At 46.9% G+C, this 71,915-nt stretch overlaps 2 long non-coding RNA genes across 2 annotated transcripts; both read right to left on the reverse strand.

The window, feature by feature from the left end:
- Window positions 1-33,681: 33,681 nt before the first annotated feature.
- LOC140510349 (uncharacterized) lies at window positions 33,682-41,016 on the reverse strand. The gene is made up of 2 exons (XR_011969209.1): window positions 40,727-41,016; window positions 33,682-34,188 (listed from the first exon to the last, which is right to left on the reverse strand). It is a non-coding gene; the product is annotated as an uncharacterized lncRNA (long non-coding RNA).
- A 20,285-nt stretch (window positions 41,017-61,301) lies between these two features.
- On the reverse strand, window positions 61,302-70,353 carry LOC140510350 (uncharacterized). Its single transcript, XR_011969210.1, has 3 exons — window positions 68,865-70,353; window positions 67,482-67,618; window positions 61,302-67,077 (listed from the first exon to the last, which is right to left on the reverse strand). It is a non-coding gene; the product is annotated as an uncharacterized lncRNA (long non-coding RNA).
- Between the last annotated feature and the right edge of the window lie 1,562 nt (window positions 70,354-71,915).

Below are 71,915 nucleotides of genomic sequence, written 5' to 3' on the forward strand. Positions count from 1 at the left end.
GTGCTCTGTCTACTGCACCATGTGGATGCTTTCATTATATAAACATAAAGACAATGTTAATAATTTTTTTCTTATTCAGTTGTTAAAAAAAAGAATTTATGGGGTAGCTATCATTGTTCTAGAAAAAATGAAGCCCAGAGATGTGGCTGGTATGTTCCCTGCTGGACAGACAGCGTTTTGTGTGAGTCCTGTGTACCAGGACTTTTGTGTGGTATGGGGAGATGAAAGCAAAGGTGGAAGGAGATTAAGATAAAGGGGTGCTGGTGTGTGTGTGTGTGTGTGTGTGTGTGTGTGTGTGTGTGTGTGTGTGCGTGCGTATGCATGTGTGTGTGGATGTGGATGTGGGAGGGGGAGTTTGGAGCAGGCTGACTAGACACAGAGTTTCAGGTGCAAGGAGTAAGGGAGACCAGGTGTAAAGAAGAAAAAAAAGAAATGAATTGTAAACCATAGAGTTATAGATGCATCATGGTGGAAGGTGAGATTTGGAACCCAGAAGACTTGGGTTTGAATCCCAAATCTGACCCTTACTAACTGCATGACCCTGGGCAAATCACTTACACTCTCTGAGCCTCCCCTTCCTCATATAGGTTAACCTAGGACCTCTCTCACAGGGGTTTTGTGAGGATCTCATGAGATAATGTACGTACAATGATGTGTCCATAAGGGCTATTATGATTCAAATGGACTCTGCCTATCACAGACTGCCAGAGCTCAAAAACACCTGGAGCATGTCCAGCCCGATTCTCTCATTTTGTAGAGAAGGACGATGAAGCCTGGAGAGAAGGATCCTGTCCAGTGGCAGAGTTTGCTGCGAGAGATGGAGGCCATGTAGCCTCACCCCTCAGCTCTCCATTAGCACAATAATCCACAAATATGAGATGGGGGAGAGGAGACTAGAAAGCAGTTTGTCCAAAAAAAAATAATAAATCTGGGCATCTCCGTGACCTGAAAGTTCTGAAGGAATCAACGGTATAATATGGTAGCCAAAGAAGCATGGGCCACCTTGTCTACTGAGTGGCAGAGCCTCCAGCAGTAAGGACTCAGTACTCCCTCTGGTGCCTCTAGTCTCTCTGGTCTCTCTGTCTTCTGCCCCATCAGACCACATCTAGAGTAGTGTGTTCAATCTGGGACACTGTGGCTTAAAGAGGGCATTGGCATACTGGAGGGTGTCCCCAGAGAGAGACAGCTGAGAGGGTGAAAGTCCTGGAGTCCTTGTAATAGGAGGTTCACTGAGGAGAATGAGGAAGACTAGCTGGGGAAAGATAATTTCTCTTTTTATATGTCTGAAGGGCCGGACAGAAGTGGGAGCAGTGAGGCAGGGGTTGCCAAGGGCCAGTGGAGGCTGAAGGTCAGGAACCAAACCAAAGGAAAGCTGATTCTCAGAGGTGTCCAGAAGGAGGGAAGTCACTTGGTGGGGAGATCCCCATCACTAGAGGTTTTAAGGCAGAGAAGGCTGGAGGACTAGCTATAGTGTGGTAGGGTTGCTCAGAGGTTGGATAACCTCCGAGGTGGCTCCCACATCCAAGATTCAGCCAAGCCTCAGTGTCCCTTGATCTCACTCATCTGAATGTAGCCAGTTCAAAGGGTCGTGGGTCTAAAGCTGGAAATGACCCTTGAGTGAGGAGTCTAGTGCAGCCTCTTCTTTCTACAGTGGAGGAAGTTGTTGGCATTCAACTGAAGGGAAAAATGGGGGAAGGTTGGAAGGATTCAGACTCGACTCCAAATGCAGAAATCTTTGCCCTGGGGTTCATTGGTGCAATGTGATGAAATGATCTCAATATTTCGGTGTACCTCATATGCTAGGGAGAAGCTGCTGGCCCTGGGCAGCCAGGAGTCAGCTCTTCTCTGTATCCTCTCAAACCCACAAAAGGGATATTTTTCTCTGGGAAAGTGTAGGCTTTAAAAGTGTGTTTTCTCTTACCCTCTCCATGTTTCCTGTTCCTTTATTAATGACCTCCCTTTACCTAGGATTCCCCCCAACAGCATCCAAGGAAGCTAGCCCAGTGGTAAAGCCTAGGAGCAGGTAGGCCCCAGAGCAGCCAGGGCCCAACTCTTGTAAGGGGCATTGAAAGTCCTATTTACTTTCTCCCTTCCACCCTCTCGCCAAGGCTGGACACTTGAGTCAGGCCCTTATTAGCGCTTGGGGCTGGAGAACCCACAAACAAGGGAAGGACAGAGATTCTGTTGACCCATGTTAGTGGCCCACAGTGGTCACACTCTGCCCTTTGAGGCTGAAGGAGTCTTGTCCATAAGCTCCTATGGCATTGTTCTGGGAATCAGAAGGGTCCTTCTGAGTGAGGGTAGGGTCCTGAGCAAAAAAAGGAAATACCTGCCTCTCCCTCCGCTCTCTTCCCCCCACCACCGAGTAGTTTCTGTCCCATCCTACATCCATCTTCAGGCTGCTGTCCCTGTTCAGGCCCACGTTGCCATAGAGATGTTGTCTGATCCATCTCTATTGAGCCCTCCCCCCCGCCCCCAGTTCCCTGAATGGACGCTGAGGAGGGTAAATGTATTCAGTGACATTGAGCGGATGATTCCATTCTGTGAGATCTCTGCCCCATTTGTTTCCGGCCTTGTCTGAGGGCTGGGCTTCAGTGTTGGGCTTTGGGGGCACGTGCCCCCCTCACAGGCTCAGAGTTAATGGAGGCCTTGTTTGGACCCACTGGGGCAGAAAGTGTTCTGCTGGGGAGGACAAAGGCTGGACAGGCCACCTCAGAAGCTGCTTTAGGAAGGCTGTCTCTTCAGGGCTCTCAAAGGAAATGGGAGATAAGGGACAGCAGAGAGTAATAGCCCCTCAGGCAGGCTCTGTCCAGCCCAGACACCTCCCCTGCCTTCTCGGGCACATCTGGCATCCCCAGTAAGCTCAGGCTCTGCTGAGGTGGGAGTTTTGCTGGTCAAGGGTTTAATTAGACTGGCCCTTTTCCTGCCCACTGAAGGAGAGCCCCCAGCAGTTGATGGGCTAGGAGACAGAGAAGGCTCCTGGGGACCAGCATCCAAAGGAGAACATATTCAACAAAAAACTTTCCCTTGCCTGATTGCTTATACAGAAGACATTGTGGCATAGGGCCAAAAGTCCTGACTCTGGGAGCCCAGAACCTGGGTTCACATCTTGCTTCTGACCCTTGCTCTCTAGGTGGCCTTAGGCAAGTCCCACTTGCTTCAGTTTCCTTCTCTGTATAATAAGGAGTTTGGACTATATAGTTTCTGGGGTCCAACTTAAGACATTATGAAAATGGTCCAGATGTCACAAAATCTCAATTAAGGGAGGAAGCTGGGAGACCAGGTGCTCTGCCTTCATACCCGGGCAGGGGGAAGCCTAACCCCATGCAGCATCCCTGACAGATGACTGCCCATTTCCTTAAAAACCTCCAGTGGACAGCTCCTGCCTTCTTACAAATTGGGAAGGGACAGTGAGGAGAAATCAGCCAGGGAATCCACAAACAAGTATTTATCTCCTCTCCTCCCCCAGCACTTGCCTCCTCACCTCTTGGGACTAAGCAACATCTACTTGTCTTCACATCAGACCTTCAAATATTGGGAAAACAGCTCCCATCCCCCTCCCCTCACTATGTCCAAGCCTCCCCTTGATCCTTCTAAGGCACTTCCAGTCACATGAACCCAAGGCAACAAGCTTTAGTTAAGTACCTACTATGTGCCACTCACTGGGCTGAGCGCTGAGGTTATAAAGAAAGGCAAAAAGAGATCCTGACCTCAAGAACATACCATTCCAATGAGGGGAGCATCATGCAAACTGCTAGCTGAACTGGGGGGAGGTATTCTGAGGGAGAGACAGGAGGCAACATATACCAGGCAAGTGAAATCACGCCACTTTCTTCTCCCTCAATCCCCGCAGCCCAGGACCCCGGAACTCTGGGGACAGGAGTGCTTTGACTGGCCCTTCAGCCATCACCTTGGGGAGATGCAGGCTGGGGACTGGCTCCTAAAGACCTACAAAAGGAAATTTCCCACCAAAGTCCTCAGCCTGTCCAGTGGCTTCACACTATATTAAAAAGACATGACCATCCTGCTAAGCATGAGGGGACCTTTGCATGGGACGTACTGATCAACCTCCCCTAGGTGCTGGCTTTCTCCTCATTAGAATGAGAACTTCGTGAGTCTGGAAATTCCCTTTGTGTCCCCAGTACTGAGCCCGACACTTTGTATTCAGTAAGTGCTTAATAAATGCTTCCTTTATTTGATCTCTTGCAAACACAGTATCTGTAGGATAAATCCAAGATGATTGACAGCAGGAGGACATTAGTGATGAGGCAGACCAGGAAAGGCTTCTTTTACAAATTGCTACTGGTGTGTTTGGGCTTTTTCACCCACGCTGTTTTCTCCAGTATCCCTTCCCCTCCCCCCCCCCCCCAAAAGCCATCCCATGTAACAAATCCTATTTTGGGACAAAAAATAAAAAGAAGAGGAAGAAACCAGCAGGGCTGATCAATATGTGGAAAATGTCTGGAAACAGGAGATACACCCTGGGCCTTAATAGGAGTGGAATGGGGGGCTGAAGGGTATCATTTACCCCATAGGAGTGGAAGAGGGGGCTGGAGGGTGTTCCCCCACTTAGGATGGGAATGAGGGGTCTAGGGATTTGTCCTCCCCCCACCCTGCATAGGAGGAGAGGAGAGGATCCTCTCTCACTTCTCTAAATTCCCGCTTGTTGCTGGTAATTGCATAACTTTCACTGTTGACCGGGGGGTAGGGGTGGAGATGAGGGAGGGAGAGGTTCTTTCCATTTGAATTGCCATGGTCATCACTTACAAGGTTTTCTTGGCTCCGTTGACTTCACTCTGCATCTGTTCATGCAGAGATAATGCAGGTAACCAGCTTTTCATGCTTCTTCATATTTATCACATAGTTCATTTATTACAGAACAGGAATATTCCATTACATCTACGTATCATAATTTGTTTAGCCATTCCCTAATCAATGGGCATCTACTTCTTTTCCAACTCTTTGCTATCACAAGAAGTGCTGCTATAAATATTTTGGTGTATATGGGGAATTTCTTCAGATCAATTACCTTCTTGGGGTCTAAACTGAATAATGGAGCCAGTTGGCCAAAGGTGTAGACATTTTAGTCACTTTATGTGCATAATTCGAAATTGTTTCCAAAGTGGTTAAAACAATTCACACCTCCACCAACAATGCGCCACTGTTCTTATTCACATGCTTCTTAGAGAGGATGGGGTTTTAGCTGGGGCCTGAAAGAATCTCAAACGTGGAGATGGAGAGAAGAGAATTCCAGATATGGGGGCCATGTGTCCTACACATTGATGTGCTGGTGATATTTAACAACTCTTTGCTGAAAAACACTTATGGAACAGCTTTAAGTTCACTCTGCATTATTACATATTTCCTCACTTTCTTAGCTGGAGACAACAACAAAACCGTAACTCAAACCTCCATCTGTAGCATTTGTCTATTTCCAAGGTGAAATGCTCACACTGAACATTTAACAACCAGATTTTGAAAGTCAGTTTGAGCTGGTTCTAGCCCATCTTTAGTCTTGTGTAAGACAGTCAGGAAGCCAGTGTCACTGGGTTGCAGAGCGTGAGGAGAGTAGTGAGATGGGAGAAGACTGGAAAGGTAGCAAGGAGTCCAGTCATGAAGGCCTTTCAACTAATCAGCCAATTAACAAGTATTTATGAAAAACCACACCTTTCATTCTGAGAATTTTAGCTGGGGGGTGGGGGGAGATATGGGAAGGCTAGTCAGTGCAAATGGTAGATAGTGTGTGTTTGTGTGTGCACATGTATGTGTGTGCACGTGTGTGTGCACATGTGTGCACCTGTGTGCGTGGTGGAGAACCATCAAGGAGACAGAATGCCTGAGGGTGGAGGTGGGAATGGGAAGAATAAGACGTCAGAAAACTGGAAAGATGCCAAGGAGCCTTTATTATTCATATCAAACTCAAATAGAAACAACCACTGAAAGACCTGGAAATCGAGGGGCTGCCCAACAATGAGGGAATGACTGAACAAGTTGTGGCATATGAATGTAATGGGATACTGTTGTGCTATAAGAAATGATGAACAGGAAGAGAGGCCTGAGAAGACTTATATGAACTGATGCCGAGTGAGAGGAGCAGAACCAGGGGAACATTGTACACAGTAACAGCCACAGTGTTCAAGGACTGTTTCTGGTAGACTTGGTCCTTCACAGCAATGCAAGGACCTAAAACATTCCCAAAGGACTGTTGAGGCAAAATGCCGTCCACATCCAGAGAAAGAGCTATGGATTCAGAACGCAGAATGAAGGAGACTCTTTTCTCTTTCTGTTTTGTTTTGTTTTTTCTTATGGTTTCTTCTATTCATTTTAAGTCTTCTATGCCACATGACCAGTGTGAAAATGTGTTTTTAACAAGGATGTATGTGTAGAACTCACATAAGATTGTATGCTGTCTTGGGGATGGAGGGGAGAGGGAGGAGAAAATTTAAGACTTATGGAAGTGATTGTTGAAAACTGAAAACAAATTAATTAAATTTTTTAAAAAGTGAAAAAAAAAGAAATGGCACTGAACCACTAGCCCCTATTTTAAGATCTCTGGGTCTACATATTGCCTTAGGAAACCACATATTAACATTATCTAGGTTCTTTTGTATCTTCATTTGTCGTGCTAAATGTCTCCCAAGGACATTTTAATCTAGTTCAGGCTGCATGCGGGAGAGCATTGCTACTTTAAATGACAGTAAACCTTTATTGAGCACCTACTGGGTACCAGGCACCATTCTAAGCTCTGAGCACACAAAGAAAAACAAAAGGCAGTCCCTGCTGCCAAGGCCCTCACAGTCTGATGGGGAAGGTAATGTGGAAACAACTGTACAAATAAGCTATAAAGAGGAACATTGGAGATTGGTTCAAAGGGACAAGACACTTGAATGAAGGGGGCCAGGAGAGACTTCCCCAGGGACTAAAGATCTTATATTTGAGCCTGGAGCTTGAGGAAGGTGACATGATAGGATCATGCTTTAGGAATCTCATTTTGTCAGCTGAATGGAAGTTGAATGAAATTCACGTTAATGAATTGATCAGCGTTGATTGATTGACTGATTAGATGGAAGTGAGGCATGGTGACCAACTAGGAAGCCTTTAGAATAGCTCAAGCAGGAGGGAAGGAGAATCTGAACTAGGATGTTGTTAGTGAAAGGAAGGGGACAGACAATTGAGGTTAGAAATGCTAATATTTGGCAATTGATCAGATATGTGGACTGAATGCAAATGAGAAGTCCAGGATGACATTCTGATCAAGAGCCTGAGTGACCGGAAGGATGCTGGTGCCCTGGATAGTAAAAAGGAGATAGGTCATTGGGGAAGTCCCTGAGTCCCGTCCCCATCCTTTTGATCTCCTCTGTCCCTGGTGCAGCAATACACAATTTCATCCCACTTGAAAGGTCAGAGTTTGGGCATGGAGTGGGCACCCCACTACACATGTCTGTCTCTTTCCCAGTCCCTTGCATTTGGAGCATGGATTGTGAGTACTGTTTGTGTTTACCAGGATGTGGCCAAGGCAATGGGAGAGTAAAAGAGAAAGTGGAAATCTTCCCAGCATCTCTCCATTTGCTGCTCTTTGGATCTGATCCTTACTAGGTTGTTCAGATGTGTTCTGAGCTGCATATGTTTGTGGTTCTGCTAAATCCCTCCATGGGGAGCACATCAGCCTGGCATGGCTGAGCCCTGCATCTTGTCTCAGTAGATCAAGGCCGGGGTTCTGGGCGGCAGAGTGGTCCTAGGTCTGCCTCTGGTTGCCCCTCTCAGGCAAGACGACACTGGAGAGGTCCTGCTAATCCTGCAGTCCATTTGGATCCAACATGGCCCATCAAGGGAGGTCTGAAAGCACTGGGGCAGAGCTGCCAACCTCAGCCCAGAGGCATGTTTTGGCACTGCTCCTGGACATCTGTGAACCTGGCTCAGGGACTTCTATTGTCTTAGCCTGAAGGGCTGTCAAGAAAAGCTCTCTGCATCCATGGGTAGCTAAAGATCCCAGAAGGTAGACCTGGGGCTTCCTGCCCACTTGATTGGTGAAGGGACTGCTGACCTGGTGGCAGAGCTCACTCTGAGGGGCTTAGTAGAGCCCCAGCACAGAGGAAGTGCCTGAGAAATGCTTGATTGACATTGATTGAGGAGGGTACTTGGAGGAAGGAAGATTGGGAGAGGATCCCAGCATTCTCTTGGCTTCCAGGCCCCCACTGGAGGACCAAAGGCTCAGCCTGAACCAAGGTGTGGAGGTGCCCAGAATGTGAACTACGGACAGAAGCAAAGGCTGTCTCACCAGGGTTCAGGCCTCTCCTGGTGTAGCTGCTTCTGCTAAGGGCTCACCTCAGAGTGGCCAGGACTTCTTTCAAGTCATAGGGGAACACACTCAGACTGGGACCATGTTCTGCTTCCTGGGGTACCCAGGGGACTTGATTCTCGCAGCTCCCCAGGTCCCAGGCAGATAAATATAGGAGAGTGCTTCTTTCAATCAGGAGACCTGGGCACTGTTCTCAGCTCTGGCAGGTACTCCCTGTGTAACTCATGCTGCCTCTCACTGCCTCAGTTTCCTCTTCTATAAAATAGAAGTCATCATACTTCACTTCCTAACTTGCAGGGTTGTTAGTGACAAATCTACTTTGGAAACAGTAAAGTCCCATGTAAATACAAGCAGTTATTAATAGTGATGGAGTGGGATGGAAAGAGCATTGGGGTCCTCCTGCCCATTCCCTGTGTTACCAACCTCCCAGGGAGGGTGAGGGGAGAGAATTCATTTTAATAAGCTGAATAAGTAAAATTATGAAACAACAGTTCATTTTACAGGGGCATCTAGAACGCTGATGTTTTGACACCTTCTCCCTCTGTTCATGGTCCCCAACATGAGTAACAGAGAGAATTCTACATATAAATCTGAAAGGGACATAAGACGCCATTGACATCTATCCTAGCCCTTCATTTTCTAACAGGGGAAGCATCCTTAGGTCAGTGCAGCAACTTGGCCAAAGTCACTCAGCTAATAGCGGCTGAAGTTGACTTTGAACTCCGGTCTCTTGACTCCACATCCGGGCCCACACAGCCTTCCGCCGAGGGACCCTTCTGGGTCTGCCTTCTAGGGACCCAAGAAACATATAAAGATGTTGAATCCAGGCACCTCAGAGCTTTGCCCAGCTGCCCCAGTGCTGGAGGCCCCTGAGGACTGAAAGCTATTAGGGAAACAAGGAGAATTCTTTTAATTAACACTCCCTGTGGGCCTCAGCAAGGGAGGAAGGAAGACCCAAACTCACAGCTTCGGACATGATTAGATACAACAGGAGAAATGCAAACCATCTGTCCATGCTTACAGTCTCCAAACAATGACTAAAATACACAAGGATGCACATGAATGACACTCTCCTTTGGGCTGGGGTTTCAAAATTAATTCAGACCCTTTGGGAGGACATGACTGGTAAGGGGATGCTCAGTTATGGGGGAGCAGCGCAATTCTTTGAGGGGGTGCCCCCTAGCATTAGGCATAGGTGATGCTCACCAGCCTCCCTGGAAGAAGACAGTGGGAGAGGAGGGATTAACCTCTGGCTATTTTAATGAAATTGTATCCATTTCCCTTCCTTCTTCTTTCTCCTCCTCCTCTTTTTTCCTCCTTCCTATTGCTATCACTGTCATGTCTGTAGTGAGGGCTTCATTATAGGGAATTCCCAGTGAGGAAACTCCGTCCTCTTCTGACAAGTATGTGTGTCAGAGGCTTTTCTCCAGTATGCTTTCTGCATGTCATGGGGGAGAGGGCATTGGAATTGAAGTCAAGCTGGCTTCAAATCCTGCCCCAGAAATTTATATCAGTTTGACCTTGGGAGAGTCACGTAACTTGTCTCAGTTTCCCCAATGAAGAGATTGAACTTGATGACCTCAAAGGCCCCCTGCAACTCCTGATCTATGGCCCTGAAATGATGGTGCCAATGCGACTATCCTCAAGAAAAGCCAATGGTGCAGGTCTTCAGCCTTGGGGAGCGGCCCCAGAGTAGCTCCAAAGGAGAGGGGCTCCCTTGCATTACGCTGAGCTCACGTCCACCTGCCTCCCTAGCAAAGGTAATGGGGTGGAGATGAAGAATTCTCTCTTGATCCATCTATTTTGCCAGATACACACAAAAATGATGATGACTGTGTAGACTTGGAGGATTCTTATTCCACTGTCCTAGAGCAAGGATGCATCTCCTAAAGAAGTCATGATAAATTATCTAATGCCATCCTCGTGAGCCCCCACCAATGTGCTTTCTCCAAAAATGGTCAGTCCAGAACCATAGATCAGCCAGCCTTCAGCAGATTTTAGCAAGGAAGTATTCACTAAGATGAGACAGTCAGAGATGGGGTGGGGGAGTGAAGAACAGTTGACAGTTGAACTGAGGGACGAGGTTCTCCTTCGATGCCCATCTGCCCTTCGACTCCAGCTCTGACACTGCCCTAGCCCAGTCTGTGTTTAACCCTGCGGCTCCAGAAGGGGGACCCAGCTTCTCCTTCTGGTAAACTTCTCAGGCAAATCTACCCTCCAGCAGCTGTTGTGTTCCCATCTTGTCCCTGATTCCCACAGTCTGAGGAGCTGAGTTCCTGTTTCCAGGCTGTCTTTTCTTTCCGGTGGGGGAGGGCGAAGTGGGGGAGGTTCTACCTCTGAAGGTTTTCTGCATTTGAGAGAAAGTAGACAGAACAGAAAGAATCCAACACCACTTTCCCTGCTCATTAATGACTGATAATCTTTGCTTTTATGATTCCTGATCCCAGAAACACAATTTATGGGCACTTTGGTATCTGGCACATACAGCAGCACTAAATGAAGCAGGTAACGTACCAATTTAGGGCCTGCTTAGCATAACTGGGCCTCCTCATGCTGCATCATTTCCTTCTCAGATGGATGGCGATGCTCTCTCAGTTAAACCATCTTATGCTGTGAGTCACGGCCCCTCACTTCAAAGCCTGGGAATCGGGGTAGACAAATGACTTGCCCTGAGCTCCAGGTGATGAGAGACTCCTTCATCTTCATAAGAGCACCAGCTCAGGGAAAGAAGGGCTTGTCTTCCAGGAGACCTGAGCACCTCACCTCCCTATCTTCCCCTTCAATGAGTTGTGGACTGAGATGCCCTGGGCCTCCATCGTGGCCTGAGCCCGGGCAAGTCCCATGTAAGGCACAGTGGGAAACAGCATGAAGGCTCCCTCCCAAGTCACAGGATCTGGGTTCAATCCCCACAACCTGCATGAATGCCTGGAACTCTGTGGCACAGGGTCAAAGAATCTCCACACCGGCCAGGATTTGGGTGGCCCCATTCTGCTCTGTGTCTGGACAAGAACATCCTACACAACTTCTCTGACAGGCAAGTGTTCAGCCTCTGCTTGGAGCCCACCATTGAGGGAGCTCCCTACCTCCTGAGGCGGCCTCTTCCACACTAGGACAGTTCTCATTGTTAGGCAGAAGTCTGCCTGTCTGTAACCTGGGTTCATAGCTCCTAGTCCTGACCTTTAGGGTCTAGTAGAAAATGCCCAGTCTTCCTTTGATGTGACCATCCTTCAGATGCTGGGAGACAGTTGTCCTTTTCCTTCATGTTCTTTTCTCCAGGCTGACCACTTCCTTTAACTGACCCTCTTCTACATGAGCTCATGGCCTTTTATGATCCTGGCTGCCTCTATGAACACTCCTGAGCTTAATCGCTTCATGACTACAATTCTCCAGATAATGTCTGAGCAGGACCGAGGACAGTGAGACCAAAGCCTCTTTATTCTTGAAAGCTGTGCATCTCTTAATGCAGCCTAGGGTCATGTTAGCTTCTTAGCTGCTGGCTCACTTTACATTTGCAGTCCACTCAGATATCTAGATCTTTTTCTTCACCAGTTTTACATCTCTGAATTTGATTTTTTTAAAGCTAAGTATGACTTCACATTCAAATGAATTAAATTTCATCCTATTTGATGAAATGTCCTTATTGCTTGTGTGACCTTCAAGACTGTGAAGTAGACCTGAGGCCGTTCTTGATCACCGACCTCCACTACTGGCTAGCCAAACAAAATGGCCTCATGGTGACTTTATTCATGTTGTGATACATGCCTTCATAGAAGGCACTCAATGTGTCCTCCATTCCAGGATCATTCTATTCGAGGAGGAAGGTTATCACATTGTCTCTGGATCCCCAGTGCCTTGAGTAGCACTTGGGACAGAGCAGGGGCTGAATGATTAGCAATGAGGCCAGATTTTGATCTGAAAGGGATCTTAGAGGGCACCCGGTGTACCACCCTCATTTCTACAGATGAAGAAGTTGAGGCACAGAACAGTTGGATGACTTGCTTCGGGTTACATAGTTAAAAATCATATAAGGTAGCATTTGAACTCAGGACATCCTGACTCCAGATTCATGTATCTATCCATTACCCCATCCAGCTGTCCTCTGGATGAGAACTTCCATGACAGAATGGACAGTGCTGCTTTTCCTTACTCTGGGGAAGTCTGGAGGTGGGCTGGGTTTAGGGAAAATAGAAATAATTCTGCTTTGGACACACTAACTTCCAGATGTCTCCAAGATAGCCACTTGTAAATGTCCAAAAGCCAGTTGGTGATGAGCCCTAGAACTCAAGATAAAGACTGGGGAGCCTTCATTTTCAAGTGCTGATGCCACAGTGCAAAGAGCTTCGGTGACAACGAAAAACAAAAGACAGACCTTCCTCTCAGGGAGCTCACAGGCTGATGGAGGAGATGATATGCAAACAGTCATTCAAGGCTCTAGGTAGGGTACACTTGAGGTGACCAACAGAGGGCAGGGGCATCGTCCAGCGGGCATTCTACCGACTATCTTGTATCCTGTCTCCCAGAAGGGGACAGGGCTCTGCTCTCTAGTTCTCTCCCCTCCAATATCTCTGCTCTGGGTGTTAGAAGCTGTTTCATTTGGTTATTGGAAAGGGTAGAGTAGTCTTGACATCACACTTGGTGATTTAGCTCCTTTCCAACAAATGCAAATAGAAAATAGTGAGTAAGCCCAATGATCCAAGCAAACAGAAATCTGAGCAGTTATACAGGTGACTATATACCAAAGAATATAAAAGACCAAGCAAATTCGTTAGCTGGCAATCACATGGGATTTCAGTTAAGATGTGGATCCCAATGCTACCCCCAAATAATCTCTCCAAAGTCTCTAGGGAGGCAACCTGGAAATCAGATGTGTTGAGAAGCCACCTTCCCCTACCTACCTGCAGCTTCCAGAGTCTTTCCCTCTTTGATTCCTGGAGTAGCCTTTGTCTGCTTGTCTCCCAAGAGCTCTGGCCCTAACTCTGTCCCTTACCTGACACACTTAGCATCCTGTCCAGCATTCACCTCCTTCCACACATGCAGCCTCATGTGAGGTGGCCCAGGCTCGACGGGAAGCCCTGTTCTGCTTTTCTTCCCACACCGCACAGTCTAGCCCAAATGGCCACCCCCATGATATCTGCCCCTTTGCTCAGGCTACCTATCACCTCATGCCTGGAAGACAACGCTTTCTCTCTCTTAGTGGTCTAGTAGAAAGAGCCCTGGGAGAGTGCAGCCCTGATTCACACCTTGCTCCTATCTCTTGCCTCCTGGATTCTACTGGGTAAGTCATTTCCCTCCTTACCCCCTCAGTTTTCTCATCTGTAAAAAAAGCTTTGAACAAGAGAAACCCTAAGGTCACCTTCCAGCATGAACATTCTGTGGGCATCATTGATTGGGTTAATTGCTTTTGGTCATAGATTTAGTGCTGGAGGGGCCCCCAGAGGTGCTCACTTTACAGGTGCTGAACCTGAAGCCCAGAGAACTTGCCCTTTCCCAAAGGTTATGCAGGCGGTGATAAGATTTTAACTCAAAGCCCTTGACTCCTGGTTTGGGCACTCTGCCTTTGCAAATGTTGGCATGCAAGTGGGGATGGGGTGCACTGCCAGCTCCATGCAGTCCTAGGTGAATAGTGGGTGGTTCTGGACAGACTCTTAGCACTCTGGGCCCTTCCACCAAAGATGCTCCAGTTCTGAGCCCAAGTGAGAGAAGGAAGATCCCTCTCGAGTCACCCAGTCTCAGGGTGGGAAGAAGACTTCAAAGATCACTCAGTCCATGCTGTAACTGATCTTCATCCCCCTCTCCTCATGGGCCACCAAGCATCTGCCTGGAGAGTTCTGGGGAGGGGAACCCACCCCACTCCCAAAGCTTCCTATGTGACCTTGGCCTGTGGAGGGTCCTGACCTCTGAGACCAGACAGAGCAAGCCTCCTCCCTCTTCTACAAGACAGCCCTTTACACACTTGGAGGCAGTTACATTGCACTCCTGAGCCTTCCCCTCAGCTTTGGAAATACCCCACTGCCTCCAATGCACCTTCCGTGACCTGTTTGCCCATCTTCTCATAGTGAGGGTTGAGGAAGGGAGGCATGATTCCAAAAGGCCAATAACCTCCCCACACCTCATCCTTACCCCTTTGTACTCTCCACAGGCTAAGCTGGCCCTAGAAAATGCCTCCCTTCAGCTGCCTCTGCATGGACAAATGAAGCCCTCTGGCCAAATCTCTTTGCCAGCATTTTCAATAACCCAAAAGAATGTTGGAACAAAGCTACCAGAAGTTTCCATTTTTAGCCCTGGCCACAAACAGGAAAATTATTTGGAAAAGAGGGGGCAGCCAGATGCCAAACCTCAACTCATCCTAGGCACAAGAGTCCCAGGTACTGTGCTTGCTGTACACGTGAAGCCTTCCTTACTCTCCCACCTACCCTTCATACCCAGCTGCTGGTACCTTCTCCCCCAAATTGACCTCACCTCCCATTTCTGAGCCTTTGCACTGGTGGGATCCCACGCTTGGAGCACTCTTCTTGTCCCCCCTGCCTGTCTCTTGCTTCAAACTGCAGCCCTGGTGCCCCCTCCTTCTGCAGAAGCCTTCTTCCCCACGCTGCCCCAGCCTCTGTCAGGGCGCTTCCTCCCTTGCCACTTTGAATGTTTTTCATGTTCCTTCAGAATATACTTTGCTTTATGTCCCCTTGGATAGAATGTGACTTCTGTGAGAGTGAGACATGTTTCTTTGAGCAGATCAGAGCTTAGCACAGAGCCTGATGCACAGTAGGCAATCGATGTCTGCTTTTACACATCACGTCACCCATGAGCACAACCTTGAGTTGAGGAATTTTTTGGATTTGTTTTTGCATCCCTAACATGCGTCACAATAAGTAGCGCACAGTAGGCACTTAATAGTTGCTTGTTGACTGATTGCAAAGCACTATTATTGGGTGTTGGGGACACAAAGACAAGATGAAAGTTTGTGCCCTCCAGCTCACGATCTTCTGAGGAGACTTGGTAGTGATGGTGGTGGTGGTGGTGATGCACAGACTGTTGTTGTCCATCCTGGGTTTTTAAAGAGGACAATGACATCACAAGGGGTGTCTTGACTTGATCATGAATTGGACTGAGGCGAAGCCAAGCTGCGCGAAGTCTTCAGCCAGGATGACTGGGATAGCCCAGGATGCAGACGTGACCTTGGCATCTCCAGTGTCTGACCAGGCTCCAGGTGCTCCATAACACCTGCTTCAGGCACCTCCATGGCCACCAGGGCAAACTGTTCTCATCCACCCATTCTACTGGGAGAAGCCTTCACATGCTTGGGACAGTTGCCCTTGTCATTCAGGATAGGGATCAGACCATCAGTTAGCCATTTGCCAAGATGGTTGTGTCTGTGTTTGGGAGGGTGCAGGGGTGACCACTACACAAGCTACAGCTTCTTGGAGTCACTGGTGAGAGCTGGGTGACAGATGGACGCCAGAGGTGGATGAACACCCTGAGGAGGGCTCGGCAGCCCTCCCCCCGGAGGCACTAGACATCCCGAGCACCTCATAGACCCCAGCGTCTAGGAGGTAGTAAAATAATGTACACTACTTTTCAAAACCTTTAAAAGTGTTATTATAAATACCACATAATAATGAAATATATTTGTTAAATGCCTAATTTGTCTCAAGCTCTGAGGATAAAAATATGTATTTTTAAAGACCATTCTTGCCCTCAGTGAGTTTATAATGCAGGAGCTGGAGGGAATACGTAGCCATGGAGAATTAAGACACAAGGTAGTCTGTGTTAGGGCAAAGCACAGATTCAAAATGCTCCAGGAACGTTGGAAGGAAGATCCCCAGAGCTGGCTCCAGACCCTCCCCCACTCCAAGACATCCTAGATCACGCACAGAGCTGCAGGCAATAGTTTTAAGCCTGGGGTAGAATTCTGGAACAGTCTTTATACTCTTTAACATAACGGCATTCTCACACACTGTTTTCAGGAGAGTTCATCAAACAGACTAGAAGAATGCTGGAGCTGGAAGGAAACTTAGCAGTCGTGTGGTTCAGCCTCTTCACGTGCCAGAAAAGGAAACTGAGGACCCGAGGCGTGGCTTGTCCAAAGTCCAAAATCCTCGGTCATCAAGGACGTAAGCCTGGAACTTCCAACTTCAAAAAGAAAACTTTTTGTAGTGCCCCCAAAGCCAGGGAGTCTGCCTGAGGCTTGGCCCAGGCTGGAAAGAGGACCCTAAAATCCCATAATGGCAGAGCTGGAGGGGATCTTAGACCTTACCTACTTCAGCCCTTCAATTTGCAGAGAGGGAAGCTGAAGTTCATGGAGGACGAATACCTAGTTATTCAACAGGAAAGTCAGGATGCTAACATTAGCTTTTCCTGGCCCCATGTCCTTTTTACCAAGGACATGGTAAAGGCCTCTTCCAGCTCTAAATGGATAAACTCGTGAACTTGGTGAAACAGAGAAATTTTCCAGAAGACTTGGGGTCACTTAGCTCCTCTGAGCCTCAGTTTCCCCATCTGTAAAATGGAGACAATAACACTTATGTCAGGGTTCTGTGAAGGGGTGCTATGTAGGGGATATAAAGGCTGTTGTCCAATGTAATGCCTTTAGTGTCCATAGTGATGTGGGTTCTCCTGGCTGGCCTCTCCCTCTACATCCCCATGCCAACACTAAGAAGTACTGATACCATCTCTTTCTTCCTCTCCATGCATACATGCACGCCTGTATACACAGGGATCCCTTCCTCGCTTTCCTCCATTTAAATACACTTGGAGATGCCAACCTGGGCCTACAAAGCCAGGAATCCCATTTGCTGTTGAATACTGTTCCATCTTGCATCCTCCCCCCTCCCAGCCATGTTCTTCATCTCCCTTCTCCTCCAGATCAAACCAAGCTCTACAGCCAGGAGAGGGCAGCCTTGGCTCTCTGAAGGATGGGAGCCCTTAGGAAGATGCTGGCCAGGCAGATAGATGGTCCCTTCCTCAGCCAGCACGGGCACTTTGCAGATGACTCGAGAGGAGAAATTTGTGCATCCCATTTGACCCCTTTTTGCCAGACAGGAGGATTTGGGGGAGGAAAGGGTGCTGGGCTTTCTGGGTATGGAAGGAGCAAGGACTTGTCCCGCCTGCAGCCCGAAACATTCATGTCCACTTGTTCCCCATGGCCAGAGAGGCTGGAGGAGCTGTCTGTTGGTGGGTCCTCCCCTGGGGCTAGGACAGGGGCTGAGGCACCCCGGTGGAAAGTTCAGATGGCCTAGACTAGACCTGGACCCTACACAAAACAGATGTCTAAATTCCAGCAATCCACAGAGGATCCTGAGCCTGAGCCAGTGTGGGGAAAGGGTGCCTCAGGTTAGGGTGCCCTGTAGGGCACCAAGATTCTAGTATATTCTCAGTAATCCTCATCATAACATCCATTCATAGAACACTTTAAAGTTGGCAAAGTCTGTGAGGGGCAGGAGGTGCTGCGGCATCTCCACTGAAGAGGAAAGCAGTAGGATAGAATGAGGAGGACACCACACTGGGTATCAAGAAGACCTCAGTTCCAACCCTGCCTCAAACACTTAATAGGCATGTGACTCCCCTGTGCCTCTGTTTCCTCATCTGTAAAATGAAGGGATTGGTTTTGATGGCCTCAAAACATCCTTCTTGCTCTAAATCACATAAAGGAGATCCCAGACAGAGACAGCTAGCATGGCCTCTTCATTCATTTCTTTCCTTTCTTTCTTTTTTCTTTCTCACGACTTTGGAAGAATAAACAGACCCCCAGAAGCTTCCCTGAGTCAGGGGAGGCAGAGAATGTGAAAAATGCCAGAGTACCAGACACAGAGAGGTCCTGAAAATCCTCACTAATTGACCTTTCTGAAAACAGCCCTGGCAGCTTGGAGGAGCGCCTGGGAGATGTGTGTGTGTGGTGTGGTGTGTATGTGTATTCATGGAGGTGGTGTGTATGTGTGTGGTGTGTGGTATATGTGTGTGTGGTGTAATATGTGCATGGTGGTGTGTGTGCTGCAGCGTGGTATGTGTGTATGTGGAATGTGTGTGGTATATATATGTGGTGTGGTGTGGTGTGTGTGTATGTGTGTAGTATGGGGTTATTTATGATGTGTGTGTATGGTATATGTATGTGTGTGGTATGTGTGGTATAGTGTGTGCATGGTGTGATGTATGTGGTTTGTATATGTGGCATGGTGTATGTGTATATATGTGTGGTGTGGGGGTATATGTGTTGTGTGTGTGGTATGGTATGTGTGTGGTGTGGGGGTACATGTAGGGTGATGTGGTTGGGTGTTACGTAGAGTCTGTGTGTATGTATATATGTGTGTGTGTAACTTCTTGAGGCCAGGGGGATGAGGTCAGACTCTGGGTCCTAGGTACACTCCCTCCTTGGGAATGTGAAGGATGGGAGGCTAACCCCAGGTAGCTCATGGCAGTTATTCAAAAGGACCAGCTCTCAATAATCCATCTACGCAGGCAGAGGAAAGCTGAGCCGGTGAGGATCCCAAAGTCATAGGATCACCCAAGCTCATCCAGCAGGGGACAATGACAGATTTACATCAGGAGAACAGGGCAGATAATGAGGGGAAAAGAAGGGGTTATACAAACAAATAACGATCATGTTTGTTAAAAATAAAAATAAACAGGTAGAGTTGGACCAGATGCTCACTCAGGCCCCTCCTGCCTTTAATGGTTTGTGATTCTCTTTTTCAGAATTCTATCTCCCTTCTGTAGGGAAAATCCTTTCATAGCGTCTCTGAGAAATGATCCTCCACCCTCCAATTGAATACCTGCAGAGATGGTCAACACACTACTTCAGATGACTAGACTTCAAAAATCTTTTATTTTCTCTGTTCTAGGCATCAGAGAAGTCTTCCTTATTCTGAGCTGAAATCTCCCATCTGGGGAAGAAGCCTGCTTTCTCTTCTCTGCCTGACTCCTTCAGGCATCAGAAGGTGGCTATCCTGCTCTCTGTGTCTTGAGTAGACTTCTTGGATTCAGAGGACAGAACAAGGATCAGTGGGAAAGGTGGGAGAGTTTGGGAGAGGCAGATGTAGGCTGGATGCTAGGCAAAAAGAAAATTCCTAAAGAGGCTAATTGTCCCCGAAATGAAACGGGCTGCCTGGGTAGGGATTACTTTTCTCCTTTCTGGGTGGGAAAGGAGTGTTCCTCCCTTCACTTAATAGTACTTTATCTTTTTTTCCAGTTACAGGTGAAGATAGTTTTCAACAGTCATTTTCGTTAGATTTTGAGTTCCAAATTTTTCTCCTTCCCTCCCTTCCATCCCTCCTCCCTAAGACAACAAGCAATCTCATATAGGGGATACATGGACAATCCTATTAAACATATTTCCACATTAGTCATGTTGTGAAAGAAGAAACAGAACAAAAGAGAAAAACCATGAGAAAGAAAAAAAGAGAAAATAGTCTGCTTTGATCTCCATTCAGACGTCATCGTCCTTTTTCTGGACGTCAATATCATTTTCCATCATGAGTCTTTGGGAATTGTCTTAGATCCTTGCATCGCTGAGAAGAGCAACATCTATCAAAGTTGGTCACTGCTCAACGCTGCTGTTACCGTGTACCGTATTCTCCTGGTTCTACTCGCTTCACTTTGGAACAGTTCATGTAAGTATTTCCTGGGGTCCTTTAAGTAACACTGGATGGCCACCCATCGGTGTGTGGTAGAGGATTCTTGGGGAGGTCTGGGCTGGCCCAACCAGTCCCCTTCTCTCTCAGGTGTTTAGGATTCCGGGTTGCTTTTTGTCTCCAGAATTCTTGATAGTTCATCTGGCATCTCTCCCTCACCCAGTCACTTTTAGATAGTTCAGTTCAGTTGTTTCTGCCAGTCCTGGTTCAGAAGACGAAATGGATCTTGAGAAATGTTTTTTCCATGGCCCTAAAAGCAAGATTGACCTTCACTCTAGTATTTCCCACTGCCAACAAGAAGGATGCCTTGGACTGTGTCTCAGGCAGCTGGGTGATGCAGTGGATAGAGCCTGGACTCAGCAAGACTCCTCTGCCCAAGTTCAAATCCAGCCTCAGACACATACCAGCCATGTGACCCTGGGCAAGTCAGTTAACCCCCATTTGCCTCAGTTTCCTCATCTGTAAAATGAGCTGGAGAAGGCAATGGCAAACCACTCTAGTATCTCTGCCAAGAGAACTCTAAATGGGGTCACAAATATCTCATTTGTACATAGGTGTTTGCAGGTTATCTTCCCCATTAGGCTCAATGACAGCAGGGACTGTCTTATGCCTTTCTTGTCTCCTGTTCCTGAAACATAGTAGGCACTAATAAATGTTTGTTGATTGACTTTTGGAGTCACTTCCCAGCCAAGGTTTTTCAAGATTTCCAGTTTGAAGGCAAAAGACAAAAATCCAGACACCAGGAAACATTGTTCATTTTTCTTGATAATTGTTTCATTTCTTGAGGAGGTCATGGATTCATAGGACCATACACTTAGAGGTGGAAGAGACCACCAGGCCACCAGGTCAGCTGTCACTCTGAAGAGGAGAAAGCTGAGGACTTCCTGATGTCTACTGGAAGGGAGACAGTTTGCTGGGAGAATGCAGCCTGAACTCTCTGCTGCTTCCAACCGGTGCTGAAGACAGGATCACAGGCAAGCAGATCTCTTCCCTGACGCTGGTTTCCTTGTATGATCCTGGGCTCCCAGAACCCAAAGATCACATCTGATTTATCTCTGCAGCTGCCCCAGCACCAGGCGTCCTCCTCCTGGAGCAAGTCCTGAAAGATGCTGATGGAAACGACAGATAATCATTCATGCGAACTCTTGCCTGAATAGAGTCTTAGGTCCTGGGAGCTGGGTGGTCCTATGGTGCTGGGAGGAAGGAGCTATCATCCCCATTTTACAAGTGAGGTAACAGATAGCAAGTGACAGAAGCAGAATTCGAACCCAGATCTTCAGAATCTATGTCCCTGCTCTTCCCATAAGACTATTGACATAGGTGTTTTATTAGTGGAGGTGGAGTGCTGGCAAGCATTTAACAGCTGGATTTCCAAAAGGTAGGACACACTTTGAAGCTTCATCTCATTATGACCATTTTGGCCATCACTTCCTTAAGTCTAGACAATCAACAAAATAATATATCAAGCCCAGATTTGGAGTATTTACTTATTTCTGAGCTGTCAATGCCCAAATGGAAAATTTAACAACTGGCTCTCAGAGCCTGGTGCTTCCTGGCTCCAGCACAGCCTTGTTTGGAAAGGACCCGAGAGAGAGCCTTATGGAGGCCAATGAACCATCTCACTGAGGAAGAGCTGAAGTCCCAGCTGGTCCAGACGCCAAGTCTGTTACCTCCCAGGCTGGCAGTGTTCTCTCTCTCTCAGGCTGTGGTGCATCCATCCATCACTCAGCTTGTCATCAGATCTCTGAATGCTCTGAGACATTAAATACGGCACATTTAATGGTACTGTGATAGACGGTTAAAAATAATAATTAGCTAACTCAAAGATGTCACACTGCCTTTGCCTAATCGTGTGGTGAGGAGGCATCGGCCCCTCCCTCAGGCACTCTGGGAGTCTTGGAGTCAAGAAAGCCCCAGACTGATGAGTTGCAATGGACCTCAAAGTAGACAGAGATGAGCCAATGAGGACAGAGTCCTGCTCTGCCCTAGTACCCCCCACCCAGGAGGTCCCTGCTTTGAGGCAGGGGGAGCTTGGAGGGGGAGGGACAGCCCTCCAGTTTCTAGAGAGGTGATATCTGAGGTGGGAAAGAGGGAAGGTACACTGATGGCTACCTTTCCTCATCCTCCTGGGGCATTGTGGGTAAAAGTGGACCAACTGCTTGGGGTGGGTATTGGGGACATTCACTACCCAGGCTTGGAGCCAGTGGGGGAGCAGAGAAAAGTCAGGCAGTAGGGAGGATGGGGTGTTGGCCTTGTGTCTCTATTACCCAAGAGGAAATCTCTAGGAGAAAGCCAATGGAAAAGCTCCTGAATTCTATCACTTGTCATGAGACATTGGAGTTTTGGGGGTTTTTTAAAGTAAGGATTGACAGTAGATTGTATCTGTTGCCTTTGCCAGGGAGAGTTCTAGGATGCCTCCTGGTCAATCAAGCAATGAATAATTAAACAAAAAACATTTATTAAGCACCTACTGTATGTCAGGTACTATAATAGGTCCCAGGGATACAAAGACAGAAAAAACTTCCCAACAATTACCAATCTTGAGGAGCTTGTGCTGTAATGGGAGAGACCATCTGCCCATATGTAGGTAAACACAAAGTGCTGTTGGAAGAGGCAGCCTGAGGATGGGGGTCAAGGTGAGAAGGACTAGGAGCCTGAGGGGACAGAGCCAGGACATGGAGTCTGATGCTGAAAGAATTACCCAAAGTCCCCTCTAGGATGGCTGGATTGTAGAGCATGGAGTGGCGTGGGGGGAGAAGGAGAGGAAGGAGAGGGGCCTGAAATGAACTTCCTCCCCCGCCCCCTTTCAAATCTCCAGGTTCCATCTGAGCGCAGCTCAAACTCTGCTTTCTATCATTATTTATAGACCTGGCATAGACTTATCAATGGTGGCCTTTTAGTTTGGCCCCAGACAACCGGAAGCATCTGGAGGGTGGGCAATGGTGTTTCTTTTCTATCTTGGCATCCCCAGAGCCTAGAACAATGTTTTGCAGAGGCCTCCAATACTAGTAAGCAAGGCAGCAAGCACTTACTGAGTGTCAGAGGTGTGTGAGGCATTCAGGAGAACAAGCACCTCCAGGGGGAGGGTTGCTCATCCACCTCTGGTGTCCACCTGCCACCCAACTCTCACCTGTGCCTCCAGGAAGCTGGAGTATGAGCAGCAGCCACACCTCAGGAGACTGTTCTGGCTAAACCAGGTTGAAGGGAACCAATGGACCTTCAACTTGTTGGTGAGTTGGGGGGCTGTCTACTCCAAGCATGTGAAGGCTTCCCCCAATGGGATAGGCAGATGAGAACAATTTGTTCCAATGACCACAAAGGAGGCTGAAGCAGGCACTGTGGAGTTTTTGGTTAGACATCAAAGATGCCACGGTCACCCACTGCATGCTGACACATCTCCAGTCATCCTGACTTTGGTCCTGCCACTGGATTTCCACGACTCAGGGAGAGAGAGTGAGGCTGAGGATTTAGCACAGCTCTGCTTGAGTCAAGTGATGTCATGGGTCCTCTTGGAAAAGGAAGAGAAAACAATCACAAGGGTCAGGCACCATTCTAAGAGCTGGAAGTAAAATACAAGCAAAAAGACAGACCCTGACCTCAGGGAGCTTTTATTCCAATGGTGAAAGACAGTAGAGAAATGGAGCTGTAGGGGAAGGCAATGAAGTCCAGAGTCAGACACACAGCTGGGAAGAGAATGACTGTGGGGTGGCCCGGAGCCCTCCTTAAATAGAAGGGCTAGGAAAGAGCCCCCAGGGGAGAAAACTCCCAGAATGGACGGGAGATGTTCTAGGGAAGAAGACCCTAGGGACCGAAGGAGCAATGTTTATGAAATGTACTGGAATCCAATGGATCTGCCTGACAGCCTTGGGATGGGGAGGATGTCCGTGGTCCTGTTTAGCATGCAAGGTCCCAGCACAGCACTTTTCAGTTAGAAACAGTTTTTGGATTTAGTGACACACTTCAGATTTCACTGTTCAGGACTGTGTGTGCATGAGTGTGTGTGGGGGGGGGCAGTAGCAGAGGGTAGAATCCAGTAATTCTCATTGTTTCCAGATATTTGTGAACACCTCCAACTGAGATTAGGATCAGGCACACCTAGGTCTCTGCCCTGGAGGTTCTTTTTAAAAGCTTTTTGTTCAAGGAGGTCCAAAACTGAAAAGTAAAGTGCCATTTATACCAACGTATTCTTGATAACATCTTTCAGTTAGAACAAAGAACTGGAGACAAAGTGGATGACTATTGATTAAAGAGGCCAAACTGTGGTAGGGAAATGTAATGGTGCCTTATTGTGCTGTAAGAAAAGACAGATAAGAGGAATTCAGAGAAGCATGGGAAGAGCTGTATGAACTGATGCAGAGGAAAGAAAGTGGAACCAAGAAAAAAGTACAAAATGGCGGCACTGATAAAAATGACGGCAATCCTCAAAGACAGCCAGCTGCAGCTTAGTCGCAGCCTGGGTTTCCAAGAACAGGTAATGACAAGCATGTTCCTGCTCTTCGGCAGTCAGATGGTTCAGTGCAGGGCCTGGAGTCAGGAGGACCTGAATTCAAATCTAGCCTCAGACCATTGCTAGTTGTGTGACCCTGGGCCTGTTTACCTCAGTTTCTTCATTTTTTAAATGAGGAGAAGGAAATGACAAACCACTTTAGTACCTTTGTCAAGAAAATCCTTAATGGGGCCACAAAGAGTTGGACAAGTCTAAAACAACTAAACAACAACTCTTGGTGAAGAATTTGGAGCACATGGGGATGGAATGTGGCCCCTGTTGTCAATGAACTTAACTCCCAGCATGAGGCCAGGTGGCAGAAGAGGCCAGAACATGGTCGGTCTTTGGCAGCCTTTGGTGAGGCAGGGTTCTAGGTCCTGGGGCAGAATAGGCACCTCCCTGCCTTCCTTCTGTGGTTAGCTTGGTTTTCTTAGATTAGGGGAGGGGTGGGGGGACTTAGCCCTGAGCTGGACTGGAAATGATGGCCAGACCTCAGTAGTGGGAATCCTCTCCTGGTGGCTCCAGGTTGGTTGCCATGCAACACAAGCAGCCATAGAATTGGAAAGGCCCTCAGAGGTCATCCAATCCCCTCCACCGCATCTCCAGTGGTTTCCAGAGGCTCCCATTCTCTGTTTGCATACTCCTATGGTGGACAAAACAAGCTGAAATCTTACAAAGAAAGATGTGGTTTTGTTAGCCCAGCTGACCGTCAGGAGGAGAATTGAGGAAGTCAAAGGAGTCTTTATGGCCCTCCGTTCTACTGCCCTTGGGGGAGAGGTTACCAAGAATACTGTAGGGAGAGAAAAGAAAAGTGTCATGTTGTAGCCTGGGCTGGCCCTGAGAACAAATTGGAAGGTGGCCTTTAGGCTCATCCCTCCCTGTCAGCCCCTGGCTGCTCAGAGTCCCCCAGATGAGATCTAATGTGGCCTTGCCCCAAATTCCAAACTTTCCTCCCTTCCTTGTCCAAATTCACTGGTCCTTTCTCTGAATGCCTCTTTGACAGGGGGTATCCGATTAATCTAATCAGCTCCACTGAGTCAAGGTGCCAGCAGGAGTATATATAGAGAGAGGCTAGTTGGACAGCCTTCTGGAGACAGTGTCTTATAGTAAACATACAACTTTCAGTGTTAAGAAGTTCAAAGCTGGTGCAGGCTCTCTGAAGACATCTTTTCCAGGAGGTGGGTAGCATGGCCTTTCAGTGCCCTCCTAACTGCACCAGATGGGGACTGTCTGGGAGTCGGGGTCAACCATGAGCATTTGTCCTGGAGTTTATAATCTCATTTCAGAAGTTGACCTTATTCCAACCAAACCTATAGAGTTCTCAGTTAGTGAGCTCCCATGGAGGTCCTACTGGGTGCTGTTTCACCCCAATGTGCTGTCAGACTAACCCTTCCCAGAGCACAGTGCCTGGCAAATAGGTTTCTACTGAATGTTTGTTGATTGATTATTGATTGGGTGGTATCCACTGCTATTGGCAAACTTCCTGGCCACCCCAGCTGCTAGAGCATTCCACACTCCCAGCTACTGTACATATCTCCTCTACAACTACTTCTTCACAGTCTGCCTCCCTTTAGAAGGGCCAGGAGGGCCAGGACTACATTTTTGCTTTTCTTGAATTCCCATGGTCCGTCACAGCACCTAGCACATGGTAAGCATTTCTCAATAAATGCTTGTTGACTGACTGACTAATTGATGGAATGATTGGGACAGACCGGACTGAACCCTGGCCAGTCCCAGGGAGATACAGGTGGCCGGGGGCACAGTGGATGGAACACCAAGCCTGGAGCCAGGAAGTCCTCAGTTCAATCCGGTCGCACTTCCTAGCCATGTGGCCTTGGACAGATCATTGCATCTATTTGCCTCAGAATGTTCATCTACAAAATGGAGGTAATAATAGCATCAGCCTCAAAGGATGGCTGTGGATCCAAAGAGACAATATTTATAAAGTGCATATGGGGCCTGGCACACAGTAGGTGCTCAATTAATGTTTATTCCCTCCCCTTCCTCCCTTTCCAAGGGAGGGGAGACCAGCTGCTTTACAGCTTGAGGAGCCTTGGACCAGAAGTGAAAGGACAAAGTTGGTTTTTCTTGGGGGGTTGTTGTTTATTTGTTTTGTTCCCCGCCCCCTTGGCTTCCATTAGGGCTGAGGACCTAAGAAATGATGCTCCTTGAAGACTTCAATAAAACCTCATGGCCCTCAAGGCTGAACCCTCTCTGAGCCTGAAGTGGTGCGTAGAGCTCATGAGAGAGATACAGAGACAGAGAAATAGAGACAGAATGACAGACACTGAGAAAGGCAGAGACAGAGGCAGAAAGACAGTCAGACAGACACTGAGAAACAGAGAGAGAGACAGAGAGAGAGAGTGAGAGAGAGACAGAAACAGAGACAGAGAGAGACAGAGAGATAGAGACAGAACGACAGGCACTGAGAAAGGCAGAGACAGAAAGACGGAGACAGAGAGAGTGAGAGACAGACAGAGACAGAGAAACAGAGAGACGGAGAGAGACAGAGAGAGAGAGAGAATGAGAGAAAGAGACAGAGAAACAGAGACAGACAGAGAGAGACAGAGACAGAACGACAGGCACTGAGAAAGGCAGAGACACAGACAGAAAGACAGTCAGACAGACACTGAGAAACAGAGAGAGAGAGACAGAGAGAGAGAGTGAGAGAGAGACAGAGAAACAGAGACAGACAGAGAGAGACAGAGACAGAGAGACAGAGACAGAACGACAGGCACTGAGAAAGGCAGAGACAGAGACAGAAAGACAGAGACAGAGAGACAGTGAGAGAGACAGACAGAGACAGAGAAATGGAGAGAGAGAGACAGAGAGAGAGAGAGTGAGAGGGAGAGGCAGACAGAGACAGAGAGACAGAGAGACAGAGAGAGAGAGAGTGAGAGGGAGAGGCAGACAGAGACAGAGAGACAGAGAGACAGAGAGAGAGAGAGAGAGAGGGAGAGGCAGACAGAGACAGAGAGAGAGAGAGAGAGAGAGAGAGAGAACGCGCAGTGCTCTGTGCATGTACAAAACTCCTGAATGAAGCCTGTGAGCCAGGGGGCCATATTTAATCCCCTATTTGTTTTTGAGGTTTTGAAGCCCCCAAGCGAAGCCTGGCAAGTCTGCTATTTCAGTTTGTGGGCAGATTTGGCTCTTAATAGAACAAATATGTAAAGAAAGTCATTAAATTTGTCTCCAAAGGAGAAGTCACACAAAGAAAATGATTGGAAAACTCTCTGCTGGTCACCTCCAGGGCAGCTGGAAAAAAGCCCATCTGGGTGCCCTTGTGGGGACAATGAATAAGTTCTTTAAGTTGGCAGGAACCTCTTACAGAAGTTCACGATTAGGTTTCCATCCTGAAAGAACAAATGGTTTCTTGCAGCCCCTTCCCCACATTTAGGTGCAGAAGAGGCAAAGGAGAAACAGCTGTGCCTTGTTTGGAGGGAGGGATGCTCTGGTGGGCTGATTGCTCTTCTTACTAAGGATGACCTCTGAGGTTCCTTCCAGCTCCCCATGAAACTCAGTTGTGAGTGACAGAGTGGAGGGAGCCCTGCGCCTACATGGCCTGAGGCTCAAGACCCAGCTCCAGCCTTGGCTAGCTGAGTCACTGTAAATAAGGGGAGTGTCATCACAGCACTGATAATCCCTCCCAAGGCTGCCAGGAGGAAAGACCCATGCCCAGAAAAGCCCAGCAGAACTAGGAGGGCTCACTGGTGTACTTCCTCATGTCTCCACTAAAGAGGGGAGATGACCCTGGGTGCTCAGATAATGCACCAGAGGGGCTTTTCAAGTCTGCAAAAGTGGGCCCAGGGATGGGCTTGTCTTAGGGAGCCTGGCCTGGCCAAGCACGGAGCAAGTGACTCCTCATGAGAAACTCTGCTAGCAATTACCGGAAGCTGGGGCTGTGTTGAGAGGGAGCAATACTTCCAGGAAAAAGGAGTGGCCAGTCCTGATCTCTCTGCCCTGGTCAGATCCCATGGGAAGGATTGCATTCAGTTCTGGGAACCACTGATAAGCTGGAAAGAGCCTAAAGAGGGCAACCAGGAGATTGAGTAGACTCCGTGCCATGGGAGGGTGGGAATGTTGAGTCTGGAGAAGACTGAGGGAGCATACAACAGTGGTGTCTGTGGATATGTGGAAGAAGGATTGGACTTTTCTGCTTGGCCCCAGAGGGAACAGCTAGGAGTAAAAAGGAGAAGTTATAGGAAAGCAACTTCAGGCTTAATCCAAACATAATGGGATGTTCCTGGGAGGCCAACTGTCCAAAGCATAGGAGCTCACACTTATCACACAAGGTAGCTAGACACCTCTTCACTCTCTGGGCTAACTAGATCACTCCAGCCTGTTCTCTAATGCACAGGTCCAGCCTCCCAGAAAAGGACTGCCACCAAACAGCTGAACTTTTTCAGGTATTCATATGTTAAAGCAAGTCAGGGATAATAACAGCATCGCCATCCATCCATAAGCCTGGATTCCACTTTCCCTATAATGCCTCCAATATCTATGGGAGATAGTGGTCCAACAGCTATAGAAGTCTGCCAAGGAGACAGACTGCTTGTATGTTTGGGACCACTCACAACTCTGCAAATGTGAACTTTAGTGTCTTCTGGTCTCAGGAACTTTCCATAAAAGTTCCTTGATGATTATAGCTCCTGTGTTGAGCAGATGTCTTTACTGCTGCATTGATCCAAGCTGTTCTTAACGAATGCCTTACTGGGCACGAGGACTCAGTCAAACTAGTTGACCACAGCTTGATAGATGATTTCTCTGCTTCTTTGCTTCCAAACTTTCTCTGCTTACCTAGGTTTTCTCCTCCCCAACAGCAAGTGTAGCATCCATCATTTCTCGCTTCAAACATACCTGATGCAGGTCTGAAATCTGTCCTTCACGTCTCTCTCTCTTCCCTTTTATTTCTGGGCTTAGTCTCAGACTCCTCTCTGTGGATGATCCAACCTTAGCCTGTTGTGAGTAACCAGGTTTTTATCTTCTGTCTATAATCATAGGAATCATATTTGTCCCATAATCAGAAAGCAGCTCTGGTGTTCATATTGATCCAATATGCTACAGTTTGCCATATATAGAATAGATATCAGTTGTCTCAGTCCTGTGAATCAGAGTAAAGGTTTTTTTAGAACTCTTGAGCAGATTTGACTTAACAACAAAGTGCTGCCTAGGAGAAGGCAGCACTTTGGCCTTACATAAGTCAGGGACAATTAGAGCTGCCCCAAAAGAGATGGACTTCCCCAAGAGGTGATGGCTTGTGCCACCTTGACCTTCTCTGGGTAGCTGTTTGTCAAGGATGTTGGGAAGGTGGAGGGGTTGGGTACAGGTAGGACTAGATGGCTGCTTAGGTCTCTTCTCTTGTAGCTCTCAGATTCTATGATCTGACCCCTTAGGCATTTACTGTGTAACCCTGGGTGAGTTGTACCTCTCTCAGCCTTGGCCTTCTCATCTGTAAAATGGGGATAGCAATAGCTTTTTATCTCTTAACATGTTTCAAATACTTGGCAAACCATAAAGTGCTGCATTCATGTTAGTCATTGCTATGACTGTGCTGACAGCACCTCATGAAATAATGTGTTAGGGAAAAGTCAAGGTTCCATCTCCCTTGAAGAGTATGGTGCCCCACAACCTCCAAGCTCCCTTCTCACACTAACATTCTCTGCTCTTCTAAAGATGAACTCAAAGCCATACAGGAAGCAGAGACTAGATTCCAACATGGCTCTTCTGCCCCCAAATCTGTTGTCCTTCTCCTTATGCCTCATTGCTTCTTTGGCCTTCTCTGTGAATGGTTGGGGATCACCAGATGGCCAGACCTGACCACTGTTTCTCAGGGACACTGCTCACTTGGCTGATCAGGAGAAAGCTTGCTCTGAACTGGCCACCGATGTTCCTGTAGCCCGGGGAACACTAGAGGGAATGAAAAGGATGCTGGGGGAATGTAAACTGGGCTCCTGTGGACCACTTTGTCAGGCTGGGGAGAGCTCAGAGCCTCCAAATAGGGGCAAACTTGGAGGAGGTTCCAAGAGGCGAGTTTAGCCAAGGGGCACACTTTCTGCCCTGGTATCAGTGGCAGGGGACTGAAGGGGTGAGGGTCTCCACTGCCAAGCCCCATCAGAGGTGGCTTGATTGTCCTTCATCCTACAGGGGGCACCAAGGGCTTGGAGGATGCTCTAAGCCTGACTTGAGCTCTGGTCCTGTGGAGTGGGACCAGGCTGCAGCAGCTAGACCTAGATCAGGTCTAGGCTAAAGGCCCATGGGCAGCATCCCCTTGGGGTTTCTTAGATAGGACTAAGAGAGAGAGTCAAAGTTCACTGGGCTCTGGTCTGCCAACCCCTTCCTCTACTGTCAGTGAGGGAGCAGGACAGGGAAAGGAGGCAGCAATGTCCTGCCAAGCTCTCTGGTGACCCAAGGAGTGCCTCAGAACCTTCCAGCAGCCCCTGAGGGTAGCCTAGTTTCCTTTGATCTACTGGGTTCATGTCCTGTTATGGGAAGTAGAGGAGAGGAAATGAGGACAGGAGGAAAGAGAGAAAGTAAGGAAGAGGAAGAGGGGGGGAAAGGAGAGGAAGAGGGAAAGGACAGCAAGGACAACACATGAAAAGACTAGGAGAGAAGAGAACGGGACGGGATAGGAATAAGGGAAGAACAGAAATCGGGAGAAGAGAAGTGGGGAGAAGGATGAGAACAGAGCAGAACTGCAGACTAGAGTGAGTGGGAGAAGAGGAGGATGAAGAGATGGAGAGAAGAGGCCAGGAAAGAATGGGATAAGGGAAGGAAAGGGAAGTGAGAAGAGATGCTAGCCTTGGAGATGGGAGGGGACCCTCGATAACAATACAAAGGTCAAAAAAGAAAGAGAGAGCCTGGGCTGATGGATGCCATGCCTTTTCTTTCTAAGGAGAAGGTATCCTTCCCCCAGTGCACCGCTGGAGACTGGTCTTCTCTAGGCTAAACCCTGTGCTCAGATGGGAGAAAGCAGGCTCTTTCTGATCCTCCAATAATGGCAGCTCCCCTCCGATCTGGGCTAGCCCAGACAAAGGTTCACACAGGGATGGCTTGGATGAGCTGATACTTACAAGCCTCCTGTCAACCGGCTCCTGGCACAGCCTGAAAGAGTGGGCAGCAAGCACTCTTGTAAAAAGAAGTTCAAAGCCCTGGTTTGAGTTTCATCTCTGCTCACTTCCCCTCCTCTCCCCTCCCTCCATTTCATTCCTTTTCTCCCTTCCCTTCGCATCTTATGAATGACAGATTCTTTGGAAACTTTGATGGATCTGCTGTGTCCTGGAGGAGGACATTCCCTCCAGTGATGCCAAGTTCCAACCCACCTGTGCATGCCCATCCTGTGTAACTTTTGTCCATGTCTTGCCTTTAATCCCTCACAGGTGTTCTTCCCACAGTGCTGGAGCTGGAAGAGCAGCTGTGCTGCCCAGTGGTTGCTCCTAGTTCTTGCTACATGACCCAGACTCAGCTTCCTTTCAACTCATATGATGGATGACACCAGTAGTGAACATTTTTCTCAGTCACTCATTTGATGTGACGCTGACTTTTTGATCTGGTGCTGAATTTTGTCCATGTTACATCCTTGGCATCTCTTTCATTTGTCCCCTTTTTTCCACTCACATGGGGCCTCATCAACTCTCCCCAGAACTAGGACCATCGGTCTTCTAATTAGTCTCTCTGCCTCAATGTACCACCTCTCCTCCCACTGCATTCCATCCTCCAGTCAACCTGCCAAAGAGATTTTCCTAAAGCATAGTTTTGACTTTGTCACTCTTCTACTCAGTAAACACCAGTGAGTCCCTATCCCCTCCAGGATCAAACATAAATCCTTCTGCTTGGCACTTAAAGCTCTTTAGTTGACCCCTTCCTACTTTGCCAGTCTTAGACATTCCTTCTCTTCAACAATTTCAGCCTGAACATAGAGGGTACTTAACAAATATTTGTTGAATTGAGTTCTGATACAGAATGTTACATCTCCCACCCTTGAGTGTTTGCCTTGACTATCCCTAGGTCTGGGACACTCCTCCTCTGGCCCTTTAAAGCCGGGCACCTTGAAGACTTTCCCAGGTCTTCTAGGTGTTAGTTCTCTCCACCCCAATTCATATTTACTTTTTTTTTGTTTCTCTGTGTATATGAGCCTCCAGTACACCTGCATATTTTCCTCCTGTAAAATGTAGGCACCTTGAGGAGTTTTATCCTTGTATCCCAAGCACCCTACCATTGCCTGACATATAGTAGGTGCTCTGCTCCTGCTTGTTGAGCTGGTCTAGATCAGAAGCTCCCAGAATTCCCCCAAGTTGTTTTGTTTGAACACACCAACATCATGACTCTTCCTATATGACATTCTCTAGCTAGTAGGTGTTTCTTGGGCTTGTCTGTAAGCTTTGGTTTTTATATTGAGGTGTGTGTGTGTGTGTGTGTGTGTGTGTGTGTGTGTGTGTGTGTGTGTGTGTGTGTGTGTTGGATAGAGCCCACAAATGGCTGATCTGTCTAAGAATTCCATACAAGTCATAACTGTCAAGGGGGAAAAAATCTGACAAGAACCCCTTCTGCTTCCCTTCCAACCTCCCTTGGATCTTCTCCCCTCCAAGGGCTTGTAGATGGGACAGATGTTTGTGTACTCTAGGACTGATGTTTAACTTCACCTCTTTTTCTCCCTCTCCCTGCCCCTCTTCCTCCCTTCAATAGAGGGACAAAATTGAAAGCTTCTTCCCCGGGGATGTTGACCTGGTTCTGGGGTGGAGGGAGCAGGGAGGCAAAAGTCTCAGGAAGGGAAATGACAATACTTCCCAGGATTCAAAATGAATTTTAAGGTTAGTGACACCCTCCAGCTCAGTGTCTCATCTGGGCAGCCCTGAATCACAGGGGCCAAGGGCTATGGTGGCAGATGGCCAGTGGTAAGCGATGGAGGGGAAGTAGAAAGTAGGAGGAATTAGCTGCATCTATCTGTGGGCCAGGAGATGTCCAAACTCACCAGGAGTTCTGAGCACAATTTGCAAGATGAGAAATTTTTTCTATTTTTTTAAACAAAATTTATTGAATTATGTTTCCTTGTTTCTTAGAGTACTTACGATTTTCCAGGAGGAGCAACAGGGTGTAATTTTTTTTTGTCTTCTTGGGCCTCCCTGTCATTAGATGAAGGAAATATTGGGAAGGATAAATAAAGTGATTGTGACCCTTGCACAGCCTAGCCCCTTCCCCCAGGTAGTCTAGGCTTACATAGACTCAAGTGTAGATTACAGGTTCTTCACATTCTGTATATGTCACAGTGTATAATATGGATATTGAGTAAGGGACAGTCTTTTATTTCCACCAGCACAGAAACCAAATAAACTCACAAAAGCCCACAGCTTCACTCGGAAATATAAAACATTTAGAGTCCACTGCACTCATTAGATGTCCCTCTAAAAGGTAAGAACATGTTGCAGGACTGTCTAACAAATATTTCCAATTTACATTGTATCTTCACTGTCTGAGCAGCTCACAGCCAGACTGGGGAGGGAGGGAAAGATCCACATCTCTTTGTCCTTCATGGTGGGACTTTAGTTTTTCCTCATCAGTAGCATACTGTCTTTTGCTTTATTTCCCCCTGAGAAGTATGTCACATATATAGCTCAAGAACATTCCTCATGATGTCACAGAGACTGAAAACGTTGATCTTGAATCCAGTGGTTGAAGGTGATAGCTACAAATATCTTGGTCTCCTCTAGGTAAGATGTATCAAATGTGAAGATCTCAAGGAAAAGCTCTGGATGCATGTTAAGAGACTCCTTCGCATCCTGAAATCAAAACTGAATGGGAAAGATACATTAAGTACAATTGACACATACATAATCTTTGGAATTATAAAAAGGGACCATAACAAATTCAAAAAGTAGTCTAATAAAATCTCTGACATTATTTTTAAAAAATAGAGGTAGGGCCAATAATTCTATAGAAGGATGGACCCTTCCTTGTGTCATTTGTTGTTGTTTTGGTGTGTGTGTGGCGGGGGGGGGGGGGGGGGGGGGGGTTCCTTTAGCATTCAAATAGTAGTTGGCATACAATATGCATTTAATAAATGTTTGTTGACTTGATTTGAATTAACTCCAAAAGGAAGAAGATTGCTAGAGATTTCTAAAGCTTAGGGTAAGCAGGTTAAAAACTTGCAAAAATACTTCAGGAACAAACAGACATCCTTCCAACGAGCAAGTCAAGACTGAGAACAATAGGGACACAACACTGAATTTGCCCCAAGTAGCTGAAAGTGGCTTGTTTCCAGATGGAGTCTATGAAGTGATTACAGCCCAATGGCAGAATTAAAAGGTCCTCTCTAGGCAACATCTGTATGAACTTAGCCCACAACATGTGGACAGAGTGCCCCCAAAATGGCTGAATCGTGAAGATTTGTTTGTGGAAAGAGAAGGGTTTATGGTGGCAATTTAGGACCAGAAACCTCAGAAGGATTATCCTTAAGGAGCCTGGACCTCTGGATCAATGGAGGTTAGACCAGGAAGTGGTGGAGACTGTAGGTCATAAAAGTTTTAGCACCTACCAAGAATACCTAGTAATACACGAGCTGTTGGCTATAATTATGCATCGGGAAGGAGTTTGCTGTCTTTCATGGGCTGGCACATAATAAACACAGACATCAGAGTATCCTGGAGAACTCAACCAATGGATTCTACCAGTTCCTGACAATTATCACAAATTAAACCTTCCTCACCTGCATGTGACATTGACTCATAAAAACTTAAGAACAATGTTATTCATAGATATTGCCATCCCAAATAGGAATAATTTCCAAGTTGTATGGGAAAAAACCCCACCGAACTTGAAACACATGGAAGCCAAGCCAAGGAGGTCCAAGTCCTGTGGAAATGGGATGAGGTTCATGGCATCCCTGTTGTCTCTTCTGCTTCACTGTCATACACAAAATATTTTCACTGAGCAGAGGGAGGATGCGCTAGTTTCCTCTTACTCTTACTGGAGAAAGCTGGATCATCAGCTGCTTGTCCTAATAGGCTTAAAACTTAGCCCAGTTCCTTGCGCACAGTGCTAATAAATGCTTGTTGTTTGGTTAATGAATTACAAAAAGTATTTCTTTTGACCTTTGGAATAGATCATGAAATAGTAAATAAAAAAAAAAGAGGATAGTGAGGATCCACCACCACCATTTCCATCTGAATCACATAGAAAAAGGCACAAAGAATAAAAAAATAATGTTAATGATAATGATAACACAAGTTTTAGTAGCTAGGTAGCACAATGGACAGCTCTGCACCTGAAGTCAGGAAGACCTGAATTCAAATTCCTCCTCAGACACCTTCTAGCTGTGTGACCCTGGACAGATCACTACATCTTTTTTCAGTCTCAGTTTCCTTATTAGAATGGAAGTAAAAATAGCACCTACCTCCTCATAGAGTTATTGTGAGGATCAAACAAGACAATGTAAGTAAAGTGCCTTATAAATATTGTTGTTGCTGTCCTTATTATTATTTTACCACCACCACCACTATTATCACTGTTGCTGCTACTGCTACTACTGCTGCTACTACTACTTCCACTACTGCTACTACTTCTACTACTACTACTACTACTTCTGCTACTACTACTGCTACTGCTACTACTACTTCTAATACTACTACTACTATTACTCCTTCTACTTCTACTACTACTACTGCTACTGCTACTACTACTGCTACTGCTGCTACTACTACTGCTGCTGCTGCTGCTGCTGCTGCTGCTGCTGCTATTACCACTACTCACATTTGCATTAAAATCTAAAGTTTTCAAAGGACCTGTCCTGTTAGACAACACACAGATCATCACCTCCATCTTACAGATGAGGGCACTGAGCCTCATGGAGACAAGCTGACTTGCCCAGGGTCTCACAGATGGTCACTGTGGGAGCCGAGATTTCAACCCTAGGTCCTTAGATTTCAAACTCAGAACTTGTGACTTCTCTGGCATCTCTGATTTCTGACCTGTGTAGTTATCCCCTAAGTCCCCACTTTGTCCTACATTTCAGACTGTCCTGGAAGAAAACCAGGAAGTGGGCGGGTTTGCGTGAGGTCCTCATGTTCTGTCTTTGTCAAGTCAGGAAGTGTACCCCCATCCCCCATCCCCTAACCCCCAGGATGACAGGAAGTTGGCCTGTCTGGTAAAGCAGTCAGCCTGGCTCTGTGGGCCCCATTAGAAGAAAAACATCAGTGGAATTGTGAAATCTTAGAGATGGAAGGAACCTGGAGACCATCTAATGCAGGCAAGTCATTCACAGTAGGAATCCCTTTAAGATTATCCTAGATTGTCCAGGCACAAGTTGGACATCCCCAGGGATGAGGCTATCAACACATACACACTCACACACACACTTATGGTGGGGGTGGAGCAGCAGGGAAGCTGTCTTATTGATGGGAGGGACCAGCAAAAGGGGAAATAGCTTTCAACCAAGGACAGCATATTTCCTGGTCCCATCCTCTGCTCCTCTGGGCTCTCCTGCTTACACTGTTTGCTTACACTGCAAGAGAAGGGAGACATCACCATAAATACTGAGGCATTGAAAGTAGACCCGCTCAGGTGTCCTCAGAACTGAGCTATCTTAGTGCAACCTGGGCCCTCCAGTTGGACTGATCACAGAGAGGTGGAAACAATGAGAAACCTCCCATTATGTGCAGATTAGCCTGTTCAGCGTCCCTGCCTCAAGTGTCTCCCTATCCCAGTCTGTACTCCGCTTAGAAGCCAAATGTGTGAGGTTAACCACCTCACCCTCTCCCCCCTCACTTCAAAGTATTCTTTTCATTTCTGAATCCCTATATCGCACCCCCCTCCCCAGCCCAAGTATATCTATTTACTTCACTTCTAACCCAAGCTATTTGTAGCATTTTTAAGTCTGGAAAAACCTAGTACTATGCGGCAATTATTAGGACCAGAGCTGTAACTGTGATATAGTCAACTTGAAGAGTAGCCTGTTTGGAAGGGAATGAGGAATACAGCTATATAGATCTTTATAGGCATTTGTAATCAAGCATCACTACAGACCAAGATCACCTAAGTTGAAGGCGCTCATGGGGGAGATGTCAAGAATGTCTTCATCGAGAAGGTGTCCTGTGTCCCTCTACCTGGTGAATGGGTGTGGCCTCTGGCTATATCTTTCAAATTCTCTGCCTAGGACAGGCTGGCGCTCCCAATCCAGGGCAGGGGAAGGTCCGGGTCATCTGAAGCATGAGCACCGTGAACTGAGTTCAGTGAGGTGGGAGAATTCTCTCTCCCTTCAGAGAGAACTTAAGGTTTAATCTGTTCTATTTGCCCTTTTCAGTTCTTGGTGCAGAGAGAGTCTCCAGGGACTGATGTTGTGTAAGAGGGGATCATGCCCCCAGGGGTTAGGGAGGGGGTGTTTATGTGTTGGTTTTTGCTCTACTTTGGAAGTAAATATTCTTTTGTAAAAGCTCATCTGACTGTTAAGTACTTAAATGGAATGGGGTACTAGGGATTGCCTAAAATTGAGGGGCACCATCAGTGGGGACTCAAGGAAACAACAGAGACGATAGAAGCCTGAAAGAGGGACGAAATGTAACATGCCTGGCTTTCACACAGTGGGGCCAGTTACACGTGTACATTTATGCACATTTGCATGTATTTATTATTTATATGTGTGTAGATATGTTATATAATATGTTTATATGTCTGTATGCATGAATCACTCTAGCTAGTATTCAAAGAATCTAGAATTCCACACTGGGAGGTAGTATATGGTATACTGGGAACAAGGAAGAGTCTGAGGTTTGGATCCTATTTCTCGCTGTGCGACAGTGTTCTCATCTGTAAAGTAGGAATAAGAACACCGTTTGCAACCTTGCTCCTGGGGCTGTTGTGAGGGTCAGATAAGACTGTGTCTATAAGGTGCCCTGTTGGCCTTGACCTCAAGCTCTCCTTCACTATTCACTGTGTTTGGGGGGAAAGAGGGAATCTGGTTTCTTAATCGATTCTCATTTCATCTTCTTCTCGTTCAAGTGCACAAGATTGGCTGTGTCTGTGGAATGGTGTGCATGGCTCAGTATCAGGGTGAAAAGTGTTAGAGCCAGGAGCTGGACTGCCTCAGTTTCCTTTGCAAGTCTTGGGCCATTGGCCAAGGGCTGGAGAACGCCTTCCAGATGGGCACATCCCTTTAGGAGCAGGCTCAATCCAGTTCTGCTTGAGTTGCTGACAATCTTGTGCAATCTCTACCTCTTATTTCAACTGCCACAATTATTTGTCACCCCATTTGATTTGATTCTCCCCATCCTCAGAAAAATGCCTGGCTTACAATTCTTTAAATTCCAGAACAGTATTCGACTGTGTTGCAAAATTAAGGCTCCAAGACCCTTGTTAGGCTTCTAAATCAATTCTCTCCATGAGCCTGAGCTTCCCATGAGTACACTGTTCATTGTCTTTATTTCAGCAAGTACTCTGGGGCCATTGGTGCGTCAATAGCAAATCTTACAATTAACTGGAAAGGCAAATGATCACTCACACTTTGGAAATCTTGTTCACTCACATATTGAAGCCCCAACTAGAAATGGATAAAGCAGAATTCTCAGATTCCAAGATTTTAACACAAGAATAAAAGTGTTTCCCTGGCCAACTGCCAAGTTTCAAGTTGGTCAGGACCTTGGAGACCATCTTATACCCCACCCCCCCATTTTCCAGATGTCTATCTTAAGACCTTATTGCCCAAGGTCATGTGTGGTGTGAGCATCAGAGGGAGATTTGAGCCCAAATCCTCAAGCTCCAGAGCACCACACCACATTGCCCTCTCAGCCCTCTCATTTTACAGATGAAGAAACTCATGCTGGGAACTGACTTCCTCAAAGTCATCCAGGTAGTCAGTAAGAGAGGACAGACCTGAATCTAAGTGTTCTAAGAAAAGTCCAAACTCATGTGTAGATACTTGAACCACTTTCACTGAATTCATTTTACTGACTAGACACAGAGCTGTCCTTTTGTCAGTTGAGAGAACTGTGGGTACGGGGAATCTCTCTATCTTTCAAATGGCCCGTCTCTCTGTTTGTGACTACAGAAACCAGTTCCAGGGCACAGAGAGAAAGTGACCTGCTCGGCATCACCCAGTTCAGTTAAAAAAAAGGTTATATTATGCCAGTCACCAAAGAAGTGACTTATTCACTGCTGCTTTGTGGTGGATTTTTAGTTTGAGATCACTGTGGTTTTTTATTTTAGCATCACACAGATAGAGAGCTCTTGGCACTGGCCTCCCTCCATCCCCAATGTGGGCGCGCACCTAGTGCAGAGGGAGCTGAACCCAGGTTCCAGAGACCTGGGGCTGAATCTTGTCTCTGTTCTTGGTAGCTATGTGGCAATGGAGATATCACTCTCTGAGACACCTTAAAGGAGGCATAATGATACTAGGAAGAGACTCCTCCTTCACAGGATTACTGTTCAGACCTCCTCCAATGCTTTGCAAAGCCTAGCCTTGTCAATGGTGAGGAGTGGAGGCGGGGTGGAGGGGGTTGACCCTTTTGTGTATTATAAACCCCATAGAAGAAAGGAAATACACATTTATTAAGCACCTACTGTGTGTCCAGCAATGTGCTGAATGCTTTACAATGATTACATCTCGTGATATTATATACATACATACACCTATGAAATTAAGTATATGATTATATGAGATATAATTCTATACAATATACACACATAGCTCACACATGTTACATGTATATCTACATATACAACATGTCTATTTGCTAACCGCAAGTTGCCATATCCAAGTCAGCTGTTAGTGAGTCCTGAAGACATAGGCTTACGTCCCACATTACTTCCTTCTTCCCTTGAGTCTTGCTCCCTTAAGATTCCCCAAGCTTCCCAGCTGGTCTTAAACAATCACTCCTGGACACGCCCACTAAGACAGGTGAAGGAAAGCAGAATGAACCTGACTGACTCCTGGCCACGGGACGATACACAGGAGCGCCTGTTCAAAGCTCCCCTGGGGAGCAGGGACCCAGGGTGGGGACTGCTCCCGCACCACGGGAACGTGTGGCCCTCCCGTCTCCTTTGAACTCCTTCACCGATGACGGCTGAGAAATCCACCTATTGAAGGATGCCGCACCACAACGGTCACACTCTAACACTTTTTTTTTGGTGTTGGGAGAACACCAAAGCAGGGCCGATGCACTCCTGGAGCTCTACCTCTGAGTCCACGCGTCCCACTTTCCTCGCCTATACTAAGGGTTTGGAGCAGATGGCCTCAGCTCCCTCCCAGTACTGAAGGCATCCTCCGGTGCTCTCCCACCCCAAGTGGAAGCTCGTTCCCTGCCCATCATCCCCCAGGAGCAGCCTTTGCACGGAAGTTACCCGAAAACAAATCGATGAACAGGATTGGCTGCTTGACCACAGGCCCAGTGGCTGGAGAGAGGAGCTGGAATCAATGGGAGAACCTGCCCACGTTCAGCTCAGTCCTTGCCTTCTCCACCGAGCACAGACCAAGAGCACCCGTCGGGGTGAAGAGTAGGTTGCCAGTGAATTTCCAGTCAGGTTTCACCGGCGCATGGATCTGCTTGGGAGGTCCGCCATGGTGGGGCCGAGCCAGGCCCACAAAAGTGAGAGCCGCTGGGACGGTCTGACCGCTCCCTCGTAAGCTGCTTAATAGAGCCAGGAAAATACAGCTGTTGACTGGCAGGCTCGCTCAGGTGCCTCAATGAGGCATTCAGCAGCCCGACCGCATGTATGTATGTATTGGCAGCCAGGGAGCAGCCAGACACCGGGGCGAGCTAAGTTTGGACCACGGCACTGGGGTCTTGGCTTTCCTCCTTGCCTGGAATTCCCGGTTCCTGAAGCCGGTAGTCACGCCCCTCCTCCTAGCCTTTACGTGACTCGTGCTCTGCCAAAGCATTTCCTTACATTCTGTGGACGGTGATGCCAGCCAGGGAGGAAACTGCCCTCAGAGCCACGGCAGGAAACCTAGGAGTCGGCCAAGAAACATTTATGGGGTGTCCACAATGGGTCAAGTAGTGGGACGCAGGATGCAGAGAAAGACAGTCCAGGCCCTCAAGGAGCTGGAAGGGTCAGGTGGTTCAGCCTTGTCATTCGGAGGAAACCGAGGCTGGGAGAATAGATTGAGACGTCCCTGGGGGTAGGGCCTGAGCAAGAACCCGCCTTTGCAGCGGCGGCTGGACAATGACGCATCTCAGACAGGGAGCCTGGAGGCAGCAAGACTGGGGTTCAAAACCTTCCTCAGCCGCTTGCTAGCTGTGTCACCACTATCTGCCTCAGTTTCCTCAGCTGTAAAATAGTGATAGTAATAGCACCTACCTCCCAAATGAGTACTTACACATATATATGTATACGTATATATCTGAAAACCTTGCAGTGCTAGATAAAAACTAGTTCTTTACATAGCACACACACACACACACACACACACACACACACACACTCAACTCTAAGTCTGATGCTGACTTCACCAGTCATCCCCTCGTCCTTCCAAGAGCTTGTCTCAATGAGAGTGTCCTCCACATCCCTCCACTTAGGGGAGATTTTCCGCTCTCCCTCCAATACTCTGCTCACCTGCCCAAAGGACTCTTCTGAGCTGTGGTCTAAGTGAAAAGAACCCAGGAGCAGAAGCCTACCAGTCCTGGTCTTCCATTTGCCATTGGCTAAGTCACTTTGCTTCTCATCTCTCATCTCTTCAAACCCCTCTCCCCCTATCCCAGAAACCCTGGGAGACCTCATTACCACAAAGGACACTCACAGACACACCTGAGTGGGAAGAAAGGTGACAAGATGGTTTTCAGCTCCACAAGCATTTATGGAGCAGCTACTGTCTACCAGACATATGATGGGTGCTAGAGATACAAAGAAAAAGAACAAGTGTTCCCTGCCCTGTGGGAGCTTATGTCCTGCTGGAACATCTTATTGTTGGGAACGTAAATGATGAAAGCTGATGGAGATGTGGGGGTGGCTATTGTCATGTTGTCCTGCCCTCTTTTTTACCTTAAATGAAAACACCACTCAAGTCCAGGCTTGTTAAAAAAATTTTAGCCTCAGCATTTCCTCTGACAAATATCTTTTAATCAAGCTTGGGTCTACGTCTGCTTAAGGATCATGGCCTTGGCATTGGTCCTCCCCTTTCCACTCTCAGGCATCAAGTTCTGGCATCTTTTATGAATCTGGAAGGTGGGGCATTCCAGGTCTTCCAGAACCTGTCTCCCAAGGGACTTTTCATCCTTGGTCCACTGCCTCCTTGGACAAGACCCTACCAACAGCTGTTTTGGGGTCCTCTGAGAACTCTTTCTTCTGTATCTTTGGGGCCTGGGGATTAGGCAAATGTCAGCTTTTGCTTTGTATATTAACCTAACAGGGGCTGATAGTTCAGCTAGGGGAGGAGATGGTTAGTCTACTCTCAGGACCAAGATGCTTAATCATGGACTCTTCTGGATGACAAACTCTTCATAAATCAGAATCACCCTTATCTATCTGTCTGTGCCTTTAATATGTGCAGAACATTATGCTCGGAAGATGACGGAAGCACACAGACTCGATTGATATGGCTGGCCTAAGGCTCAGGGCAGAGGAAAACCTGTCTGTGTTTTCCCCTCAGCCTTCTTGTGGAATCGAGGAACCATTGCTTGATAGGGGGGAGAAAACTTAGAGAGCACTAAGGCCAATCCCACCAGTCCTAGCCCTATCCCTGGATGTCACAGAAAGGTGGGTCTCCAGTCATTGTAACCAGAATGGGCTCAGTCTCCTCTGCCCTCTGGAGTCCCTTGTCTGTCTCCTGCTCCCTCTCATGAAGCTAAGGAGCAGCTCACCCACTTCTTCAAATGCAACAACATCGTGCAGCCCCATTTGGAGGGTGATGTTCATGCCCCTGCCCAGGTACATGACTGGACATTCTACAGCCGCCTAATTCTCTGTGGGTCATCCTGCAGGTCATAGGGCAGCTGTTTCCCCACCTCCTCCTCTGGTTTGGTCAGAGCCACGTGCCAACAATTCTACAACTATCACTTTGTAACTCCGCCCAGCAGGGCTGCAGATTCATCTACCCATGGGTGAGGTTTGTGTATACAGTGGCACCAAGTCTGGAATCTCAAATGAGGCCTGTCTGGGTGTTTAAGTAGGACTGTCTGGGGCCTCTCCCCTGTCAAGGAAACCTCATCACATCCTGAGACAAGGTGGAAGCTCACAGACCTTCCCAGAATGAGGGAGAGCCCCACCTCCAAGAGGCTTGATATCAGAAGCATTCAGGTCATTACCTGGAGTCCCTCATCAGAGAGGTCAAAGGATTGCTGGCCAGCAGTGACCAAAAACTCATTGGCGGCCCCTAGAATTGCAGACAGCCAGCTCTGAATTCCCCCTCTGTGAGCTTTTCATTTAGACTCTCTAAGCCCCCACTAGCCCTGTATTCCATAAGCACCTCCTAGCCCAGCCCCCATTCCCACAGAAACAACCTCCCCTGGTGAAGACTCAATACTGAGCTTTCAGTTTTCCTCGAAGGTTTCACAAGAGATATACATTTGGGGGTATGATATTAATTACAACTATCTATAGAGATGAGTATTCTAATAATGTTAAAATGAGGTTACAGAAGGAACTTCAAGCTAGCAGTCATTTACAGTATGTGGAAGCAGCAATAACGCTGCCCACCCTCCCCCCAAACCTCTCGTTTCTGTACCTTTTGTGAAACACAACTACAGACAGGATTTCTTGGGGCGTCAAGGTCACCATGGGAAACTTACCTTTCCTTTGGGAGTCAGGAAAAAAATTCTCTTTGCAGATTATCTGAGCTGATTTCTTTACTCAGACAGAATTATAAAATCCTCCAGTTTCCCCTTTCTGACTTCCCTGCTAGGAACTCTGACCTTAATTTAGTGCCCCCTGCATTAATCAACTCATCTCAGGTACCTAGTGACATCTATGGTTCGGCTCCTTTAAATGGATTTCTGTTTAGTTCTCCTTTTTAATTATCCTGCTTTACATTGTGTTTAATTTTGTAGTCCAGCCCAAATCCTTCTTGGAAGGAGGGGAGGGCAAATTCAAAATCAATAAAGGAAACAATAGAGCCAGTGAGAACGAAGCCTCTTCTGAACAGGGAAGACAGCAGGGGGATTTGGAAGGGGAGGCAATTACCCAGCTCCAATTGACTCAGGACATCCCAGCTCTGAGAGAGAAGTTATCTGAGATCTTCAGAGAGTGATGAGCATTTCAGTTTTATGTCTTATGGAGGAGACAGGAGTCCTTGGGGTTTTCCCATACTCTCCTGCCGAGAGTGTAATTCAGCATCTTGACAATTACCCTCAGGATTCCTATCGTTCGGGGCTGGCTTAGCTCAGGGCCTGGAACAATGGACTGCCAGGGGCTCAGGGTCTAGGATTTCTAACCCCTGCTCTGAGCCGGCTGTCTGGCCTTAGGCGAGGCACCAAACCTTAATTAATGTGGCCTTTTCTCAGCTGCAAAAGGAGGGGACACAGGACACCAGAATGAAAAATGAGGCCTCTTATCCTAGCAGTCTGGGCCACACGTTGCACTGGGAGTGGGGGTAGGGAGGGCAAGAGAATCCGAGAACTAGAAGGGTCCGTGGAGCCACCACCCAGCCCGACCTGTCCAGGGACAGGAATCCAAATGCTAGTTCCAGCTTCACCGTTTTCTCTCTGATCTTAAGCGCCTCCCCGATTTGGGTCTCAATCCACTCTCTGTAAGGTGAGGGTACTGGCTTCCTCCTTCAGATCTGGGACCTTGTACTGCCCTCCTTCTCACAATCTATGATCTGATGAAGCCAAGTCACTTCTCCAGTGATGGCTTTATGCCAGATGACTGCTAAGGATACTCTTCTTCCTCTAGATCGCTACATCTGAGGGTGGGGTTCCAAAGCCCTTGCTTTTCCTCTACCAGATGCAAATTCCCATGGAAGCTCGTGTTGAGCCCCTGATAGAGTTGGGGAATTCCCACCAAAATCAGAAAACAGAAGAGGAAGGGAGAAAAAAATAGAAATGGCTCAGGTGCAAAATCTTGGCCCTTAAGGATGGGACCAAGATCTGGAGTGGGTGGAGGAGGATCCCCTGGTTACTGTCTGAGAAAGACTAGACTGGGAGCTAGCCCCAGCCTGGCCTCTAGACCCCTCATCTGGGGAAGGGGAGGGGTCTGCCTAGAGGGAGGGGGCTTCAGACCACAGGCTCAGTCCACCCCCACCAATCCTGCCCAGCCACACTTGTGTGAGACCAGCTGCAGGCAGATGTTCCCTTGCTTCTCTCCAGCAGCTGCTGTTGTCCAAGAGATTCGTTGAACTCTTTTTCCTTCCTAGGAAGATGAAATGAAAAGGGAGACTGAGAAGCCCTAATAGTCCCTAAAGGTAGGTTATTCCCTAGAACCGCCATGTCCTCCAAGTCACCATCTTACAGAAAAGACCAAGGCAATTTCTGTTGTGTGTTTTTGTTATGTTTTCCCTGAAACTGTGACCTGGGATAATTTGTCTTCATCACCTCCCTCCCTCCTTCCGCTTGACGGCCCCTCAAACCTCCTCCCTTCCCAAGCACCCGATGTACCCACTCAGTGCTGCCAAATCTTTGTGAAAAGGAAAGCTGTCCTATAAATCCATTCACGCTGAAGGGCTTAGTGATGTATGAACTGCTCCCTAGCTCCAGGCAAGGGCTCCCATTTGAAAAAAAAAGGACCCTAAGGAATGGCAATGTAAAGAAATGAACCCCTCATGTGGAAATTCCAGCCACCAAGAACAGCTATTGTTTTTGTGGGAATCCTTCTCTTATCCTGTAATGCAGGGTGATGTCGGGGAAGGAATGCTCCATCTGGCATCAAAAGACCTGTGTTCAAATGTGGACTCTGCTGCTCACTGCCTTGTGTGATTTTGGGCCATGTAAATCACCTCTCGGAGCCTCCATTTTCTCATCTCTAAATTGAGATGTCCTAGATCATCTGCAAGGTTCATGGAAGCCCTAAAGCTAGCACCCTATATTCCTGTCTGCAGACAAGGCCAGACCTGTTGAGAATATCAGGAATTTGAAGACAGGGAGACATAGAAGTAGTGCAGTAGACCCTACTCTTTGTCCACACTATGACGTCCAATCCCCTTCAGTATTTTTCCCTAAGACATCTCCTCTGTGCTAGTCATTCTCACCTCTTTCCTGCATCTTGTTCTCTCAGTGACTCAGTTCAGCTTTACACTGTCCTTTTCTCTTGAATCACTCACTCTTATATCCCTGACTATGCTCAGCCAAGCCAGGCAGGATCATTCCTGTCTTTTATCTCCTATACATGTGCTACTAAATAAAGATGGAGAAAATCATACAATCATTTTGGTTGGGTCCAATACAAATTTATGTTACACAACCTCAACTGAGTCCTCACTGCTGCCAGGCAATCCTGCTCTGCCTCCCTTATCAACTCATGCTCCCACTATCCACAGAGGCTCTTCCAAACCTTCTCAACCCTCCTCAAATCTCCCATGGCTTCCCCTCCCCCCACTCTCTTAGGTGAGAACTTTGCCTCATGTTTTACAGAAAAAATGAGACCATTCACAATGAGCTCCCTCTTCTCCTCTCCCTTCTATCCTCCCTTCTCTCCTCCTCTTCTCTCTCTCCTCCCCTCATTTCTTCCCTCCCCTTTCCTCCCATCCTCTCCTCTCTTCTTCCTCATCTTCTTTCAATCAGGTGCCTTCTGTTCCTCTCTCCTCCTCCCTCATCTCACAAGATAAAATGGCCTTCCTCCTTATCAAAGCTAATCTCTCAGCCTACTTGTGACCCCATTCTATCCTGTCTCCTCCCATAGACTGCTCCCTCTGTCATCCCCTACTCCATGACTTATTTTCAGTCTTTCCCTGACTACAGACTCCTTCTCTACTGCTTACAAACATGTCCATGTCTCCCTCACCCAACCTCACTTGGTCCTCCCCTCCCCACTCTCATATCTCTTTTACTATGTGTAGCTAAATTCCTCAAATAGCCTATTGACAATAGAGATCCCCGCTTTCTCTCCCCTCTCTTCTTCTTACCCCTTTCTAGTCTGGCTTCCAACATCATCATCCCACTGACACCATCCTCTCCAAATTTACCAGTGATCTCTTAGTTGCCAAATCCAGTGGTCTCTTCTGAGTCCTCCTTCCCCGGACCTCTCACTATTGATCACTCTTTCCTCCCTGATACCTTCTAGGTTTGGGGGCATCCTTCCCTCCTGGTTCTCCTCCTCCCCTTCTGCCTGCTCTTTCTTAGTCTCCTTTACTAGGTCCTCATCCAGACCATACCCTCTAACCATAGGTGTCCCACAGGGTCCTATCCTGAACCCTCCTGTCTTTTCTTTCTTTACTACTTCATTTGGTGATTTTATCAAGTCCCATGGATTTAATTGTTTTCTCTGTGACAAAGATTCTCATACCTACCCTTTCTTTTCCAACCTCTCTGCTGACCTCCAGTTTCACATCTCCAAATGCCTTTCAGACATTTAGAACTAGGTGTCCAGTAGACATCTTACACGAAAGATGTCCCAAATGGAACTCATTCTCTTTTCCCTTAACAACCCCCCTTCCTATACATGCAGAGGGCAGCATCAGTATCCAAGTCTTGAAAACCAGGTGTCATCCTGGACAGCCCCCCCCCCCATAACTAATCTGCTGTCAAGGCCCATCAGTGTTGGAGACATCTCTAAAATATGCCCCCTTCTTTCCTCTGAGACTGACACTGCCCCCCCTCTCAGTGCAGGCGCTCATTACCTCACACCTGGACTGTTGCAATAGCTGCTGAGGGTCGGCCTTCCTCATCTTTCTACTCCAACCCCTGCTCCATTCAGCCACCAAAGTCATTTTCCCAAAGTGCAGGTTTGGACACATCACCCCTCCCTGCTCAATCAGAGGATTCTGGGAGAAATTATTCCTGGAACTGAGTCTCTCAGGGAATGACTTTAACATATGCTTAGAAGACTCCTTGCCAGAGAGCCTGGAGGGCTCCTGTTTCCTCTCCACAGTGACACATATTCTTGTAATTAATATACCATGCACTCTGTGGGTTTTATATTGGCTGCACATCTCTGGTCAATGGTGATCTTTATGTACATAGAGAGAAGCACCTGAAGAAGCCTCTGTTCCCTGCTTTTATTTTCATCAAGGATATCCTTGGGATTCATGTTAATGGTTGGAGCTTGCATTTTATAAAGAAAACAAGTCAGTGGGTGAATGTTGCTGAATCTCCTCGGTCTGTTTTTGTCATTGAGGGTGTGTGTGTCAGACTAGAGACAGGAAGAACCAGGGTCAAACCTTCCTGGTGACCTTTACTAGCTGTATGATCATGGGCTTCTATAAGCTTCAGTTTTCTCAACTGTAAAATGGGGTTAATATAATCCTTGCCATGTCCCCATCTCAGGGCTGTTGTTAGGTTCAAAGGAGAGGACCATAGTATAAGTCTGTAAATATCAGTGTCATGGGAAAATCAGCTGGTGACAATACCATCTGTTATCTCCCCCGTGCCCCTTTGTTCTCCATCCCAGAAGACGATTGTGCTCCTTCTTTTGTCTGATGCCTCATACCATGGACGTGTAATGAGATTTGAGTCTATTAGGAACCGTTGATCTTTTTCAGAGGAATGACGAACTGGACCCACCTCTCCTCTCTGGTGTTGTTTTGCCTCATGTGAAGGATTTCTTACTTGTTTCTGCTAGCCCTGCCCCTCCCCAGTATCCACGCTTTTGTCAGTATCCACCTTTCTAACTCCGATATGAACTCCAGTCCCTCCATGATTTGGCAGAGCCCAGGGACATGAACGGCCTACTTCAACCGATGTCTCCCGAAGAGCTACACTGCTAGACACCTAACGAGGAATCATGCTGATTCTTCCTGACAACCTTGACTGAGAGGGACCCCACCATCTCCCAAGGCAACCCCTCCCCCTTTGGACAGATCTGATTATTAGCAAAGTTGTCCTGACCTCAAGCCTAAACTGGCCTCTCTATGCCTTCCCCCTGTCAATTCTGGTTCTGCCCCCTGAGACCAATGGAAGAAGGGTGACCCCTCCACATGAAAGAGTCCTTTACATGCTTGCGCGTAGCCATCACATCCCCACAGAGCCTTCTCTTTAGGCTAAGTATTCCTGTTTCCTTCTCCTGGTGCTGAGGCCAGGCATTTCCTGTTCTTAGTTGCCCTGCCCAGGATTCTTCTCAGCTCATCAATGCCCTTCCTAAAGGGGGTGCCCAGAACTCAATATTCCACATGGCTCCTTGAGAGCTTCAGTGGCCAAAATTTCCTCATCTCTGTAGACTCTTCTCCTTAATTGTATCTAGGGAATTTTCCATCAGTCTAACAAATTCCTTCAGCTTTCTTCTGGTCTCCATCCTATGGTCAGTGCCATTTTCCCACTCTTTTTATAGGTAAATTTGTAACACAGGGACCTGGTAGCCTTGCTTTTGTGCTGTGTGCCTCAACCTGGTGAGTTCACCTGGTGATGGATTTATGCACAGCTGAGAAGAAGTCCCCCATCACCAAGCTGTGGAGGCAGAGCGCCTGCTAAATGAGAAGATTCTGACCCTCTAGGAATGGCAGGTCCTTTGTTCTGTTGTGTTTTCCCAGCTACATTGTCTGAACAGTCCCCTCGGGTACAGTTTTAAGAGCATATTCAAATGAAACCAAAAGGAATGGGGAAATCTGAAGATCCTTTAAAAAGCGTAGGCCCACATAGACCAGGCTCATGATCACTGACAGATTGTGCATGTGTGCGCACACATGCACAGGCATACACACACTCACACACCCTCACACACGCACACATGCACAGGCATACACACACACACACACACACACCCTCACACACGCACACATGCACAGGCACACACACTCACACACCCTCACACATGCACACATGCACAGGCACACACACACACCCTCACACATGCACACATGCACAGGCACACACACACTCACACACCCTCACACACGCACACATGCACAGGCACACACACACACACACACCCTCACACACGCACACATGCACAGGCATACACACACACACACACACACACACAATCCACCGTGGAGGAGTAGAGGACAGCCATCAGTCTGCCACAGGGTCAAACCCAGATTTAGGTCAAAGGGAATGACATTTGGAGATTGGGACTCTGGGCTGGATGCAAAGGGACTTGGAATGCGCTGACTTGGGCTTCCCGTTGCTAGTGGAATTCTTTGTCTCAGAGTCTGAGACCTCACTCCCAACTCTTTTCATCTTCAATTTATTGAAATCCTCCTGCCCCTTCCAAGCCGGCTAATGTCACCTCCTCCAGGGGGTCTTCCTTGGAGAGCTCCCCCACACCTCCCCAAACCCAGAAATGAACTCTCCGTGTTGGGACTTTCTAAGGGGCTTTTTTTTTGTGCCCCAGACTGGGTCTTTGCCATCTTCCGGGTCCAAGTGTCTCGCTCACTGGAAGGAATCTTCTCAAAGGTCTGGGCCAGGCCCCTTTGGGAGGAAGCTTCCTGAGAGGAGACATTGTTTCATTTCCTATATTTGTATCCCTTGATCTTAGCCCGGGTTTGGCTCAGGTCAGATGGATGAGAAATACCTGAGTCATTGTCTAGTCCAAAGCAGTGTAGAGGGAGGACTGATGGCTGGACTAGGAACCAGGAAAGCCTGCCTCAGATGCTTGCTGGGCAAGTCACCCGGGCCCTCTGGGTCTCAATTGCCTTCTCTGTAGTAGAAGGATGTCCAGACCATCTACCTCGAAGAGTTGTGGGAAGGCTTAAATTAGGTCATTTGGGCCAAGTGCTTTGCTAACCTCAAAGTCTCCATACATAATAGCGGTTACTGCTGTGATGATGATTCCTCTGTGTGGCTCCCCCAGCCTCTAGCAGAATGCGCCCGCTATTACTGGTAGTCACAGCACCAGAGATTACAGAGGACCTAGACCTAGGAACTCAAATTCCTTATTCTGAGGAGACCGAGCCCCAGAGAGAGGGGGGAACTTGCCCAAAGCCGCAATCCCAGAGAAGTGACTCACTTTCCCTTCTCAGTCTCCTTCATCTTAGTGCCTTACCTTGGAGACTGCATCCAAGTTCTCTTTTTAGATCTCATTAATACATAGTCCTTTGCAGGTCGTCTCCCTCATAGTCCAGGGCTAGGAATGGAAGACCAAAGGAACAGTTGCTGATACTTTCCAACTTGCCTCTCCTTGTACTGGCTTCCAGAGAGGCCTGAGGGGAGTCTGTTTGTGAGCTGTAGCTGCTGGAGAGGCTGGCACGAGAGCTCACACCTTCAGAGAATAAACCACCAAGTGTCAGTGTTCACAGCTCGTTAGACTCCAGGGGAGAGAAAGTGAATGCACCTCACTGCAGCCTTCGGCGATCAGGAGAAGCGAAGCTGGTTTGTTTGCTGCCTCTGGACACCTGCAGGCCACGTGGTCATGGGCAAGTCATTTGACCTCTGAACTACAATTTCCTCCAGAGCTGTGACGAGATTGAGACAAGAGAGGCTCTTTTTTTTCTTGGATGCACAAAGCTCAGGTGTGCCCCAAACAGACAAAACGTGCTCCTACTACCCCAACAGGTCTGGGGGTAGGGGAGCAAGGGAGAGACAAGCACAGTTTTCTTTTCTTTTTTTTAACTTTTTAAAAATTTTAAACAAATACAAAATGAAAAAAAAGAAAAAAGAAAAAATGCTGCATACGCAGATGAGCGGAAGAGAGGATTCAATTTAAAACAATATATTTCTACATCGTTTTCCAGGCTGCTCAGCTTTTCTTTGCTTCCTTGTTCTCTGCTGTGCACTTTTTACTTTATTTTCCCCTTCCCTCCCCTCCATCCACCACCCTAAAGAAGGTTACAATTAAGTGTGGATATAGCCAGTACAATTTTTCTATTCTTTCCTCAGGCACAAAACTATCTGGTTATGGCTTTTGCTTCCTTAGCTGTAAAATAGTGGAAATGATCATGATTGTATTTAATTAGCAGAGAGGTGTTACGATTCAGTAGCTGAGGAGACAACCTCAGAGTTCAAGTGTATTTCTGACACAGACTGGCTGGGTGGTCCTGGGTAAATCACGTAAACTCTCTGAGCCCCCAGCAAGTCCCTAAGACCATCAGTTGCAGATCAGGTGCTGGTTCTCTTTGGTGGAGGGAATTTCTTCACCAGGAATTCCCTATAGGGATGAAATCTCAGTACTCAGTTTAAAAACAAAATATTGGACTATATGAAAACTCTAATGAAGTGGGTATTTTGGATTTGTTTTGTTTCTAACCCGATCTATAATTCTATCAGTGTAGAGAACTGTCTCCACCAAGACAGACCAGCACTTACTTTGCAGTCTTAAGTCTTAGAGTTGTCTAAAGCACTCAGTAGTTTAGTGAACTGCCCAGGGTCGCACCTTCATCAAAAGCCACATTTGAACCCAGGTGGCCCGAACTGAAGCCTGTTTTCTCCGGTTGGTTCTCTTACTACCATTACTACTTATTGTCAGTTTAGCTTCTCACATTTGTGGCAAATGTCAAAATAAAGCCACGTACTTGAGCAGAAGCAGCTGACCTACCTTGGGGCTGGGAGCAGGTGGTTGGGACTGTGAAGCAGGAGAAGTGGTGCTGCTGCTATGACAAAGCCCTTGAGGAGGAGGCCAGTTTTAGTCCTGGCTCAACTTCAAACCAGCTAGACAATCTTGATTCAGTTTCTGCCCCTCTCAGGGCCTCAGTGCCCTCATTTGAAAAACAAGGGAATTAGACAAGATCTTCTCCCAGGCCCTTCCAATGTAAGAGCATATGACATTCCAGAAGTGCTATAAAGAGAAGCAGGGTTGACCTTGGCTAAAGCCACCTATGTAGCCTTCTAAGTGGTCTCCTGAAGGAGCTTGCTGGGGAGGGATAGAAATGGGGGAATAGGGAGAGTCCTCCCCCCTCCCCAAATCTTATATTCAAGCCCATATTTGTGGGCAAATTCTCATATCATTTGTTGATAACTTTATTGACATTGATGATCTGTTTTCTGGCGCAACTTCAAGTTTTATCTTTGCCAGATGTTCCTTCTACGTCTGGGCAAGTAAAGGTAGAAGAATACAAAGCCCGTCATGTTCCTAGAAGAGTAGTGTTGGATGCATCATTGTGTCAGAGCCGGAAGGGACTCTCAGTGTCTTACGGAACTACAGGAACCGGAAGGCAACAGCTTCCCACAACAGCCCTGAGGGGAGCAACATCCTCTGTTTCCCTTTGAGGCTGCCTGAGGGGAGCAGAGGCAGGAAAAGTGGGGATAACCTCTGTACAGGTGTTCCTACACTTCAGCAGCTGCAGCACTGATTTGTGGCACAATGAAGGAGGGAAAGAGGGAGAATGAGGCAAAACATCTTGGTTTATGTGAGTGATGACAGGAAATCTGGGGGTCCTGAGTGACTTTCCCTGAGTTTCTGCATTTGTGGTGTGTGTGTGTGTGTGTGTGTGTGTGTGTGTGTGTGTGTGTGTGTCTGCAGAGAACATGAAAGATTTGAGTTGATGACTGGGTCATAGGGTTCAAGGAACTGGTTGTTGTAGCAGAAATATGAAAAATTTCAATGGGATGCATTTGTAAAGTACTATGCCAGTTTTTCTACTCAGTACTCCATTTAGGAAAACAAAACAAAACAGCATCCGCTTTTCTACTTTGAGAGGGGCATGCATGCCACAAGCACCCAGACATACCCAAGAAGTCCATAGGAAGGGAAGCAAAGTAACCCCCAAGGCATAGATTGCTAACGACTAATAGATTCTGAAACTGAGAGATCAGGAAAGACCTCCTGCATAGAGGGGCACCTGAGTGAGCTCTGCTTGGAAGGAAATGTGGGATTCTGGGAGGGGGAGGGAAGGAAGGCACACATTCCAGGCATGGGAGACTGACCACCTGTGCAGAGGTGATGAGAGATGGGAGAGAGGAGGTTGTGCACTCCTGGGAACAGCTGACAGGTCAGTTTGGCTGGAACAGAGAAAGTGTAAGGAGAAGAAATAGGAAATAAGACAGGAACATGGGTGGAGGTCAGAAATGACCTCTCCAATTTAGAAATTCTGCTAACAAAGAAGAGGGGAGCCCAGTGCAACGTGGCACAAACCTCAGATTTGGGAATTACCAAGGTCTCAGAAAAATACATAACAATGATAAATTTAGATAGGATTCCAAGGCCTAAAAGTCTAAAAAGAAAGCTAGTCCAGGAGGAACAGGAATGACTCTGACTGGAGGAGAAAGGCAGGGTCGAAAGGAGTCTGATGCAGAAGGCAGGAAAACTGTGGACCATAGCCTGGTAGGAAGAGATGGGGGAATGCAAAGTGTCCTGCTCCTGGAAGAGCAGCGCTGGATGTATCAAAGCTCAGAAAGAACTGATCCACCTGAGGAGTTTGAAGGCTGGCCTCAAGGTTTGTTGCTTTGTTTGTTTTGTAACTACCTAAAGGGAAAGAGGAGGATCCAAGCAGTAAAGAGAGAATCTTTGATCATAATGGAACAATGATAATTGAGCGGGGAGAGAAGGTAGCACTGACCAAGTCTTGCCATGCTTCTATATTTCTCCTTCCACAGACTATAATCTTTGGATCAGAATAAGAATGGTCAGAAGGGAGTCAAACCCCAAGAGAAAACAAGAGCCTGGAAGAGAGCTTTTAGCTGTGCTGGATGAGTCCAAATGGCCAGGCCCAGGCACAAGACGTAGGGGAGCTCTGAAAGGGCTGCTACCTCTGGTTGCCAAGTGAGCACCAAGAATCTCTGAAAGGTTTTTCAGAATGGCTGAAGAGCTGCAGGATTCGAGAAGAGCAAACATCCTCCTGGTTTTCAAGAAAAGGGCATAGAGCAAAGTCTACAAACTATAGAGCAAAGGGCATGACTTCGATTTCTTGGAAAAGCTGAGAATGTCTTCTTAAAGGGATGATTATTGCTAATCTAATAAAAAGACTAGAGATTGGTCCTACCAGGCTAACCTCATTTCTTTTTTTGAATATGATATTAAGTGATCAGAGAATTGTGGCAGATACAGTTTGCCTAGATTTTCATGAATTACTTGACAAAGTTTCTCTGACTTTTTAGGGAAAAGATGCCCCACATGTTGTTGCCCCCCTAGGTGAATGGTCACCCCCCAAAAGGAGTCCTTAGGGATTAGATGCCAGCTTGGACAGGAATCTTTCAGAGGGCTCCAGGGATCTAAAGAGTGCTGTTTAACTGTTTGGTTAGTGGCTGAGGTGAAAGCAGAGAGCACCTGTTCCTCACACTTGCAAACAGCACCAAATTGGGAGGGATTGTTACCTAACACCCTGGGGTTTAGAGGCAAAATCCTGAGTGATCATAAGGGAGTCCAGAGAAGGACAACTGAGACAGCAAATGGCCTCGAGATCACAAGAACGTGATTTGTGTGCTATGAAATTGGGGGGAGCACTCAGGAATGTTGAGTCTGAAGAAGGGAAGATTGGGTGAATGGTGAGAACAGTGTTCAATAATATGGATGAAGATTTTTCATGTGGAAGAGGGATTAGCCTTGTCCTAATTAAGGAAGAAGGAAAAAAAAAACACTTCTTGGCCATTAGAAGTGACCCAGAGTGGATTGGTTTGTGTCCAGACCCAGTGGCTTCCCCTTCTCTTGAGGTCTTCCAGCCAAGGCTTGATACTCACTCATGGAGAGTATCCTAGAAGGGACTTGGGTTTTGGCTGCAGCTGAACATGAGCTTCCTTCCAGCTGCATGATTCCATGATTCTCTTTCGATGAAATTCCTAATCTCTCCAGACCTCAGTCTCCTCCTTATCAGTTGAATGAGTTGTACTAGTCAGAACTCAGGTCCCTCCCTGTTCTGATACCTGTGATTTCATGATTCTTGACTTTGTCTTTACATTGCTGTGTGGTCAAGATGGGGCTCCGAGTCTCAAGAGCTCCTTTCTAACAGTGCATGCATTATTCAGTTGACAAACATATGTTAAGCATCTACTACCTGCCAGGCTCTGTGAAAAGCCCTGGGAATATGGAGAAAGGCCAAAGTCCAGTCCTTGAACTCAAAGTGTTCCCACTCGATGAGGAAGACACCATGCAAACACCTAGGCTAAAACAAGCTATAGCCCGGCTAAACTGAACAGCCTCTTGGAAGGAACGCACTGGCGTTGAGGGTGCCCAGAAGGTGGGATTTTAGCTGAAACTTGAAGGGAGCTGAAGAAGCAAATTCACAAGTCAATTTTTAACCCTTAAAGTACTGTGGAATTTGTCATTAGTAGTGTAGGCATGTGAATCACTCAGTTTACCTTGGCCTCATACAGCCCAGCAGCACTAGGACTAGCACTAGCACCAGCAGCATCAGCATCAGCACCAGCATCAGCACCAGCAGCACCAGCAGCAGCACCAGCAGTAGCTCTATCTCCCCTTCCCCTTGGTCATTGGGAGGGACCCAGCAAAAAGAAAATTCCTTTCTGCCCTGGGTTGGGTGTCTGGTCACTGAGAGTCACCATATTGATGGTTTTGTTTGAAGAATCCTGGTCTAAGATCTAGGTCTTTCCCACATAGACTGAGAAGACATTACTTGATGATGATCACAGGGAGGTAGATAAGGAAGAAATGACTAATTAGATAAATGGGACGGGGTCTTTCAGTGGTAGTGTGTTCCCCATTTGAAAGATATTCAAGCAGAGGCTGGATGATCACTGGTAAGGCAATGCTATAAAGGGGTATTCATAGAGGATTGGGTAAGTGAAATGTCCTAGGAGTCTAGGATATCAATCCACCATTAACAAGAAACATGGGAAGAGGTGTTTTGGTAGACATGACTTTGCCTTTCCACCGGACTGCCTCAGGATGAACAGCTGGTATTTATGAGACAGCGGCACCAGCAGGGCCATCTGGAGCCTTGGGAAAGAGGGGATTGTGCCTGTGGGGCAAGATGGGGGTGGGGGTGGGGGTGGGGAGGAGTTAAATGGATCATACAAAACCGGGGTAGCATCAAAGATGAACCTTGCCCAGAATTTTAGCTGTGCTATTTTTTAAAGGTTGGAAGTTACTCATTATTTTGTTTTATTTTAGTTAGAGGTAAACACACCTTGGAAGTGAGAAAGGCAACATCAGTTCCCTTGGTTACTCTCTTTTTCTAACATTCAGGACCCAATTTCCAATGCCTTAGCATCATTTAGAGCTGTAAGAAATCTTCCAGATCATAGGCTCCAACCAAGTCCTTTCCTGAGGATGGAGCTGCAGCCCAGAGAGGGGCAGAGATTTCCCTGGGGAATAGAATCGAAGAGCTCTCTCCACCTCAGACCCTAGGGGTCTCCACGTGGTCTTCTTTCCTGCCGATTCTCACTCTACTCTCCTTCTGCCCCACAGAAAGGGGAGTCCAAAGGTTCATCTCTCATTTCCTTCTGGGCTAAGGCCCAAGAGGAGGAAGTCACTTATGTTTGTCATTGTCAGGGGAGAGAATCTCTTTCCTCTGGACCTGTAACCTAATTTGGGATTCCATAAGGCAGGAATTGTAACCTATTCCACTGAGAGAATTTCTCTCACTTCAAAATAAACTGCAGAAAAGATTAGAAATATAGTTCTAGAACCCCATCAATCACGCAGGGGAAGAGAATAAGGGATGACTTGGGGGCCAAGACCTGGAGCTCCTGGCTCATTGTCCCGAATTCACTCAAGGACCTCTGCCTGGCTTCCTCATCCCTCGTGTGTGATTATTCCTGTCTTGCAAGAGCTACAGAAAATGTGAGTGAGAGCTAAGGTGGTCATTTTTCCAAATTAATGAGACATTCTGACACGGAAAAATCTCCACTAAGACCAAGGCTTCCCTACTCAGTGTTTTCTGTGCATTTCTTTAAGTGAGGTTTAAAGTCATCTACTACACAATTACGTTTTCCCCAAAATACTAATGAAATCCTAGTTCTGGGTCTCAGCCATTAATGGTCCTCTGGTTTTGAGGAGATGCTGAAGCTATTGGGATCTTATGGAGTTTTCTCATCAATGGTACACCCAGATTTCAGTCAACCCCATGAAACTTAATTTTAAAATAACAGTGTAGTAAGAAATCGGAGTTCAGAGATTTCCCACACATGCTTCAGTGCTCCTGTCTGGCCCAGCAACAAACTCTTAGAAATAAAGGCACAACCAGAATTTCACAGGTCTCAGAAATGGATGGACTCAAAGCCAGTCTGAGCTTTGGGGTGCCCTTCCTGGCTTTCTAGGGGCATTTTCTAGGCTTCCCACACCCTCCCCACATGGAATGTAGAAGACTAGTAATGAAAAATGGCCTATTTTAACAGGTGCACACTTGTGTGTAAGTGGGGCTTAGCTGAGCGTGGAATTATTTTAACATGGAAATAAGTTGTGGATATTGGAAATGTCACTCACTTGGCCACACAGGAATCAGACACATGGTCCATATTTAGAGTTTTTCAGGACTAGAAACTTATGTGTTTGTTGTCTTTAAATAAAAATACTCCAGAGGAAGTCACATTATTATAGGGAAACAAACACCAAAGCCTGGGAATTGTGACTGCCCTCTTCAGACTCTGTCCAAGGAAGACCTTTCTCTCAGAGCTATTAAAAATAAAGTCCTTTTGTCTTTTATTTCTCCAAAGCAGCCCTCCTTCAAAGTTCCCCTGCTCTGTCCCCAGTCTGACTTTCCATATCACAGGTTCACAGTGTTGGGGTAAGCCCCTGACACTGGGTTTTATATCCTAGAACTTCCATTTACAAACCATGGGACCTCTGGCAAACCCCTCAATCCCTGGCCCTGAGTCTCCTCATCTGTAAAAGGGCCAGAAACTCTCTCTGGCTATTCCCAGACTGAGGACTCATGATCTTGGCAATAAGACCAGAGGGTGAGAGATTGGAGTTGGAAGAAAAAGGGATTCCACAAAAATGCTGACTCTGTCGGCTTTTCAACAGGCAAGCGAACTTGCTCATGCCTTGGGCCGAGCTGTCGTTTCTTTCTGCTTTTGTCCTGAGTACAAACGTTTTAAGTTCCTTCTGATCTGTCCCTAGCTCTCTGGCTCATAGATCAGTTCTCAGAAAGCCTAGACCCTTTGGAACAAGGCTTGCAGGCAGCCTACCAGGCCTCGTGCCAGAGTATCCTTGGTAGGGCCCAGGTGCTAATAGCCACGGGCAGCCTCCACCCCAGTTCACCTGCCCATGAGCCCAAACATCCAGTCTCTCCTTGTGGAAGGAAGTTCCTGTCAAAGAGGCCCCCCTGCATCCTCCCCTGGGCCACCCAGCCTCTAGGAACTTGCCTGGGCAAGACAGCAGTCTCTTCAGGTCCTCTGAGGGTGTCTTGTTTTTGGCGAGGCCTCCCTCCTATTTGTCAGGCTGGGTGTGTGTGCCCCTGGGCCCTAGGAGGCAAGGAGGAAGCAGGTGGGGTCAGAGTAAGAGGGAAGCTCATTCCCTGATGAAAGCTAGCTCAGTCAGAACAGACGCAATGAAGCAGGGAGGAAAAAGCTGGGGAGGAGCGATCCGTGATCTGGCACCAAGAAGAGGAGTGACCGAGGCCTCCCAGCTGCTTGTGTGCAGCTCCCGGAAGCCTGGAACTCTGCATGTGAGGAGAAGGCCCTTAGCTGCCCAGGACCCCAGAAGGCTCTTCTGAGTCCTGCCAAACCCACGTCAATAGTCAGCAGCATGGGGGCTGTAACATGAAAGAGGATGCTTTACTGCCTGTCTAGACTTGAAGTTCTGGACCTCATTTCCACAGATGAAACAGGGCAGCTATGGAGGTCAGACACATGACTGATATGCCAACAAGCCCACACTCCCCAAGGGGTATTGACAGTTTTTCATTACTTCATAGACCAATATCAAGAAAAACCTCTGAGGTGACCCATTTTGCAGATGAGGAAACTGAGACAGAGAATTCCAGTGACTTATCCAGAATCACACATCTAGGTAAAGCGCAGAGACCAAATTGGAACCTAGGTTTTCTGGGCTCCGCATTTGGCTTTCTATCCACTGAAACCTGTCCCCTAGCCCAGCGATTCTCTGTCTATCTCTCTCCCTCCCTCCCTCCTCCCTGTTCCTCCTTTTACTTCTCGTCCTTCTCCTCCTTCTTCACTCTGTATCTCTCTCTCCATTGCCACATAATCCACTTTTTGGCTATTTTGACAGGATTAAGACATTTCATCTGAGCTTGTTAATAACCACCAGTTTATATTTTCCTTTTGAAGTGTCACCCCCTTCACCTCACCAACTTCCATTTCTTAAAAAATTGAACCTACTTTCTTACTGGGGTATTAGGAAGAAGCCTTGAGTGTCAAGAAGAGAAGCATGTTAGTCATAATCATGGAATAAAATCTATGTTTGGAAGGCTTAGGAAGTATTAGGGAGGGGTGTGTCATCACCCCACCCATTGGTTTCATGCCCAACACCTTGGTTCCAGACATGAGGCTAGTAAGGTTAGGATCTAGGAGCCTGAGAAACTACGTTTCTGAGGCCAAAAGCCAGGCTTCTCAGGGCATGTGACCCCAACACCCAGTGACCCCTGAGAAGGCCAAAGGCAGATCACTGGGCAGCCAAAGTGAGGGCTCTGAGCTAGTCATGATCCCAAACACCATCTACCTGTTACTTGATCACCTCCCAAGTCTGCGTCCTCCTCTCTCTCTCTCTCTCTCTCTCTTTCTCTCTCCTTCTCTTTCTCTCTCTCTCTCTCTAGTTCTTCCAACTCTTATCCAGTGTTTTATAGAACATGTGACATTGGAGGTCCCTCTGAAGAAGAAGGCAAATACTAGTACAAAGGTTTGTGTGTTTGCTTTTAGCTACAGGGAGGAGTGGAGAAGGATTGGAGCAGGTCTGGGATGGGGTCCATGGTGTTGTGGTGACCTACAAAGGCGGAAAGCTCAGTTATCATTCTGTATCAGCTTCCTCTGCCAATGGAGAGAGCACCTAGTTCTGGAAAAGGGAGCCTCCAAATGACCAGTAAGGAGCTGGTACCTAAGATAAGTCAGGTCATCTGACCTCTCTGGATAAGGCCAAACCACACAAACTCCATTGGCAACTGAACTGGCCGTTGGGATTGCTGAAACTGTGCTTGATATTGTCTTCCCATCCTGCAGATACTGCAGGACCACAGAAGGAAGGGTAAGTGCTGTCCTAATTTTACAGAAGGTAAAGATAATGAAATCTGCAAACTATAGGCCAGTGAACATGGCTTTTATTCCTGGGAAAATTCTGGAATGTCTGGTCAGAGATGGTGGGCAAACATTTAGAAAAGAAAGTGGAGACTGCAAAGAGCTTATGAAACATGGTCAGGTCATGCTAGAATCCCTTTATCTCCTTTTTGGGCAGTTAGGAAAAGTAACTGGGGAATGTGTCAATATGAATTCACTTCTGCTCTCCTTGTGGAAAAGATGGAGACATGTTCTAGAGTCTCTGCTTCTCTCCTTCATGGACCCCAGTAAAACCTCCGCAATAGAATAGACTCATGGGAGTCTCCAGGTGATTCCCCACTGAAGAAGAATGCACAGATGGAAGTGGGTAGATGTTTCACCTTCAGGCTGAGCCTTGTCTACACCCAGGAAAGCATTGGTGCTCGTTTCCTGTAAGTCATGCCCAGTCTGGATGTAGGATTCTGGCATATGATGGTGGCCTCTGGGACCACCCAAGCCTCCAGGGCATCTGATCCCTGGCTACCTGAGGTCTCTAGGCATCCTGCATCCATTCCCAGCCCTCAGCCACACAGGGCTTCTCCTGGAACACCTGTCCTCCAGCCTCATCCTTGATGTGTGCTTCAAGTGGTGAGTGGGGTGGTGTCTGCAGCCATGACCCAGAAAGAAGTGTCCCTGAGGATTTTCTCTCTCCCTTCCTGTACTTCTCTCCCATTCTCCCCTCTGTGCCTGACATTGTCCTGCTGTCCCTGACAACCCCAACTCCCATTGTGGCAATAACTCAGAAGACCTTTCAAGGGTGTTCTAAGGTGGATCCCAAATCAACTCCTTTTTGAGCCCTGAGGCACTGGCTCGCTTTATTCCACCCTAACTTTTCTTGTCTTCTCATTGCCTCAGCTTGTATTCTCTCTCTTGCTTCTGACCCTCTCATCCCTCCAACCCTTTGGGACCTTTGGGACCCAGCCCAGTAGTAACTGAGACAAAGACCCATCCTGCACCAATGTCTGCCACACCAGGACAGGAACTTGTGGGACCAATGCTCCGTAAGAACTACATTAAGTCTGAGGTCTCTCTACAAAGGCACTAAGGTAGTTTAGGGGAGAGTGTGCCTCTAAGTGTTACAGGAGAAATACTTGTACTTTTATGCTTGCTCCAGTTTAGAAGTAAATCTCCATTAGGAGAGCATTTTTTTTTAGGGTTTTTTCCTCATCCTCTCTCTGGCTTATTGGTTCTACCTCAGGGTTCCAGGGAAAATCCGTTAAATAAAACTTAAGTATATAACTCATCTGGCAACCAGGTAGCATAGTGGACAGAGTGCCAGGCCTAGAGTTAGGAGGATCTGAGTTCAAATCTGGCCTCAGATACTTCCTAGCTGTGTGACCTTGGGCAAGTCACTTAACCATGTTTGCCTCAGTTTCCTCATCTGTGAAATGAGCTTGGTAGTATCTCTGCCAAGAAAATGCCAACTGGGTTCTTCAACAGCTGAACATGACTAATGAACTAAACAACCACATATGGCTCATATTTAGAGTCTCCCCATAAGGAATTAACAGTCCCTTCTTGAAAGATACTCAAGGTACAAAGTACATAACAGGTATGGGATAACTATTTACCTCTTCTACCACAGAAGAAAGGCACAAAACACGTAAGATGCACAAGTACCTGTGGATACATGTTTAAAGCATGAAATAGTAACCCATTACCTAGTATTTGCTCCAGGAGGCAAAGACAACAATGTTCTGCCTTCCCTTTGACCTTCAATGGGTGTGCTACTCACAAGTTAGTATCTACTGGCAAGCCCAGGTCTGGCTTGGCGATGACCTTTCAGAGCAGAATCCTCTGGCTCTGGCTACACTTTCCTCTGAGAAGCAGGAACCGTGCTCACCATCAGTCAACATCGAATTCTGAAGCTTCACAACCCTCCACCTGCTGACTCAGTGTCCATGGCTGGAACTCACCATCTCATGATCACTCTTCAGTCACCTATGCTCAGGGAGAGACACCATAGAGAGCCAGCTGGGGAAGGGAGAGTCCCCCCACCAGCCCCACTTGGCCAGAGTAAGATCTTCCTTCCCCTTTGCAGAAGGCATTCTTAGGATTTTGTGTTTGGTAGAGAGTTCAGGGGCCCTAGAGTTCCCCCCTTCCAGCCCTCCTGAATGGAACTGGTGCTGTGTTTACTTTTCCTTTGTACCTGGAAGTGCTTGGCAAAGTTCTCAAAATGCACTTAATAAATGCCTATGGTTGCCTGAACTTGGGCTTCACTTGAAGGAAGAAAGGGAGGGCTGTGAGTAGCATCCTAGCTCTCAGCTCACTCCCCATCAGAGAATTCACATGACTTGTCCAAGGTCACACTGCCAGCAAGTGTCAGAGTCAGGACTGGAGCCCAGGTGCACCGTCTCTGATAGTGTCATCACTCCTGGACCATCAGTGACCTGTGTTCAGGAATGTGACTTCCCCAGCCCTGGGTCTGTGATAGCAGAACTTGAGAGGTTGAAAAGGATTCAGTTTGTAGATGAGTCCTACACAGGCTGGATTAGATAAGGGGCCAGGAGAGATGACTTAGACTTGGAGCCAGTGACCCAACTCTGACCAGCTGTTCTGGGAACAGAATGCAACTGCTGCTTGGGGGAGGTCAGGGCTGTGGCCTCAGGAAGCATTTCTGTCTTGAAGCAGCTTACCAGCTGCCCTGGGGTTCCTCAGGCCCAGGCTGTTGAAGGGCTAGACTGGGCCTGAGCTGCCTTCTGGACCCCAGGGGGTCCTTAGGACCCTCTTCTCTCCACAAGACTGGTCATGAGCAGACTGAAAGGTCATGTTGGCAGAAAAAATGGATTCTCTCAAGGCCTTTCCATTTCACATGTGGCTGGCTGGCTTTTTCCATTTTAAGAATTACAGGCTCCCAGGGCTCAAGAAACTTCAGGGGCCCTTGAGCCTCAAACAGGAATCCTCTCCACAGGGCAGTGGACTTTGGCTTAGTGACCCCAGAAAGGAGGAATCTATGACCTTCCCGGGCCGTCTGTCCTGTTTGAAGGACATCTACATTGTTAGGAAGCTGAACTGTGTCTCCCAACTTCCCTGCCAGTCCACTGCTCCTTAGGCAGAGGAGGCTAGGCTCTCTTCCATGTGAGAGTCCCTCAGATTCTGAAAGAGAATGTTCACATTGTTCCCTCCCACCTCATCCTCCTCCAGTAAACACTTTCGTCTCCTCCCATGGCCCTTTACCACGATGAAGCTTCTTCTAGACACTTAACAATATCCTTACCCAATATCTTTACCCCTAGAACCTGACCAAGGTCATCAGAGTCCTTATTTCCAGATATTGGGTCATTATAATGTGGCCTAATCAATCAATATTTATTAAGCACCTACTATGTGCCAAATATGGTGCCTGAGATCATGTCAGCTGTCCTGGCTGCCATTATGTTTACCCTGGACATCCATAATGAGCTTGGGAATCTGCTAAAATTTCTAGCTTGTTTTCAAATGAACTGCTTTCTAGCCACACTGTCCCCATTTTGTACTTGCAAAGTTGATTTTTTGAACCCAGATTCAAGACTTTCCATTCCTCATTAAGTTTCATCTTCTTTGATCCAGTCTAGAGCTCTGAGCTGTCAAGATCTTTGAGGATCTTAACTCTGATCCCCAGTGTGATAGCCACCCTGGCCTGCTTGGCATCACCTGCAGATTTGATCAGCCAGTCATCTATGTCTTTATCCAAACTGTTGTTCAAACAAAAAACTAAAAACACTTTAAGCCACACTTGGCCACTCCACTGGAAACCTTCCAAGATGGAGGCTCTTAGGGCTAAACCATTGAGCAATTTGGTTCTATCTCTTCTGCAAATCTTTGTGTGACTGTGCAGAGGTCAGTTCTTCTCTTTGAGCCTCAGTTGATTCACCCAAAAAAGAACACGATCCCTACACCCTCTTCCAACACTCAATCAATGGCTTAGTGGGACCACTGGGGAGCTGGTGCCTTTTCAACCCCATGTAATTTCTGCTTGACTGTGCCTGCCTGAGTGGCTCTCATGGATGGACCTTCATGGCCTTTGCCTTGTCCCTGGAAACACTCCTCAGCTCAGTGTGCAGAAATATGAGTCGCTCGGTTTGGAATCACACTTCTGCCTTTGCATCACTGGAGAGGGGACTCATGCCAGTCTCTGGTCTGAGCCCTGAAGGAAGACAAGGTTTGGAAGGCCCAGATGAGTAAAGAGTGGAGTCCAGAATGGTACAAAATGGAGGCAGGAGGTGAATGACTCCCAGCAAGACAAGGTAGGCTCCAGGCCACCCAGAACCTGCTCTAAGTGTCAGAAGGGAGGGATGCGAGGTCAGATGGGCTTCTCTGTTCTAGCCTTTGACCAACCCTGATGAGGCCTATGCCCTATCCCTTATCTTTTGGCTCTTTCAAATCCTGAGGTCTTGGATTCTGAACAAGGGTTCCCACCAAGTTAGCTGCTAACTTGCTCCTGATGCTATGGGAACCAAAAGGCCTTAGTAGAACGTGGATGAGATCTGAACAATCATTTGCTTCCAGAGCAGCAGTGTCATAATGTACTGGCCATGGGATGGCAGAGAGGTCACAGGATGATGGCCTGGCCATGGGATGATGGACTGGCCATGTAAGGTCTTTCCTTTCTTAGTTGCAGCACACGCAGACATTCTGTAACCAGTCCTGTACAAAGAGAAGGGCAGCTGCCTGGCTCCCAGGCTGGCGGTGGAGGCTCATCCAACTAGAACCAGAGAAGATTTCCTGCATCATTGTGTGCAAGGAAGAGAGAGGTGATGTTAGCCCATGGTCAAGGGAGAGTCCTTATCCCATCACCAAGGTCCTGCCATGTGGTCCTATTGTTGATTCTATCTCTGCTGTATCTAATCCTTCTTTCTTTGGGGTGCAGAAATATTGGATATGGCTCCACGCTTGTGAGATTTGATATGTCAAATGGGCAAACCACCAGAATTATGAGCTGAGCCTGTGCCAGGATTTGATGGAGGTCAGATGGCAAAGAGCAAAGACTCTGGTAACCTGCTTGGGCCAGCCCAGACTGAAGGCAGCAGAGAGGAAGCCATAGTGATGCCCCCATTGGCTAAGCCAGATTAGAGGTGAACCCGATGGGGCAGGTGCCAAGCAGAATTGCCGACATATTTGGGCTTTATCTCCCCACAGATAAAGTTATTATAGAGGAGAGTGGACTTTTAGCCCCCTCTCTTTGCTCTACCTTCACAGGAAATATCTCTTTGCAAAAGGTGCTACTTCATCCCTTGAAACTGGGGCATTAGTCTCTGAGGCTTAACAGAGGGGGAACACAATAAATGAGGACTCAAGCCAATATCATTCAAGAGAGAATTCCAGCCCCTCAGTGGAAGCCTCTGGAATCTTCAGGGATGGGAGGATGGAGATCACTATTCTCTGGGAGAGTGAGTCCAGAGTCTCATTACAAATGATGAGCTCAGGTGAGTTTTCAAGTTTCATGATTCATGGCCATGACTGACAAACCTGCTCCCATCAGCATCTCCTTCTTTCTCTGCATCGGTTCTGACAGGGCTCCAGCAGAATTCATAGGGCCAGGGGCAGAGGCCAAGTGGAGTCCTCGAGGGTCTCTCTTGAAACATTCAGGACTCGAAAGTTAACATATGTGCTCCATGTATGGGAAGTGGGGCCTCCCCACGCTGATCTATCGTTTTCCTTTTGAAAAGAAATGAATGATGTGTGAATAAGGAAACAAGCTAAAGTTATAAAACCTCCCTGGCCTGTGGCCCAAGATGCCGCCAACCTATCCAAACCCAAGAGATGGGGAGCAGATCCCAAAAAAATAATGTAAGAAACATAAAGGGCGGAGATGGATCTGGGCCAGAGCATTTATCTTCTAGGGAAAGAATGAATGTCTTCCGCTCCCACAGCAAGAACCCACCTGGGAGCCTCCCCACCACTCAACAGAGGATGGCTTCCTCCCTCCAAATCTCCTGGGGCACCGGCTGCCTGGAGACAGGGAGGGATTGATGCTCAGAGCAGGAAGGTTGAAGCCCAGAGCCTTGTCCCAGCACCAGGCTCTTCCCTTTCTGAAACTGAGGTTCTAGTGTTTCCCTCACCCTTTTCCAAAAGGACTTCAATCTCCTTCTACGTCTCTGGCTGCATTATTGATGCCCTTTCTTCTGAATTGTAAACTCTAGGAAGGTCAGAAGCCCATCTTGGTCATCTGTCTACTGCCTTCAGGACAGGGTAGGTTCTGAATGAATGAATATTAACAAGAGAAAATTGATGCTTGCCTTCCAAAGGGAGGGGGAGGGGAGGGAGGGAGGAAAAGAAGTTGCAACTCAAAGTTTTAGGAATAACTGTCAAGTACTGTTCTTGCCGCTAGGAAATAAGAAATACAGGTAAAGGGGTATAGTAAGTTATTTGGCCCAACAGGACAGAGGAGAGGATGGAGACAAGGGCAGAGAGGAATGATGGAGAAGAGAGCGGAGTGGAGATGGGGGCAATTAGAATGCTCGGTGTTTGGGGGTGGGAGGAGGGGACAAGGGGGGAGAAAATTTGGAGCCCAAAAATTCTGTGAAAATGAATGTTAAAAGTGAAATAAATAAATAAATAAATGGATGGATGGATGGATGAATGAATGAATGAAAAAAGAGAGAAAATTTAAATGATTCCCCAGATTATCTTGAGCACTAGCTGAAAACACCACTGAAATGCTTGAAGGACACAGGTGAAGGAAACAACATTCACTATGGGAAGACTGTATCCAAATGATCCTGCTGAAGACCATGGAAAGTCTGAGGAAGGACACACAGCCACAGATTTACAAGGACAATGGACAGAGCTGTATCTCAAAGCCCTTTCTCCTGTTAGTGGCTAGTTATCAGGACAAGAGGGACTTAAAACTGTTCTTATTATCGAGTTTTTTTTCCACTGTCATCACCATTATCATCATCATCATCGTCACCACGACTGATCTGTAGGTAGGACTTAGAGATTCATTTTACATACATTATCAGGTTTGATCCTCACAGTAACCCCAGAAGTTAAGTGATATTATCATCCCCACCTTACAAATGAGGAAACCAAGGCTCATCAAAGTGAAATGACTTTGTGGAGAGTCACATGGTGTAGTAAATAGTAGAGGTAAGATTTGCACTCAGGTAATCCTGTTACAAACCTGGTAGTGAGAAATCTCGACTAGTGATAGCTGGAGTGAAAATGACAGAACACTAGACCTGGAGTCAAGAAGTCCTCAATTCAAATATGACCTCAGACATGTACTAGCTGTGTAGCCCTGGACATCATTTCCTCTCTGTCTGCCTCAATTTCCTCATCTGTAAAGTAGGGATAATTACAGCACCTTCCTCCCAGAGTTGTAAGGATCAAAAGAGAGATGATTTGTAAAGTGCTTAGCACACAGTAAGTGCTATGGAGGACCACTAAACACCCAATATATGCATTATTGTCAGACCACACTATAGGCAGAGCCATGCTACCTCGACGGGCAGGTATCTTCCTTCTTGTGACTCCCCTGGTGCCTAGCACAGTGCTGTGAACTGCAGGTTGTCTAGCAGGTGCTCAGTGACTGTTTGTCCTGTGTTTCTGTAGATGAATCAATAGAGGAAAGGTTTTCAGTTAACAAATCATGAACCAATAATCCCAATTCTGTTTTGAAGGAAAGACTCCTGGCTGCCAATTTGAAGTAGCAAGCCTTACTAGTCAGGGGGCAGGGGCCTGAGGGGAAGATCACTCACGACCTGACTTCAGTCTAGCCCTCCTCCCCCCACCCCCCATCCTCGGACATCTGAGGCTCTCCTCCAACAAAGGTGCAGTTTGCAGTAGCCGCCATCACTGGCCCAGAGTGCAGCTCTCCATCCCCAGGGTCAGGAACCAGAGGTCTCCCAGAGATCAGTCCTGTGGGGCCCACGAAGGCCCCTGACACTGTGAAGCAACAGCAAATAAGAGCTGGGTTTGCAGCCACCCCAGTTAGAACACAACAGGAAACTGGACTTTACAAACAACTGAGGGCTCTGGAACCACAGGGAGACATTTTTTTCTCTTCCATGTAACTCTTCTTGCTTCCTCCTTCTGGTATTTATTAATCTGCTGGTTAACCACTGAATCCAGAATGTGGCCTGCTCTGGTTTCAGATCCTGTTCTCCAGGTTGGTCTCAGAGGACAACTGGCTGAACAAATTCACTTTTCTCTCTTTACTCTGAAACCAGAAGAAAGTGATAGAAAGGGAAAGGCAGAGGGTCCGTGCTCAGCAACGCCCTCTCCTTTCCTCCCCAGCCTAGCTTTTGTGCTCAGAGGATAGCTGTGGAGCGAGAGGGGTCCTGCTGAGGACCACTAAACACACAAACACACACACACACACACATACACACACACGAGAGAGAGAGAGAGAGAGAGAGAGAGAGAGAGAGAGAGAGAGACAGACAGACAGACAGACAGACAGACAGACAGAGACAGAGACAGAGACAGAGAGACAGAGACAGAGAGAGAGAGCAACACAAATAAATGAGAAGCAAAATTTATAGTAGAGACACAGAACTCAGAAAATCCCGAGGCCAGTGTTAGACCAGATCAACTTCCATTGTCCCTTCCTTTTGGTCCCTTGATTGAGGGGTCAAAGACTGCATGAATTTTCAAAATGAATTCTATCAGATAGCCAAAGAAAAATTAGTTATACTATTATACAAACAATTTACAAAAATAGGGAAAAAATAGACCTTTCCAATTGATTTCTATATACAAATACAGTCTCAATACCTAAACCAGAGTGAGACAAAAGAGAAAAAGAAAACTACAGATCAATAGCCTTAATGAACATGGACTCAAATCTTTAAAAATAAATTCAGCAAATAGATTACAGTAACATATTTAAAAGATCATACTTTATGACCGGGTTAGATTTATACCAGGAACATATGACTGATTTGACATAAGGAGAACTATAAATATAATAAGCCATATTCATAACAAATAGTTGGAAAATTATATGATTACATTAGCAAATGCTGAAAAAGCTTTTTTAAAAAATCTAAAACCCATTTAGTTAAAAAAAAAAACCCAACACTAAAAGGCACAGAGAAAATAAACTTTTTCTTAATATTTTAAATAATACCTATCTAAAACAAGAACAAAACATATGTAACAAAGGACAGTTAGAGCCTTTCCCAAAAAGATCATGAGTAAAATAAGAATGCCCATTATCAACACTATTTAGCACAGTGCTGAAAATGCTAGCTGCAGCAACAAGACAAAAAATAGAAATTGAGAGAATAAAGATGGACAAAGAGGGAATAAAATGACCACTTTTTGCAGATAATATGGTGATCTACTTAGAAAACCCTAATGATTTAACTAAAATGAATCTAAACAATAAATTCAGCAAAATTGTAGGATATAGAATAAATCCATAAAAATCAGCAGGAAGACATAGAAGAAGAAATTCCACTCAAAATAACTGCAGAATGTATAAAAGCTAAAACATATTCAGAAACTAGATGAATTCTACAAAACACTTTCCATAGAAATAAAGACAGACTTAAACATTTAGATAAGTAATAATGGTTCATGGGTAGGTCAAGACAATATAATTTTCAAAAAGATAACTATCTAATTTAACTTACTCATTCAGTGCCATGCCAATAAAATTACCAACAAGTTATTTTATTGAGCTAGAAAAAAATAATGAAATTCATCTGAAGAAACAAAAGGTCAAGAATTTTAAGGGGAGTAATTTAAAAAATGATAAAGAGGTCTAGTAGTACCAGATTACAAAGCAGAAATTATTAAAAAGATTTGGTGAATAGTATAGAGTTCCATCAGTGGAAAAGATTAGGAATCCAATGTACAGAAGCAAACGAACACAGAAGCATATTATTTTACAAACTTAAGGATATAGTTACTGCAGTTACTACACTTGGACAAAAACTGCTGGGAAAACTGGACAATAGTCTGAAAGAAACTAGGTATAGACTAACACCTCCTATGTATACCACATTAAGCTCCAAAAGGACTTGGACGTAGAGGTGACATCATAAACAAATTATAGGATTCAAGGAAGAAATTATCTTTCCAATAAGTGGATAGAGGAAGAATCAAAGACCAGACAGAGGAAAGAGAAAGGATTACAGAAATTGCAACAGATGTTTTGATTCCATAAAATTTAAGTTTTTGCATAAACAAATCCAACGCAATTAAAATTAGAAAGGAAGTGTCTCCGGCAAAGTCTCATTTACAAGATATGTAAGGAACAAGATTGAGAGCCATTCTCCAATAGTAAATGGTCAAACAATATCAACAGGCACTTTTCGAAGGATGAAATACAAGCTCTCAACAGCAATATGAAAAAATGCTCCAAACCACTCATAATGACTAGAGAAATGTTAATGAGAGAAGCTTGGAGGTTCTATTACACACTCATCAGAGAGGCAGAAATGACAAATGAGGAAAATGTCAGATTTCAGAAGGGGCATAGACAGCATATGTATTAATGCCCTGCTGGTGGAGCTGCCATGCTGGAAAGCACATCATTTGAC

Source organism: Notamacropus eugenii, chromosome 6 (genome assembly GCF_028372415.1).
Source record: "Notamacropus eugenii isolate mMacEug1 chromosome 6, mMacEug1.pri_v2, whole genome shotgun sequence".
Classification (NCBI taxonomy): domain Eukaryota; kingdom Metazoa; phylum Chordata; class Mammalia; order Diprotodontia; family Macropodidae; genus Notamacropus; species Notamacropus eugenii.